The 72,089-nt window shown below is 40.0% G+C and overlaps 2 protein-coding genes across 3 annotated transcripts in view; both read right to left on the bottom strand.

Moving 5' to 3' along the window:
* The window catches only part of slc6a3 (solute carrier family 6 member 3), a 22,525-nt gene extending 21,963 nt beyond the window's left edge, over positions 1 to 562 (bottom strand). For both annotated transcript variants that reach the window (XM_072678864.1, XM_072678863.1), the window contains exon 1: positions 363 to 562. The gene's annotated coding sequence lies outside the window, so the exon portion shown is untranslated. The remainder of the gene's footprint in view (positions 1 to 362) is intronic.
* A 17,010-nt stretch (positions 563 to 17,572) lies between these two features.
* Positions 17,573 to 49,984, bottom strand: LOC140556219 (lysophosphatidylcholine acyltransferase 1). Its single transcript, XM_072679876.1, has 14 exons — positions 49,719 to 49,984; positions 41,116 to 41,255; positions 39,981 to 40,195; positions 33,357 to 33,469; positions 32,500 to 32,560; positions 32,188 to 32,246; positions 31,058 to 31,092; positions 30,183 to 30,237; positions 29,650 to 29,732; positions 28,505 to 28,630; positions 27,203 to 27,356; positions 26,566 to 26,664; positions 24,035 to 24,176; positions 17,573 to 22,874 (listed from the first exon to the last, which is right to left on the bottom strand). The coding sequence occupies exons 1-14, from the start codon at positions 49,830 to 49,832 to the stop codon at positions 22,699 to 22,701; spliced, it is 1,572 nt and encodes a 523-aa protein (XP_072535977.1). The 5' UTR covers positions 49,833 to 49,984; the 3' UTR covers positions 17,573 to 22,698.
* Positions 49,985 to 72,089: the final 22,105 nt, after the last annotated feature.

Below are 72,089 nucleotides of genomic sequence, written 5' to 3' on the forward strand. Positions count from 1 at the left end.
TATATACAGTAAAAAAATAAAAAATAAAAAAATAAAAATAAAATATATATATATATATATATATATATATATATATATATATATATATATATATATATATGATAGCTTTACCACTTATTTTAACACTATCTATACATTTTGCTCCAAAAGCTGCATTATGATGCAAAGATGCATTAAATAGATATAGTTTAAAAATAAAACTGCCTGTTTTGTTAAAGCACAGATTTGAAAACTCCCTCACTTATTTTAACACTATCTATAAAGTTGTCTACAAAATGAGAGCATTGCAGAAACAAACACCTGTTGATTCTTCAAAGATGTAAAGACAACCAATCTAACAAAAGATGTATATACCACCTTACCTTCAGTAGAAATACAAACTAAATCTCTCCTGATGTGTAAGAAATTCAATAAAATTAATTCTCCATGTATGCGTGCTGCTTGTTGATCTGGAAAGTAACATTAGCCATTTCCAGAAACCTATGAAGCACTGCACACAGAGCGCTGCTGAAGAGTAGGTGCGTAGCAGAGAAGCTGAGATGGAGATGTTTGGTTAGTCCACTGTCCACAAAACAGAGTGGTCCAGGGCAGTGAGTGTGGGGCTACTAGAAATATAAGAGGCAAGTGCCTTCCCATATCTCCTCCCCTCTCTGTGTCCCAGTCCCCCTCCTCCCTCCTGCACTCTCTGTCTCTTCTTTATTTCCCTCCCTTGTTTCATGATTTGAGGCTGATTAGAGTATATCCAGTCTGGAGAACAAAGATATCGGACAGATTTGAACAGACAAGCAGAGAAAGCCCATAGTATGTAAGATCATAATGAAGGAATATTACAATATAGTATGACTTCAATAAAATAAAGAACATGATATATTGTCGAAACATTTTGGTTTGTAGCAAATCTACTTTTTTTCTTTTTTTTTTTGAGAATGTGCAAAAATTTATTTGTGGTTCCTTTGGGATGGACAGTGTACAGGACAGAGTATAGCGGCCTTGTCTAAAACAAAATTGGCTTTATCCAAATGTAGCCTCTGGGAGCAATAATTGCAAATTGCACATGGATAAAATACATACTATAAAAACTGTATACAGCTTTTCAAAATATGCCGAGATAATGAACAATTCTTGAGCAAAATGTCTTTTTTCCAGACATGGCTGCTTGAAAAGACAATTAAACAAACTCTGAGAGGTGAAAACAACAGCAAGGCAATGGCTGCAGAGCAGATCTGGACATTAGGAGCGTGAGTAAGGACTCCCCACTGCCAGAGCGCACTGGCGACTGCCCGCAGCACACACACATCGCAAGAGAAAGTGTGGGGACATCCAGCTGGTAAAATCTAGCAAATGTGCAAGGCACAGCTCAAGTGACAGCTGCACAGAAATCTTCAGCAGGAGATCCCTGAAAGAGTGTCTGGGAGGTCCCCAAACCCCTGGGTAAGTGGGTGACCATCTAAGACTGGGCTGATTTGAAATGGTTCAAAGAAACCATGTCTGGAGATACCACAGGCACAGTCTGTGGACCCCCACAGAGCTAATGGGGATCCAAATGAACCAATACCCACATAAGAAAAGGAATCAACACACAGAGTAGCTGCCAACAAATGTGAACCCAGCAACACCAGCATGTTAGAAAATAAAGAAGTTATATAAAGTAGGGCTGGGCAAAATAAATATTGGCAGCCAAACATGTCCATGCCATAACAGGACCTCCACCATGTTTGACAGGTGATGGGAAATGCAACATCAATGGCAGAAAGTGTTTGATTTTGACTGATTTGACTGACCTTCCAAGCAATATTTGATGGTGTATTTATTGAACACCGGGTGAGCAAGAAGTTTAGATGATTCTGAGTTACCAGAATTTACATGAGGGTGCATTCTCCAAAACACATTTATTAAAAGAATCCACCATGTCTGGATAAGTTCTATGAGGGAAGGATGGTGACACAGGAACGACATAAATCCACAGTGTCTGCTTCTTATGTAGACCAGAGATCTGTTGTGAGTGGTGCCGCGGCACGTGGAGAGTAAAAATCACAGCAAGGTTGAGCAATTCTGGCAAGAGCCTCTCTTACCTTGATGAAAGAGCCAACAGCTCCAAATGTCCACTCTCTGGGGTGGAAGCTGAGCCCTGACTGCTAGATGGTAGATGCCAAGAAGTAAAGACTACGGCTGAATCCACAAAGTGCTTACAAGCGCACATCTGGGAACAGCTCGGGCAGAGTATCTATGCCCAATGAGGACATAAGTTTGAGTGGACACTTTATACAAACAAGGGAAGAAGCTAAGATGAGGGGGGGACTCTCTGAGGGGCAAGTAGTGACACACTTCTAACACCAGAGGGAGTCCCACATCCCCAGCATTTAATGGTTAACATAGCCTAATTTCCTGAAAGATCAGTCCATGAACTATTGTTCATTGGTTGTTGATCATAGTTTCAGGGTTTTTGATTTTTCAACAGAGCACAGAGAGCACTAACCAGGCATAAAGAGACCAGTGTCCTTTGTACGAGTAGCTCAGGGTTTTGAACAGAAAATATGAACATTAGTGCTTGTTAGCACTTTCTTCTTTGCAATAAACTAGCCAACAGGGTCTTTTCAAAGTGAGGCACCTCCCAGACAAATGTGAGGGCCAAAGACAGAGGAGAAAGGCATGAATACACAAGTATTTGGGATGTAGGGATGTAAGGTCTATAGCAGCGGCTCCCAATCCTGATCTTGGAATGCTGGTTCCTGTGCATTTACACATCCACCTGAGGAGTAAACTTGAGTGCAAAATGTGTCCCTTGCTGGTAATACACAGATACATTGACATACACTAGATTTATACATATATACAATACATACATAGAACTGCATATTAGTGTAAACTTCTATTATTGATCTTACACATCAGTCAATATGCTTCTTTCACTTCAGATCTCTGTATCTCTGCCATATGCCATAAGAGGGAGGGAGCTCAAAGTGCATTTTTTCTCCATTGCAGTGAATTACACCCTTCACCTACAGGGGGAACCCATGGGCAGAAATGTGTGCTAGGAGCAAGGAAAAAAAAAATTACTGCATTACTCTGTGATGTATCCTTCTCAGCCCTCAGTTACCCACAGTTTTCTGCTCACATACAACATAAGGTAATAAATAAACATTTTTCAAAAGCACCACAAAAATGGCTAAAAAAAAGTGCCCAGAGCAGAGTCTGTTTTAGAGTTATATTTCTGTTAAGAATTAGAAGAGAGAATTAGAAAAGAGATGAAAAAGCAAGAGGCACAATGCAAAAAGCCCCACGTTTCAAGACGCAACTGTAAGAGACGGACCCTTTAGGGTGACTTCACCACGCAACCTGGTTAGCCTGTTCCATTTGTGTGACCAATAGGCTACTAAGAAGAAGTCTTTATAGGACAGTTCTACCGGAGACCCGCCCTACCTCGGCTGCAAAGGCTTTAGAACACAGCTCTGTAGGACCCCACAGTTCTAAGTATAGACAGTAAAGACACATATAGACACAAATGCAGTGACAATGATTTGGCCAGGGAAACTTCCAAATCTTAATTTTATTGAACACTACAATATATTTATACTTTTTAAATTAATTAATGCAATGTGTTTTTATCCAAACAAAACTCTTCTCCTATATAAATAAAAAGAAACAAAAGTGGTACTGAGATTCAAATGTCAGTATTAAACCTTTGATACTCTCATATACAATGCAAACAGATGGTTTCAGAATTTGCAACTAATATTACAATATTGCAATTTGCTGAATGCTCAAAAGGGAAGGCCTGATTGAAATACTACTACTACTACTAATACTAAAATATTTTGTTGTCGTCATCATCAACATCATCACAGTAGTGCTGAGTGAGTGACCAAAAAAAGAAGCTTACAATGATGCATATTCCACTTATCACACATAGCTGTAATTCCCTGAAAAAACATAATTTGGTATTTCGTAGCTCCGCAGTGAATCTGCATTAAGCTTTGCCTGAGGCTAGGAATTAATCATTTGAGGCAGACATCTGTTGGGCTGAGACAACAGTCTGGATCGAGCTCACTGAATCTGAGATCAAAAGGCAGGTTATCAGCATACCCTTTAGAGGATATCACAAACCCACACAGACTCACGCTGCACTCACAACGACGTAATTCAAGTAAAGGGTAAGAACTTGACGGGTGATTATGATAAGCCTGCAAAAGATAAGGCCATTACTTCCTTTATATTATGCCAACAAATATCAACAAGAGAGCAGAAAATGAAATGGCTAGCAAACCACATTACAGATTTGAAAGACTGGACAGCACTCATTCTGCAGTCATGTTGTGTATTTGAAGATCTCCCAGTGAGGAACTAAATGCCGGTGTTCAAACCACACACCCCCACACAAATACCAGCATCCACATTAAACTAAAGAGCTTTACAGTGTATTGATTGTGTTTTAAAATGTGTGAGATAATCTGGCTGGGTTCACATTATCTGTTTTTTATCTTTATTGTCTTTTTAGGACAGTTTACTATGATGACAGATGCATGCCACTGTCAAATGCAAATGTGAACCATCCTTTATAGCCACCGAACAGCAAGACACCAGAATTTAGCCCATGCATTTAACCCATCCGTGGCAGTAAACACACACACTCAGAGCAGTAGGCAGCCTGGGAGCAATCAGGGGTTAAGTGCCTTGCTCAGCTGTCAATGCTGAGGGAGGAGAAGACGCTGTTCCTTCACTCCCCCGGCCACTCTTCCTGCCAGCCTAGGGGATTAAACAAGCAACCTTCTACTTCCAAGCCTGCTTCTCTGACCTTATGGCCACGGCTGCCCACTTTCCTTTTCTAAGATCAGATCTGAGGTCAGCTCTGAACTAAAAAAAAATCAATCAAAAATGTGACCACAGACTCAGACACAGACTGTCTATTCTTCTTGACTGATCAGTCATGATTTGCTAGTTGTCATGTTAGAAAGAGCATGGATTGGCTTAGGTCTTAACTATTTCAGTGGAATATCAATATTAAGATGACACTGCCTTTATAAAAAAGGGAGGTTTGTATGGAATGTATAAAACCAACAAAATAATAATCTCCAACAAAACCTATTGAATGTCATTTCTGAAGCAAAAAGACCCCAGTAGGAATATGGATTATATATAAATAGGAATATTTCAAAAGAAATATTCAAAAGAAGAAAAAATCTGAACCTAATACTACAGATGATCATTTTTATACACCTTTATAAATAAATGCATACACATTTATTACATTTTCTGTGTCTTGATGAACAGTTTACAACAGATTGAATTTGGTTTTATGCTCAGGTATACTTCACATCAACTGATCTCACCTGGGTTTCTGTCTAAAAATGCATTTTTTTGCTATTACATAAACACACACATACCACAGGTGGGCTAGTTAAAATATATATATATATATATATATATATATATATATATATATATATATATAGCTAAAAAAATGGGGGAGGGACTACACCTTGAGATGGAACAGGAGGGTGGACTCACGTTGGTGTGGTGAGTGATAGAAGAAAGGGAGGAGAGGGGGTAGAGGTGGGTGCGGCATTTCTTTGACACTGTGTTAAACTGAGAAGCAGGGGTATCTAAGGAGCTTAAAGAGTTTTTATTTATCACCATTTTGATTAAATATTGTCATGTTGCCCATCCCTAACACACACACACACACACACACACACACATGCCAAAATGTATAGCATATTTATTTTGAATACAGTCCCAGCATGCTGACCCTGTAGAAATGTACCCTGTAGAAAAAACCTCATTAGTTTTAATGGCCCGCTGGTCAAACTCAATCAGTGATATTGTTCTGGTGTTCCACTACAACATACACCAGCCACTAATGAGATTAAGCTGACCATAGAAATATGAACTGATGTGATACACCCCACCCCACCCCACCCCACCTCTCTCTCTATTATACATACTTATAACTTTTCTTTTAAATAAACAATTAAATTCTTGGATCCCTGTATTAATTAAGGCTAACAGGTCTAGTGTAATTAGAGTAATTAGTGTTACTAACAATACAGAATTGAAAACATATATTTTCTCCTAAAAATAAAAAAGAATATAGGGCCGTCAAGTCAAAGAACGGCCTTTAATGGAAGCCCCGGAGGCTTCGGCCCAAAACGTTGCTTTTGGTAGGCTCTCATGCAATTCTGGAGAAACACAAAGACCAAATTCCTCACAAATTCAGTCACTGCAAGATCCACTGCTCTCAGACAATCCACTGTCGCACTCTGTCCTCTTCTATACACCTTGTTGGCTTCACACCCCAATCAACATCAAGTTCATGCTAAGATGAAGCCAGTTTGCAAGGCAGCTTTTTGAATGATATCTTGTACAATATGTAATGACTGGTGTCTATTTCACCTTATAATGCCCTCTACCTCTCCTCCATTATATGTTTTTAAAGAACAGGCCAAAAGTATTTTTAATTTAGTATAAAACAATGTCTCACACATTGGAAAACACATTCACAGCCACTTTTAGAGTCATTATGTTCCCTCACCATCTCTGTAGGCAAGTCTGACTATTTAGGATTCTCTAGAATGGAGAATTTTACATGAATCTTTACAGTAATCCTTTGTTTACATTTTAACTGGTTGTGTCAATCTAATCTAAGTTTAATTGAGTTAATCACAACAATATTCAGAGAGAGAGCGAGAGCGAGAGAGAGAGGGGCGAGAAATTTGTAAGAGTTAGTTATGAGATTGAATCCATATTTTACCATAAATTAATTGTCTACTCCTCTGAGCACAACAGTAGCGATGCTGTGTTTACATTGCTAATAAACCCACTACTATTACACTATAATCACTATAATCACTGTCAACAACCAACTGACCTTCCTCTGTAAATCTCAAATCAAAAACAGGGGGAAAGAGGTCACAATCTAATCTGTTCCAGAACTCTTTGTTTTACACTTTTTAAACAAATACAATAACTTGATACTCTCCTTTTCTTAGGCCTACCAGTGAGTTAAAATTAGCATTAGCATGTTTGTGCTAAATTTTCTTGTATTTTCATTTGTAGACTTTTTTAAGAATTAAATTGTTTTAAAGATTAAAGTTTTTTTTTTCTTATTTTGGAGGGTTTGTTCAACCAGGACCTGAACCATAATATCTTAAAGCAAACCATCCGGCACACCATCCAGCACATTCCAAGGCAGCCAGCACATCATCTGAAATATCCTATAGCATCTGGCACACCATCTGGCACAACTTTAAGATGCCGGCACACCATTTGGAATATCCTAAAGCATCCGGCACATCATCCGATACACCCTAAAGAGGGCAGCACATCCTAAACTTGACGGCACATTGTAAAGCTGCTGGCACTCCAATTGACAAATTTTACAGCAACTGGCACACCAACAGTCACATCTTAAAGCTGCTGGCACACTATTTGGTATATCCTAAAGCAGCCGGCACACCAACTAGCACCTCCAAAAGCTGCAGGCACACCAACTGGCACTACAACCGGCACATTCTGAAGCAGCTGGCACACTATGCAGCACAGGCTAAAGCAACCAGAACATCATCTGGCACATCTTACAGTTGCCTACACACCATCTAACACATACTAAAGCAGCTGTTACACCATCTGGCACATCCTACAGCAGCCAACATGGCAAACAACAAATCTTACCACAGCCAGCAGACCAACCAGCACATCTTTCAGCAGCTGGTAGACCATTCAACAAATCCTAAACCTGCCAGCAGACCATCCGGTGCATCTGAAAGCAGCCGGCACAGCAACTGGCACATCTCAAAGCAGCAGACACACCAAACGGCACATACTAAAGTTGCCGGTACATCATCCCAAACATCCGAAAGCAGCTGGTAAACCATCCGTATCCATATATTAAAACTGTCAAAACATCATCCGGCATATTCTAAACCAGCCAGCAGACCATCAGCAGACCAATAAAATCATATATATATATATATATATATATATAAAGGATAACTGATGTATATGTCTCAATCAGGTAGAGAAGCTTGTGTGATTTCTGATTTAGGACACGGCAACGTTATGAGTGCAGTTTAAAACCTAGTTTGAAAATTAAGATCAAAACAGCAGTGCTAATGGACTGTTCTCAGTTACTACATTACTGTCCAGGGAGACAGGGTCCAGATCCATTCATCAAACGAAAATATTGTAATCGATCTACAGTCACATGTTTATTTTTCTCTACATCTCACATTCCTTCCATTTCTTAATGTTGGATTTAACTGAACCAATGACGTTCAGAGATTTGTTTGTATCTACCGCCTGACTTACACTCTTCAATAAGTCTTCTCAGAGTTGCATGGAGTATTCTTTTGTGTTAATACCATTCCAGCATCATCAGCACATATATATATATATATATATATATATATATATATATATATATATATATATATATATATATATATATATATATACATACATACATATATACACACCGACATGACATATGCATCTATGCACTTTATAAAACACTACAACACTATAGAAACTAGCACTAACACAAATTACTACAGTAATATAAATTAAATACTTATATTTATATACATTTGCATTTGGTCATGTCATGTTAATTTGTACCCATCCAATCCAGTACAAATCCCATGAGCAATCTAAAGTAAAAGGATCAGACTATGAAATCCAAAGTGGCATGAAATTGTGTTTTAAAAATAAATTTCTAGAAAGATTATATATAATTTCATGCCAATAACTATCCTCTCCTCTAGAGGGAGACAAACACCTCTGTAGAAATTGGCCAACTGAGGTTTGCTCTACATTCAGCAAAATCCTATTCTAAAGTGGCATGCAAAAGTTCTCAAATTTTTGACCTTTATGTGATTTGAAAGTTTCAGAGATAAAAACCCAACATAGAGTTTTTAGGTGGACATGGCTTAGAGGTCTACCAGTACTTGTTTGGTTTGGGGGGGGGTGTTGTTTATTCTTCCTCGTCAAATGTCCAGTCACCACTCCACTGTTTGTCCAGTTGGTAGGTACTGACCACTGCATACCAGAAAACCCTCAGAAGACATGCTTGATGTTGTCTAGACATCACAGTTTGGTTCTCGTCAAAGTGGCTCAGATTCTTAGGCTTGTCCATTTGTCCTGCTTTTAACAGATCATCTACAAGAACTGACGGTTCACTTGCTGCCATCCCATGAGAGGTGCCACTGTAGAGGACACTCTTAATGTGTGTTATGGCTAATTCATGTAAATTTATGTCCCCATTTTTTCTGTAAACTCAAGTGCACATGGTTTGTACAATTGAGTTAGAAAATAAGTTAGAAATGTATCTTCTAAACATTTTAAGGCCACTTGGGTTAGATTTCATAGTCTGATGCTTCTACATTATATTGCTCACTGGATTGAATGGGAACAAATTTACATGGCCTGTAACAAATGAGACTCACCACTCAAAAAGCCACATACATTTTTTTCAAACACCCAAATGTGTTGATGGAAAGAAAACCAAGAAAACCAAGCTTCCTAGTTGTGTCCCTTTTTTATTCAAGAGTCAGAATGACGAGTCATTTCATAGCAGTCAAAACAGACAGGTCAAAATATCTTGTAAAAATGACTCTGTACATTACAAAATAAAATCCTGGTCAAAAAAAAACAAAAACAAAAAGACAAAAGAACAAAAAAAAAAAAAGAATGTCTATCCGTGGACAGGGGTGAGCCATCAGAGAGAGCAAGTCTCTCGTCTTAAGCTCAGGCTAATGGATGTATGCCTCTCATAGAGGCAGGATGCAGAGGAGCAGATGTGACTAGGCGGTTTAGTGACCACCATACAGAGCCACAAGCTTCTTTAGGTGAGGTATTTAAAAGTAAGCTATGGGTTTAAATAAAGAAGACGACGACTGTGTCCCTCCATCAACATGAAATGTAACAAAAACGGTGTGGAGTTTGATTTCTGTTGTACTCTTGATCCCTTGACAAAACACCAAAGCCAAACTAGTAAACATCCTCGCTGAGCACAACCTCTACACTACCACAGTGGACCCCTAAGGGAAGACAGGATTCCCTTTCCAAAAAGAGCTTTTTTTTTGGTCTGTTTGGTTCACACGGCCACCATCAGGTGGTGCTAGACAGCCTTTTGAAAGCTTGAGTGTAAGGGAGGCAGTGAAGTTTCCAAGGCTGAGTTCAGGCCGTAAAAAAATCAAACCGCATTACCTGGCCATGATGGAAATTCAGGTGTCTGATCAGCTTGATACAAAAGCTGTTGGTTTAAAAGAAAGCTGAAGATAGCAGCTACAAGAAAATACATACCACGGCAAACCTGTAGCCATTCATGCTGCTTTTTGGCTTTGTAAGGCATGAACGGCCTATATTCAAAGACCTGTTGGAGCTAAACAATTTGGACCGCGTTACTGAAATAGTAGATAGTAGTAACTGAAACAGGCCTGATTGCAGCACCTGTCTTTTAAAAATAAAGGCCCTTCAAATGGTTTGAAATTTGAGTGATGGCTTAGAAGAAGCACTTTTAAAGAACCATGGTTGTAACAGATACGACAGTGAAGAACCATTCAATTGGGAAAGAACCTTTACGTCAAGGGAAAACCTTGAGGTGAAGTTTCCACACACTCTCACCTCCATTACCATCATGCTTCTTCTAGGCCATCGTTCAAAGAACGAACCATCTGAAGCACCTGGATTTTGAAGAGTGTGTTCTGAGTGAGTGAAAAAGCACTGAGTCCCTTAATCAATACAATGCCGAAAAGATCAAGCCTACAGCCACAGTCCCTTTCACTGGAGCTCCGTTACTGCAGTCTGGAAGCATAACCAGAGAAACAGAAACGCCTGTAACGACACCAGAAGCACGGTCACATTCTGCCAGGGGAATGAAAGAGACGATCAAAAAGCTAGAAGAAAAGTCTAAAGTGCCAGCACAAAGAAACTCTTCCGGACTTCTACGACAGGGTGGTGATAAATGTGTTTCGCAGGCCCACAATGAGCGTGGCAGTCATCCGCCCCGTCATATGTACAGTGGCTGCACATCGAGGACAGACTCACTGGGAATTGTTCAGTTTGCGACAGATTGTCTATACATTCACTTTTCATCATAGAAATTACACTGAAATTCAAGGCCAGCGATAATCTGTAGTAGGAAACTGGGGTTCTCAGCTTCAAATAAGTCAACAGAAATAATAACTGCAATAATATACCTCATCGTTTGCCATTATTTAGGAATACAACACACATACAACATACAAAGACGGGTGAGCTACTTTTCTATCAATTCAGCCAGTGGTACAATCTGAAAGCAACACATCAGATCACAGATCTTCATGGCAGTGAAAAAGAAGAACCAAAAAACAAACAAACAAACAAAAAATCTCTTATGTACATCAAAAATTCACAAAATGCCCTGCATCAAGGAATATTCAAAATACATGTAAGAAAAATCCGGTTAACAAGAGTGGGCTGATTCTGTTTGTGTGAGATATTGCTTCATTATCAGACATGGTCCAAGTGTGGTTGTGTTCTACAGGAGAAAAATTAAGCATTCAGCATTTCATTTCAGGGGAAACAGGGCTTAAAGTATACAATAACAATTTATCATATGTAGTAGTAGTAGTAGTAGTAGTAGTAATAATAATAATAATAATAATAATAATTTGTCAAACAGCTGAAGAAAAAGCAGTAAATGGTAAGGCATTAAAGGAACTCATCCTTGCATGCCTGAGATTGACTGAGAATCCTGGTTCTCTCATGTTAAAATGATAGTCAAAAATATATCTTAAAAACCAAGTCTATCTATCACTTTCACATAAACAAGTTGACCATAAAAACAGATCATATAAAACTGGACGCTCCAAGGTCATTTTTATAGGAATTGCGCTTTTAACTGTTTCAGTATCAAAATAAATTTTGAGAGACGTTCCTAAATCACTAATGGAGAATAAAAAATTGAAGCAAAATGAAAACCGAAGAGAACTTCAGCTCATTTGCATTACATGGTTGAAAGGATCATGATTGTACACAATGTGTAAAGTAGTAAAAATGTCTTGTTCCGTGTACCAGTGCAATTCCCTTTAGCCTCCGCCTGGAAGTCGTTAAAGTAACTGCTCAGAGATTGTTAGCCACATTAAAGACCAAGTTAAGTTTCCATAACGTTCCTCTTGCAACAAATGCAGTTGATCGGCCAAAACCTTGAATTTGGCTTCCATTAAACTAAAGGAGCTAACAGGTAATGGAAAAAGATGCCGATTAGCATCATACAAACTGCATGGTCAAATAATCACACACTAGTCCCAAACTAATCTCTCAAATAGACTAGGCCATGACATTTCTGACCCTACATGACCATTGGTCTTAAAGTAGGTGCAGGGAGCCCCAGGGGGTCCACAATTATATTGGAATTGACTTCAGTCTAAAGAAACATACAATATTTGCTACAGCTTTACCACAAATGTCACCAAACATGAGGCCTACATGATGGAGCACAATTCCGGACCATGTTAGCAGCTCAGCAGAGTGATAAAAGCCAAATTGTTTCCATCAAATAAAGATGAGGATATATATCCACCTAAAATTTAACAAGTGCAAACTAGAGTTAGATGTTATAGATGTTGTTTCACAATTACAAATAAAATGATAAAAAATCCATACATCAGGCTTTTTTTGTGATGTAACTTTGCCAAAGTAGTAAACGTTCAACACCAAACATGTCTTGGCTGATCAACTACATGAGCGTTAGTGTACATGTCAATTTTCATCCAACTACTCCCTTAAATTTGACCCGGACACCCCCCCCGCCCCCCATGTCAAAAACATGACTGACTGGTTTAGCACCAGTATCGATTCAGTCATGACCAATTCTGCAACAGAAAACAAAGTTGGCCATGTCCAGAAAAAAATGGGTAATGAAAAATGGAAAAGCTCAAGCAGAAATTGATTCAAAGAGATAGAACGAGGTCAATGTTCATATCTATATGATAGCGGGGGCTGCTCCAGGTTAAGAGGAAAGCTGTTTGCCAAGTTTTAAAGCCTACAGAAGCTGTAAGTAGCATTTCCAATCAAATTTTAATGAAGAAATCTTTAAATAATAATCATGCCACTTAGCAGCAGCGGGCAGAGACTGTCATAAAACATGGCAAAGCCGGTATTCTCTGGTATATGTTGAGCTTCTGTTTTTTTGAACAGCTGTTTGATCAGAATCAAAACACACAAACACAAACATTCTGGCAGTGTAGAATAAACACGGTTTGCGGTTCAATTAAAAACAAAAACACAAAAATAATTGTTTATCCCAAATGTAGCAACAATGATTTTGTCTCAAATCAGCTTTACTACAGTACAGTAATGTAAACTGCATAACAGCAGCCTCCCTGAAGCCTGAATTTTGTTCATACTTTTGTCCAAACATCTTGGCTGACTGACTACATTTGGGGTGAGTGAGAATAAGGGAAAACTGAATAGATTTGATCCAAGCTTTTTAGGAGCGATGCATCAGGCCCGCTGAGCTTCGCTCAGTTTTCTTTAAAGGGGCACAGTCAAGCAATGCTGTGTGTCAGTAGGGATGGCAAAGCCAAGTCTTAAAACAATAGACACAGAGGAATGCTAACATGATGCAATATAGATATATAGATCTGTCGGCTAAGAACCACTCTATTCAACCCTGCCACTCTTCGGAATCTTGGTGGATGCTAGAGAACTACCACAGAGTACATGCAAGTAGAAGACTTTTGGTCCTTGTTGATCTTCGATTTTGTTGGGGAGTATTTAAAATAAACAAACAAAAACCTATAAATTCTTAAATTCCCAAAATAGTGCTGAGACTGTACTAGTCATGGGGGAGCTGACCTGGCCAAAAGAAGGATCTGCATTTCTCAAAGTAGTGGTAAACTCTCATGCACTCACCATTATCTTTACACATGGTGCTCAGCAAGACACAAGCTTCAGTCTTCTAATCAAACCCCCTGAGCTTTCAAAAAACCCCAAATAATAATAATAATATTAATTATAAAAAAAACAAAACAAAAACAAAAAAAGACTGGCTCAGTTAAATTCAGACCAGCATATTGATTTGGGCCAAAATGCACCTCAAATCTGATCCTCCTTTCTTAAATGTATGGAAGCCAGATATTTGTCACCAGCGCTTTGTGACCCTTTAGTCAAATACTGGGATAATACTGTTAACAAGCATCAAGCCCATGCAACGCTTACTAATGGAGATTAAGAAAGGCATCTACAGTCCCCAAAAATAAAACAAACAAAAGAAAAACTAAATCAGGGTTGGGGGGTGGGGATTATTCCCTTCACCTCTGAAACTTACCCCCCCCTTAACAAACAAAAACAAAATAAGTGCTTGGCCTTCAAGTAATCAACCCCAGCATATTTTGGCTCTCAGAAATGTCCCTTTTTCAAAAAAGCTAAAAAACAAAAACAAAACAGGAGAGAGGAGAGAGCGGGGCAGAGTGAGAGAGAGTGAGAGGAGAAGATTACCAAAGAACCACACAAATGTCCTTGGTAGACAGGCGTAAACTTTGCATTTTCTAGAACACTGGCAGTCCAATGACCTCCATGCTCCCTCTTCCTTTCTCTCCATCCCTTCTCTGGGGTCGGACAGCAAGCGATCAGAGGCCCGGGGGAAGGGATGCTCAGTTGTGCTTCTTCTGAGCAGCGTGGTGCTCACTGGGGGTGAAATCAGCACAGAAGCCATTCGAGACGGGGGTGGAGCTACTGGAGGTCGGTGTGCCCCAGAAGCCAGCGTTATCTGCATACAGAAACTCCTCAGCAAAGTCCGGCTGCTGCTCCGCAAAGCTCCGGAACATCTCTGCCACAAGGAGGCGCAAAAGAATAAGGGAAATCAGAGCATTATAACGGCGAAGAACAATAGTAAACGGCCATGGTCTACAGTTCTACAGGTAAATGTACTCTACAGGTAATAGTCCTCCTGGCTGTTATTACCTGCCTAAAAACACATTTTGTGGATCAAAAGCACCACTGGGAGAAGAAAAAAAAAATATAATAAAATAAATTAAAAATAATAAAAACACCACTCATGTTTGTTCCACCTACTGTCACGCAGTCAAAACTGCCTACAAAACTAAAATGCATGACTTTTGTCATAAAAGTAGAAGTCCATGAAAGCCCAACCTTCACAAAGAAAAGGGAGAGAAAAACTTTGTTCAATTGTACTCCCCATAGTCAGACTCCCATCTGCCTGAGCTAAGCTTAGCATGACATGCCATTAATGGCTTACAGCTTAGGGTGTCCGGGAGAAAGTCGCACTCATGACATTTGATTCTACATTGCATTTATCAGTTTTTGTGTACCATTTGTACGATTGCATGCACCAAACCGTGTCCTTACTGTAGGACACATAGGGTGTAGTAACAGTGTAACGGTACATCTATGTGTGATTCTGTGTCAAGGCATGTGGTGAAACGCGCTGCCCCGGAAACTGCACTACATTTTATGACAGCCAGGTCTACCCTCCCGTAGTCTGCAGTCGGCATTAGTCGAGGTAGAATTTACAATCTGACTGGCTGAGGCCTGTTCAAAGCTGCTTTATAAAAAACACGCAATTGGAGATGAACTTCATGTTTATGCTGGCGGCCACATACTGAAATGTGTCATTTTATATTTATGTTTTCATTTGCTCCATAAGAGGCTTGTGTTTTTGATTTCCGCCGCTGATATAATGCACATTTACAGTCTGCGCACATTAGTGTTTGTGTTGTAGCTCTACATGGACTTCTTTAGTAAAAATCTGAAGGTACGCTGACCCTACATTCATGTGTAGCTTTCCCAGAACAAAAAGCAGTGCTCTTCTATGGAGATTACACAAGCAAACACATTTGAACATCTCTGCATTCTAAGGAATATACAATGTATAATGTGTACAGTATGTTATTTGATAAGTTACAGGAAATAAAGAGAAATTAGATTGCAATGAGAAATGATCAATTGAGTGAGGAAAAAAACAAACAAACAAAAACACCTCACCAAATGTAAGTTTCCCACTGTCCTCCACATCTATGGCACTGAAGAGGCGGGACACTCTAAGCTCCGCCACCCCAAGAGCAGTCCGCAGGATACAGGCCAGTTCTTCCTCCGTAATCGCCCCATCCTCCTCAGCCTCGAACATCTGACCAGAAAACAAACCGAAACAGCACAGTAAGTCCCCCACTAGGTTTAAAATGTCAACCTTTTGGCATGCAGACATAGAAGCAGTGTCAAAATTAGTGTATGACTGCTGGTTGTCTAAACACAAACAGAGCAGTCATTTATAAATAAGGCTTTAATGAATATACTATTTGAAATCATCAATTGATTAGTGGAATTATGAAACGCTCAATTACCAAATAACTTGTATGTGGCTGCTTTATGGTTGTTTTATGCATTTGCTAAATAAAGACAAAGAAACACCTTCCTCAAAAATTGTATTACATCCAAGTATGTGCAAAGGATCAGCAATAAAATAAAACTAAATAATTTAGAAAAAAGAGAAACAAAAAGTGAGTAATTTTAACTGCTTCGAAACATATTTAGGTTTACTGCTATGTTTATTTCAGTGACTTTTACGTTGACATGGCTGGGGCCACAAGATCATGAACTTGCCTCCACTTGCAGCGTAACCAGCATGACTGACTCTGTTGAAGGGCAGGAATTTATCCATAAACAGACGCCATTATGGTGATGAGAACTCAACCAGTATTTTAACCAGTGACCTGTCTCCTCATTTATAACGTCTCTGGGTTGACTTACTTGTCCATTTGAGACGTCCTTGCTTAAACAGATCTAACTCTACTCTAGAATGATGTTGTTACAGGTATGTTGCAGTGTTGCCTTTTGACTCTAATGGTTTTAGCCACGCACTCCGATCACGTGACAGACAGCTGCTCAGCCTGTATAAAGGTAAAGGATAAAGGATAAAGGTGCACGTATTCGTCACTGTACAGTGTGGACTGTACAGCGAAATGTGTCCTCCGCATTTAACCCATCTGGTAGTGAACACACACTCACACACACACACACACGTGTTAGGGGCAGTGAGTACACACACACACACCCAGAGCGGTGGGCAGCCAACTCCAGCGCCCGGGGAGCAGAGAGGGTAAAGGGCCTTGCTCAAGGGCCCAACAGTGGCAGCTTGCCGAGCCCGGGAATCGAACCCACAACCCTGTTATCGATATCCCGGCGCTCTAACCGCTGAGCCACCACTGCCCCTGTATGTTGCCACCACAGCCCTGCGTCCAGACTAAGGGAACAGTAAACGTTAACAGCGGCCTTTCATGGTTATGATTAACTTTGCAGATTAAATCGTGGTTTGCGATCACCCCGAACCGAATCCAGTTAGCATAAAAATCACGTATGTCACCAACTAATCGAGTATTAAATTATTTGTAAACTGTTTTAAGGCCACTTGGGTTAGATTTCATAGTCTGATGCTTCTACATTATATTGCTCACTGGATTGAATGGGAACAAATTTACATGGCCTGTAACAAATGAGACTCACCACTCAAAAAGCCACATACATTTTTTTCAAACACCCAAATGTGTTGATGGAAAGAAAACCAAGAAAACCAAGCTTCCTAGTTGTGTCCCTTTTTTATTCAAGAGTCAGAATGACGAGTCATTTCATAGCAGTCAAAACAGACAGGTCAAAATATCTTGTAAAAATGACTCTGTACATTACAAAATAAAATCCTGGTCAAAAAAAAACAAAAACAAAAAGACAAAAGAACAAAAAAAAAAAAAGAATGTCTATCCGTGGACAGGGGTGAGCCATCAGAGAGAGCAAGTCTCTCGTCTTAAGCTCAGGCTAATGGATGTATGCCTCTCATAGAGGCAGGATGCAGAGGAGCAGATGTGACTAGGCGGTTTAGTGACCACCATACAGAGCCACAAGCTTCTTTAGGTGAGGTATTTAAAAGTAAGCTATGGGTTTAAATAAAGAAGACGACGACTGTGTCCCTCCATCAGTCCAAACATGAAATGTAACAAAAACGGTGTGGAGTTTGATCTCTGTTGTACTCTTGATCCCTTGACAAAACACCAAAGCCAAACTAGTAAACATCCTCGCTGAGCACAACCTCTACACTACCACAGTGGACCCCTAAGGGAAGACAGGATTCCCTTTCCAAAAAGAGCTTTTTTTTTGGTCTGTTTGGTTCACACGGCCACCATCAGGTGGTGCTAGACAGCCTTTTGAAAGCTTGAGTGTAAGGGAGGCAGTGAAGTTTCCAAGGCTGAGTTCAGGCCGTAAAAAAATCAAACCGCATTACCTGGCCATGATGGAAATTCAGGTGTCTGATCAGCTTGATACAAAAGCTGTTGGTTTAAAAGAAAGCTGAAGATAGCAGCTACAAGAAAATACATACCACGGCAAACCTGTAGCCATTCATGCTGCTTTTTGGCTTTGTAAGGCATGAACGGCCTATATTCAAAGACCTGTTGGAGCTAAACAATTTGGACCGCGTTACTGAAATAGTAGATAGTAGTAACTAAAACAGGCCTGATTGCAGCACCTGTCTTTTAAAAATAAAGGCCCTTCAAATGGTTTGAAATTTGAGTGATGGCTTAGAAGAAGCACTTTTAAAGAACCATGGTTGTAACAGATACGACAGTGAAGAACCATTCAATTGGGAAAGAACCTTTACGTCAAGGGAAAACCTTGAGGTGAAGTTTCCACACACTCTCACCTCCATTACCATCATGCTTCTTCTAGGCCATCGTTCAAAGAACGAACCATCTGAAGCACCTGGATTTTGAAGAGTGTGTTCTGAGTGAGTGAAAAAGCACTGAGTCCCTTAATCAATACAATGCCGAAAAGATCAAGCCTACAGCCACAGTCCCTTTCACTGGAGCTCCGTTACTGCAGTCTGGAAGCATAACCAGAGAAACAGAAACGCCTGTAACGACACCAGAAGCACGGTCACATTCTGCCAGGGGAATGAAAGAGACGATCAAAAAGCTAGAAGAAAAGTCTAAAGTGCCAGCACAAAGAAACTCTTCCGGACTTCTACGACAGGGTGGTGATAAATGTGTTTCGCAGGCCCACAATGAGCGTGGCAGTCATCCGCCCCGTCATATGTACAGTGGCTGCACATCGAGGACAGACTCACTGGGAATTGTTCAGTTTGCGACAGATTGTCTATACATTCACTTTTCATCATAGAAATTACACTGAAATTCAAGGCCAGCGATAATCTGTAGTAGGAAACTGGGGTTCTCAGCTTCAAATAAGTCAACAGAAATAATAACTGCAATAATATACCTCATCGTTTGCCATTATTTAGGAATACAACACACATACAACATACAAAGACGGGTGAGCTACTTTTCTATCAATTCAGCCAGCGGTACAATCTGAAAGCAACACATCAGATCACAGATCTTCATGGCAGTGAAAAAGAAGAACCAAAAAACAAACAAACAAACAAAAAATCTCTTATGTACATCAAAAATTCACAAAATGCCCTGCATCAAGGAATATTCAAAATACATGTAAGAAAAATCCGGTTAACAAGAGTGGGCTGATTCTGTTTGTGTGAGATATTGCTTCATTATCAGACATGGTCCAAGTGTGGTTGTGTTCTACAGGAGAAAAATTAAGCATTCAGCATTTCATTTCAGGGGAAACAGGGCTTAAAGTATACAATAACAATTTATCATATGTAGTAGTAGTAGTAGTAGTAATAATAATAATAATAATAATAATAATTTGTCAAACAGCTGAAGAAAAAGCAGTAAATGGTAAGGCATTAAAGGAACTCATCCTTGCATGCCTGAGATTGACTGAGAATCCTGGTTCTCTCATGTTAAAATGATAGTCAAAAATATATCTTAAAAACCAAGTCTATCTATCACTTTCACATAAACAAGTTGACCATAAAAACAGATCATATAAAACTGGACGCTCCAAGGTCATTTTTATAGGAATTGCGCTTTTAACTGTTTCAGTATCAAAATAAATTTTGAGAGACGTTCCTAAATCACTAATGGAGAATAAAAAATTGAAGCAAAATGAAAACCGAAGAGAACTTCAGCTCATTTGCATTACATGGTTGAAAGGATCATGATTGTACACAATGTGTAAAGTAGTAAAAATGTCTTGTTCCGTGTACCAGTGCAATTCCCTTTAGCCTCCGCCTGGAAGTCGTTAAAGTAACTGCTCAGAGATTGTTAGCCACATTAAAGACCAAGTTAAGTTTCCATAACGTTCCTCTTGCAACAAATGCAGTTGATCGGCCAAAACCTTGAATTTGGCTTCCATTAAACTAAAGGAGCTAACAGGTAATGGAAAAAGATGCCGATTAGCATCATACAAACTGCATGGTCAAATAATCACACACTAGTCCCAAACTAATCTCTCAAATAGACTAGGCCATGACATTTCTGACCCTACATGACCATTGGTCTTAAAGTAGGTGCAGGGAGCCCCAGGGGGTCCACAATTATATTGGAATTGACTTCAGTCTAAAGAAACATACAATATTTGCTACAGCTTTACCACAAATGTCACCAAACATGAGGCCTACATGATGGAGCACAATTCCGGACCATGTTAGCAGCTCAGCAGAGTGATAAAAGCCAAATTGTTTCCATCAAATAAAGATGAGGATATATATCCACCTAAAATTTAACAAGTGCAAACTAGAGTTAGATGTTATAGATGTTGTTTCACAATTACAAATAAAATGATAAAAAATCCATACAAACATCAGGCTTTTTTTGTGATGTAACTTTGCCAAAGTAGTAAACGTTCAACACCAAACATGTCTTGGCTGATCAACTACATGAGCGTTAGTGTACATGTCAATTTTCATCCAACTACTCCCTTAAATTGGACCCGGACACCCCCCCCGCCCCCCATGTCAAAAACATGACTGACTGGTTTAGCACCAGTATCGATTCAGTCATGACCAATTCTGCAACAGAAAACAAAGTTGGCCATGTCCAGAAAAAAAATGGGTAATGAAAAATGGAAAAGCTCAAGCAGAAATTGATTCAAAGAGATAGAACGAGGTCAATGTTCATATCTATATGATAGCGGGGGCTGCTCCAGGTTAAGAGGAAAGCTGTTTGCCAAGTTTTAAAGCCTACAGAAGCTGTAAGTAGCATTTCCAATAAAATTTTAATGAAGAAATCTTTAAATAATAATCATGCCACTTAGCAGCAGCGGGCAGAGACTGTCATAAAACATGGCAAAGCCGGTATTCTCTGGTATATGTTGAGCTTCTGTTTTTTTGAACAGCTGTTTGATCAGAATCAAAACACACAAACACAAACATTCTGGCAGTGTAGAATAAACACGGTTTGCGGTTCAATTAAAAACAAAAACACAAAAATAATTGTTTATCCCAAATGTAGCAACAATGATTTTGTCTCAAATCAGCTTTACTACAGTACAGTAATGTAAACTGCATAACAGCAGCCTCCCTGAAGCCTGAATTTTGTTCATACTTTTGTCCAAACATCTTGGCTGACTGACTACATTTGGGGTGAGGGAGAATAAGGGAAAACTGAATAGATTTGATCCAAGCTTTTTAGGAGCGATGCATCAGGCCCGCTGAGCTTCGCTCAGTTTTCTTTAAAGGGGCACAGTCAAGCAATGCTGTGTGTCAGTAGGGATGGCAAAGCCAAGTCTTAAAACAATAGACACAGAGGAATGCTAACATGATGCAATATAGATATATAGATCTGTCGGCTAAGAACCACTCTATTCAACCCTGCCACTCTTCGGAATCTTGGTGGATGCTAGAGAACTACCACAGAGTACATGCAAGTAGAAGACTTTTGGTCCTTGTTGATCTTCGATTTTGTTGGGGAGTATTTAAAATAAACAAACAAAAACCTATAAATTCTTAAATTCCCAAAATAGTGCTGAGACTGTACTAGTCATGGGGGAGCTGACCTGGCCAAAAGAAGGATCTGCATTTCTCAAAGTAGTGGTAAACTCTCATGCACTCACCATTATCTTTACACATGGTGCTCAGCAAGACACAAGCTTCAGTCTTCTAATCAAACCCCCTGAGCTTTCAAAAAACCCCAAATAATAATAATAATATTAATTATAAAAAAAAAAAAAACAAAAACAAAAAAAGACTGGCTCAGTTAAATTCAGACCAGCATATTGATTTGGGCCAAAATGCACCTCAAATCTGATCCTCCTTTCTTAAATGTATGGAAGCCAGATATTTGTCACCAGCGCTTTGTGACCCTTTAGTCAAATACTGGGATAATACTGTTAACAAGCATCAAGCCCATGCAACGCTTACTAATGGAGATTAAGAAAGGCATCTACAGTCCCCAAAAATAAAACAAACAAAAGAAAAACTAAATCAGGGTTGGGGGGTGGGGATTATTCCCTTCACCTCTGAAACTTACCCCCCCCTTAACAAACAAAAACAAAATAAGTGCTTGGCCTTCAAGTAATCAACCCCAGCATATTTTGGCTCTCAGAAATGTCCCTTTTTCAAAAAAGCTAAAAAACAAAAACAAAACAGGAGAGAGGAGAGAGCGGGGCAGAGTGAGAGAGAGTGAGAGGAGAAGATTACCAAAGAACCACACAAATGTCCTTGGTAGACAGGCGTAAACTTTGCATTTTCTAGAACACTGGCAGTCCAATGACCTCCATGCTCCCTCTTCCTTTCTCTCCATCCCTTCTCTGGGGTCGGACAGCAAGCGATCAGAGGCCCGGGGGAAGGGATGCTCAGTTGTGCTTCTTCTGAGCAGCGTGGTGCTCACTGGGGGTGAAATCAGCACAGAAGCCATTCGAGACGGGGGTGGAGCTACTGGAGGTCGGTGTGCCCCAGAAGCCAGCGTTATCTGCATACAGAAACTCCTCAGCAAAGTCCGGCTGCTGCTCCGCAAAGCTCCGGAACATCTCTGCCACAAGGAGGCGCAAAAGAATAAGGGAAATCAGAGCATTATAACGGCGAAGAACAATAGTAAACGGCCATGGTCTACAGTTCTACAGGTAAATGTACTCTACAGGTAATAGTCCTCCTGGCTGTTATTACCTGCCTAAAAACACATTTTGTGGATCAAAAGCACCACTGGGAGAAGAAAAAAAAAATAATAATAAAAACACCACTCATGTTTGTTCCACCTACTGTCACGCAGTCAAAACTGCCTACAAAACTAAAATGCATGACTTTTGTCATAAAAGTAGAAGTCCATGAAAGCCCAACCTTCACAAAGAAAAGGGAGAGAAAAACTTCTGTGTTCAATTGTACTCCCCATAGTCAGACTCCCATCTGCCTGAGCTAAGCTTAGCATGACATGCCATTAATGGCTTACAGCTTAGGGTGTCCGGGAGAAAGTCGCACTCATGACATTTGATTCTACATTGCATTTATCAGTTTTTGTGTACCATTTGTACGATTGCATGCACCAAACCGTGTCCTTACTGTAGGACACATAGGGTGTAGTAACAGTGTAACGGTACATCTATGTGTGATTCTGTGTCAAGGCATGTGGTGAAACGCGCTGCCCCGGAAACTGCACTACATTTTATGACAGCCAGGTCTACCCTCCTGTAGTCTGCAGTCGGCATTAGTCGAGGTAGAATTTACAATCTGACTGGCTGAGGCCTGTTCAAAGCTGCTTTATAAAAAACACGCAATTGGAGATGAACTTCATGTTTATGCTGGCGGCCACATACTGAAATGTGTCATTTTATATTTATGTTTTCATTTGCTCCATAAGAGGCTTGTGTTTTTGATTTCCGCCGCTGATATAATGCACATTTACAGTCTGCGCACATTAGTGTTTGTGTTGTAGCTCTACATGGACTTCTTTAGTAAAAATCTGAAGGTACGCTGACCCTACATTCATGTGTAGCTTTCCCAGAACAAAAAGCAGTGCTCTTCTATGGAGATTACACAAGCAAACACATTTGAACATCTCTGCATTCTAAGGAATATACAATGTATAATGTGTACAGTATGTTATTTGATAAGTTACAGGAAATAAAGAGAAATTAGATTGCAATGAGAAATGATCAATTGAGTGAGGAAAAAAACAAACAAACAAAAACACCTCACCAAATGTAAGTTTCCCACTGTCCTCCACATCTATGGCACTGAAGAGGCGGGACACTCTAAGCTCCGCCACCCCAAGAGCAGTCCGCAGGATACAGGCCAGTTCTTCCTCCGTAATCGCCCCATCCTCCTCAGCCTCGAACATCTGACCAGAAAACAAACCGAAACAGCACAGTAAGTCCCCCACTAGGTTTAAAATGTCAACCTTTTGGCATGCAGACATAGAAGCAGTGTCAAAATTAGTGTATGACTGCTGGTTGTCTAAACACAAACAGAGCAGTCATTTATAAATAAGGCTTTAATGAATATACTATTTGAAATCATCAATTGATTAGTGGAATTATGAAACGCTCAATTACCAAATAACTTGTATGTGGCTGCTTTATGGTTGTTTTATGCATTTGCTAAATAAAGAAAGAAACACCTTCCTCAAAAATTGTATTACATCCAAGTATGTGCAAAGGATCAGCAATAAAATAAAACTAAATAATTTAGAAAAAAGAGAAACAAAAAGTGAGTAATTTTAACTGCTTCGAAACATATTTAGGTTTACTGCTATGTTTATTTCAGTGACTTTTACGTTGACATGGCTGGGGCCACAAGATCATGAACTTGCCTCCACTTGCAGCGTAACCAGCATGACTGACTCTGTTGAAGGGCAGGAATTTATCCATAAACAGACGCCATTATGGTGATGAGAACTCAACCAGTATTTTAACCAGTGACCTGTCTCCTCATTTATAACGTCTCTGGGTTGACTTACTTGTCCATTTGAGACGTCCTTGCTTAAACAGATCTAACTCTACTCTAGAATGATGTTGTTACAGGTATGTTGCAGTGTTGCCTTTTGACTCTAATGGTTTTAGCCACGCACTCCGATCACGTGACAGACAGCTGCTCAGCCTGTATAAAGGTAAAGGATAAAGGATAAAGGTGCACGTATTCGTCACTGTACAGTGTGGACTGTACAGCGAAATGTGTCCTCCGCATTTAACCCATCTGGTAGTGAACACACACTCACACACACACACACACACACGTGTTAGGGGCAGTGAGTACACACACACACCCAGAGCGGTGGGCAGCCAACTCCAGCGCCCGGGGAGCAGAGAGGGTAAAGGGCCTTGCTCAAGGGCCCAACAGTGGCAGCTTGCCGAGCCCGGGAATCGAACCCACAACCCTGTTATCGATATCCCGGCGCTCTAACCGCTGAGCCACCACTGCCCCTGTATGTTGCCACCACAGCCCTGCGTCCAGACTAAGGGAACAGTAAACGTTAACAGCGGCCTTTCATGGTTATGATTAACTTTGCAGATTAAATCGTGGTTTGCGATCACCCCGAACCGAATCCAGTTAGCATAAAAATCACGTATGTCACCAACTAATCGAGTATTAAATTATTTGTAAACTGTTTCGGTCGCTGATTTTAGTTGGACCAAGACAATTACTTGTTGCACCCCTAATTTGATCAGTATATTTGAGAACGATAAAGCTATCCGAGTAGTCAATACTCTTATGGAATTCATGCTTTCAGAGCAAAGTACAGTTGTTAATAGTCATTTGTTTGGCATTACTTGAGCTATAGAAGGTCCGTCTTCACCTCAGCACCTTTTAACAATCGTCTGCTCATACACAGCAGTTCTTGACTACATTGTTGCCAGAGAACCAAATTTGTATTGTAGTTCAGAGACAAGACTTACAAGGCTCAGGTCCTAACTAGCAGTTTTGAACTCCAACATGATGTGACCTAATCAGTCTTAGTTTAATCTAAGTCCAAATACGGTTTCTGCTTCTTTAGACTGCTAGCATGCTCCCGGTGGCATATTTATTTCTGAGATAAAATAAGCGCTTGCTGGGGAGTTCAAAAACCTCAAATTACATAGATCACCTACTGACAAGAGCTGACTAAACTTAAGATGTTTCCCAAAATAAACTTTTTTTTTGCTACATGTGATAAATAATTCATGTTCATGATTTCATTCCAAAGGACCGACCCATTCACAGATTCCCGCACCGGCGGTATTCTAGGCTTTATAACTCAGGATCAGAGTTACCTACAGACATGATTGCACAGATCATAGCAAAAATGAAGACTTGCCCTATCTAACCAGCACTCACGACCAGTCATCAACTATAAGCGAGTAATCCAACTGTGAAAACCAGCTAAAATCCACACGCACCGCCTTCAGTAGCCTGCTCTGTTTACTCGTGATCAGAGCAGGGAGGAGGGGCTAGCAAGTCACTGCGACTGCTGGTCTATCATATAAGGAGAACCGAGAAGGAATGATCTGCTAGCTCTTTTTCAGGCTCACAGACTTTGAATTTCAGATACCTTAAGTATCTTCCACATGGTGAAGTATATGGTTTATTCAACAATGGGATCAGATCGGTATCGGCCGATATTGGATGGGAAAAAGTTGGATCGGTGCATCTCTATAAAGAAGCCTAGGTGTAGCCTAAATTTCGACAGGCATGGTGTGTGTGTTTGTCAGGAAAACATAGTCGGTAAGAACCTTCATGAACACAGCACGTACCGTAAAGGCCAACTTGATAGTTTCCAGTGTTTTGGCAGGTCTGCACACTACGGAGAACGCAATCACAAACTCCCGAATGTCCATCGTACCATCTTCATGCTGCGGAGCCAAAACACAGATCTCTATTCAGTCCAATTCTGAGAAACTGCTTACATAAAAAACAGTGCATTAACCCTTTCACATCAACATTGAAGCACTTCCACTTTTGCTTTACAAGCTTTGTGTGTCATGCCACCATCTAAACATTTACTCAAAAATTCAGGACAGGACATAAATGCATTTAATCTACCAGAGCCATTAGAAGCAAAAAATTGGATGAAACCTGACCGAACCTGCAAAACTATACAGGCTGCAAACCATTTTTCTATATAAAACAGATACACAGTTACTAGGGGACAAACAAGGGTTTGCCAGTTCTTTCTGCGATTAAGATTTCTGACATAGCAACACCGAAAATGAAGCCTGGTCCCCAACGCTGGACTAAAAGGTTTAAAGTTATATGGGTGAAAAAACAAACAAACTAATATATATATATATATATATATATATATATATATATATATATATATATATATATATATATATATATATATATATATATATAAAAAGGGCCGATTGCGGCAGCTGAATGCCGTACCTCATCGAATAGGGCGAACATGTCTCTGAGCACATCGGACATTGGCATGTCCAGAAATTGAGCAAAGTCCTCCAAGCACTGCTTCTGACCCTGTAGCTTACGTGCCCTTTTACCATACTCTTTCAGGAGCTTATCAGAGCTCTCCCGCTTTAGCCTGAAAAGCATACACACACAAAGATTTATCACTGTGTGGCAGTGTCACACTAATTGATTTAGGTGATAAGTAAACTATTAATTAGAAAAAAGGGGTTTATATAAAAAAACAAACAAACAAACAAAAAACACTACAGTCATGCAAAAAAATCTACGCTCTGGCATTTTTCTCATTTTGACATAACGAATCTGGCAGTTGTTCTTTACACTGTGTCTCACTACAGAGGCGTGGGCCAATAGAAATGCTCTGAAATGACTTCAAAGTGAAGGTTAAGAAAGTTTCTTCCTTCTCCTGTAAAATTGCCATTTTGGAGATGGTTATACAAGTTTTTGTATTACAGGAACTATATGCATTTCCCAACAAGTACATAATAGCTTACAGTGTGCCCAAGTCTGTTTGATAGTCTTAATTTATATTTTTGGTGCCATAAAAAAACAAAAAACAAAAAAAAAAACAAATTCCAGGTAACAGTATCATGAATGGACATATTTTAAGGCCACAAGCCACAATTTTTTGTTGGTTTTGGTTGGAAAAGGTTTTATAAAGGTCACCACAGAACAAACGTTAACCAGGTTACTGCAGTATGGAACTGAATAACAGTAGCAAGACATTTACAGCATGACAACCCTGAGAATCAGGTCACAGGAGGTCAGAGTATTCACAAGTAATCAACTGTGACAAGAAGTGTGATGAGAATCATTGTGCATTTTTTGCCTAACAGGGACATCTTCATAACAGAGCAATTAATAGGAAATGCAATGTGTGTTCTGCATATAAATGTCTGTGTTTGAGAGTACAAGTGTAAATTCATGTGCTTTAGGTAAAAAAACAAAAGCGTAGTGGAAGTGTGCAAAAGAACGTGACAAGTTTCAGAGCTAGGGTGTGTGTTTTCGTGCTCGTGTGATGCCAATGTTTTTACACCAACAGAACTCACATGAACCTTCTGACAAGCTTACTTTTTGTCATGCCTTGTTGTGACTTATTACGTGACGCATCATAAAGTACTCCTTTAGGAATACCTGAACAAATTCCTGACCTCTTATGGATTTTATTGATAAAACCGTAATATATAAGCAATTCAAATGCAGTTCAGTCACCAGGTTCAGATGCACTGCTGCATTTATACCCCAATAGTGATTAAGACTCACCCCAGTCTCCGGACAAGTTTGGCAAACTCCAGCAGACATGTATCCACAGGCAGCCTGAGCTGGCCTTCTGCCATGGCCAACTGACAGTCCTCAAAGGAGTAATCAGTCACTGGGACTTCTAGGGCCCTGAGTGGACACACACACGAAACATGAGCTACGTGTACTTCAGTGTTTTGTGCCCTGACTTGTAAACAGCCTCACAGAGGGGTCAGTTTAAAGCATTCATCTCATTTACAGCCTCCATTCTCACACACTCACACACTCACACACAGTAGAAAGTCTGTGATTTGGCAATGCAATTTAAAAAGGTATCATAATTACAGAGTTACCTAAAAAAAAAAAAGGGAAGGGGACTAGTTACAAAATGCTAAGTGTTATGTAACGGTCTTGACTGGTTACATTTTTGGCCCTCGTCCTAAAATTTACCCACACCCAGCAAACTAGCAAAAGCCTTTTAAAACCCTAAAGCTGTGAGGAGGTCAAACAAGCTCACTTAAGCACACACTCTCAAAAACATACATGACTACCTCTGCGGACTATCAAACTGGAGCTAAACACACCGAAGATAAAGTGAGTTCTTTTTTTTTGTTCCTGTTGTCAGGGTTTAACATTTTACCATAGTTTCGATTAATAAACAATAAAGCTGCTGGAGTTGCTCCATTTGTGCAGGCGTTTGCTTTCCCCTCCATGTTGCTTAAATGTCACAGACTGGAGAGAGCAAATATTGTAAGGGGACAGTACATACACAACCATTGTGGAAAGCACGGACAGAATAATAAAAAAAAATCAATCAGAAATTCTAATTAATTTACATTGAATTGCCCAGCACATCATTTTCTCCAACAAGTCCTTCATAAAAGCAAAAGTGTGTTTTATTCTGTGGGAAAATAACAGGGTTGTAAATAAGTCCACATCTGAAATATGTTCTCCTGAACCACACACACTTATTATTTAATTAAGTCAAATCAAAAGAGCAAAGTTAAACCACTCAATAAATGCATTCAGTGACACCTTTAAATGAAAGCCTTGTACATTATTCGAGAAGGAAGCAAAAGCTTAAATAGAGGAAAGTGTGTGTGTGTGCACGTGTGTGCGCGCGTGTGTTTGCGTGTGCGCACAGCAAAAGTAGGCTCTGGCGGTCTTACTTGGCCATGAGGCGGCGCACGTTGTGAGCAAAGAGAGGTGGGTTCCTCTTCTCCTCTTCACTGGGGGTATAGATGGGGAGGAACTGAAAGCAAAACAACATAACTACTCTTACACAAACATCTCCTTTGACACAGAGGGCAGCCAACACACCACAGAGCTGCTCTCTTTTGCTTGATCATTTTCTAATACATGACAAACAGTCAGTCGGGTGGTATCAATTTCATGTTCTGAAGAAGCAATTTCAATTACTGCTCATGTGACACAGGGGAATGAACATATTAGAAGAGTGACTGTATTTGTGTTTCAACTGCTGTTCCAACTCACAAATGGACAGGATTGATGCTTAATATTGAGGCAAGATGTGCAATCAAATATCAGAGAAGGAATAATGCATGTGACCAAGTATCACAAAGGGTCATGGATGCTGACAAGACAGACTTATTGAAATGTTATTGAAATTTGTAATGTAATGATGAACTCATGTTCTAAACCCCATCACAGTCAGATCCTGTCTAGGAGTACTAACACTCACCTCAATTTCAAACTCATTGTGAAGCTGGCACAGAGTAAGCCACAGTATCTTAAACCTGGAAAACATGACAACCACAGTAAAATGGAAGGGCATCTTTTAAAAGACACACACTGTATTCATGACGGTAGATTATTCTTCCTCTCAATAGACCATAACTAGCAGAACTAAATGCTGCCTTCAAGTTCCTACTTATGACTATGGAGCTTACAATTATTACGTGACGTGTGCTTAAGTTGTTCTGGATGGAAACATGAAGCCCTTTGTTTACTTCTGTTTTTCTGTGGCCAATTACAGAGCTCTACCAAATCAAAGAGCATAGTAAGAGAGCAAGGTGAGCAGTGTTTTAACCAGTAAGATCTGGTGCATGTACTTATCTGTTGTTCAGCATAACTTCACAGTGAAGGGGCCCATGCACTTAAGATTAATATTTCACAGCTGGTCGCACTTTCCAGCTGTAAACATTAGTAGATGTCTAATAATGAGTGTATCCTTTACAGCATTGTATGTAGAGGAAGAAACAGAGAAATAGAGCCCACCCACACAACTTAGTCTTACCAGCAGTTAAAGATGTGCTATGCCGTTTAGACCTCATCTTGGCAATCGTTAGAGGTATAAATATGCATTGATGTACTGATCTGAACATCAAACTAGAATAGAGTAATTATCTATAGGCATGTACTCATTCAGCACACATATAACCAAGGTTACTCCCAAATGGAACTGTAGTGAGATTTTATGATGCACCAAACAGAAATTCCTGGTAGCAATAAATGTTTCTTTCAATGGTTTGAGCTGTGCCATATGAATTCAGTAATTAAACCTCTGAGCAGACAATTTCTAAATGTCAAAGGCTGCATTTAGCAGTTAGTACTCACGCTCCAGGGCCTTGCCAAGTCCAGGTGATTGTGTCCTAGGGAGACAGAGACCACAAATTACGCACAGGCTTCTCCATGCATTCATTCAGGTCCTACTATTATTACTACACATTTTAAAGATACAAGCTTCCTGCTTAACCTTGGACCAAACACAATTAGCTGACAATTTGCAACTTGTAAGACTTCTTTATTGTGGAAATGCTAACTGTTGCACACAGCTTCTCCAGTTCCCATTTCTAAAATCAATTTGTTCTCTCTTACAACACAATTTACATTTTGATGGGTTTCAGGGGGCTGATATGTCTTTCCGTGTCTTGCTCAACAGGTAATGTTACACTGTTACAGCAGCAGTGCGGTTACTGATTCAGGAATTTTTAAAAACAACACTATGTAGCTTTCTGACCCTAAAATAACCTCTTCAAAAACATGTTGATGCTCCACTGAATTCTAACAGGGAGAATAGCATACTCATGGTTGCTATTCCAGGCTCGGCACGCTGCTAACTTAATCCAGAAGTGTGTAAATGTATATGTGAGAGAGATTTAACTGGAATTTGTTAGTGAATCAAAGGTGGAAGTAAATTAATGAGTCATTGTTTTCTGAACGTTCTGAAATGCCACTGTAGTTCCAAACATGCTGTCCCAAATAGCTTTGTATTCTGTGATCACAAATGATTATGTAAAAGATCATGCAAAGTTGCCGTCCGTCAGCAACGACATTATGCAAAAAGGGAGTGCGTGCAGTAAATGGGGCGGGGTCACCGATTTTGATTGTGCCTGATGTAAAGGAGATTAACAACAGATTCTTTTTCAGTTAATAAGGTTTAAAATCACAACTTTTCCCAGGGCCAACGGGTTGGCACATGCATGACTGGTGTCTTGTGACAGACGTGTAAACCAGCACCTCTATCTCTAAAGAGGGGGAAGAAAGGAAAGAAAAAAAAAAAAAAAAAAAAAAAAAAAAAAGGCTTGGCCAGGTAAAATAAGCCAAATGTGAGGATAGTCCAATGGGAGGAGATTTAAGCAACATTCTTGCTGAATAGGCTAAATCTAAAATGTTGGCTCACATTATCCTATTAACTGCAAACAACAGCTTTCCTTAGTAGCCCCCAGATGTTCATGAATGCTTACCAGTCTATTAGGGTAGCGGATAACAACAGGCTGTATGGGCACCGCAGGAATGAATGCACCTGCATGAAGAAGTGGGAAAAACAAACAAACAAATAAACAAACAAACAAACAAACAAACAAAAAAAAAAAAACACACACACAAGAGAGAAAACATTATTCTTCAGACAGAGTATTAACACAGTCTGGCTGCATGAAAAGAACGAAGCAGTGCGCTTGTGGTCGAGTGGCATCAAAAGCAAAGCAGAATTTTAAAGGAAGGAAGTGCTGTGTATGTCTGACTTGTTCAAATGCAAGCGCACATTACACACAGACCTGGCTTGAACGTGATCAGACAGGACCTGTTTGTACATGTTCCTTCTGGAAAGATCATTATCTGCAGAGGATAAAAAGGAAATAAAACTAAATGAGACAATTACACTTGATCATTCACATTTAAATTGTATTGTGTGATATGCAGGACAAATAATACATCTTCCATAGTTTCAAAATAAAACAGGAAAACAGCCTGAAGCACCAGTTTGGGTCAGCACTTAACAAGTAATCTAGACATTCTTTTTGGGTGCCCCCCTCCAAAAATCACTCCCATAAAGGGAATGATCAAATGTGATACCAAATAGCAAAGCTGCTCCTCAATTCCAGGCACATTACACACTGATAAATGTAAATAAAATAAAGAAATAAAGAAATACACACACAGAACACATTTTAAAATGTAGCAGGGTGCAATCACACACTCCCCTCTGACCAATAACAAAAGGGAACAGATGAAGATCCTGCAGTGATGTGGCACACGACCTACACTCACCACGGCACAGAAACACCAGTGGAAAGCTCTAACAGTGTGCAAAATAAAGCGTCAGGAAAATGATAGTTACTTACAGGTCTAAGCCTGTAAAGATGTTAGTAGTGTGAGATCTGTGACATTAATATGGTTAACACTGTACAATATCTCATTTTCAAAACAGTCTCATCTAAACACAAATGTTAAAAAAAAAGGAAAAAAGGTCATGTCTCAATTTCAAAATCTGAACTGTCTAGGACTTTTGCTGTTCCTAAACCAAACAGGTGGCAACATTCAGAACAAGTGTTTGTACGCACAAATGAATACACATCTAGTGTTGTATGCAAATTTGTTATTCCCGCAAAATAAGCATTATTTTGAGCATTACCTGAGGCCACTCCCCTCCTGACTGAGCCCTCCGTTTGATCTCCTCCACAGTCTTCCTCCTGGAGTCCTGGTCTGACCGAGACACAAATACGGGCCGGATGTATTTAATCAAGGCTGTAGGAGACAGAAATTGGGACAGTTAGGAAGCGTCAGCATTTGATAAGAAGGATGTGAACACTTATGTGCTTGATGGGTTTTATTGACAAAAAGCTTAAAATGGCTAATCTGAATATGACCAGTTACGTTTAAGCCAGCATTATAGAAGACACCAATTAGCCAAGTTAACACAGCTTCAGTCTTCTGTATTCAAATGCAGTGGTAAATACAGTGTGGTGAGAAGGGATATTTGATATACTAAATTTCTCTCCATTTTCTTTTCATCCTTTTACACATGGACAAATGAACAGACAGCTTCCTTATTGCCTTCCTACAACCACCACAATCTTTAATTACTGTTAGCACAATGTTAACTTTTAGCCACTGTAGCATTTAGCTGGCATGGCAGATCTAGCTAAATATAAAGAGAAACCAGAAAACATGCTGTACATAAGACAAAGAGAGTGCTCTGTATTACTGCTGCTGCAGTTGAGTATGCAGAGCCATTCTACACAGACTCCTCAGTTTTTAACTGTTTCAATCAGTGCTTTGTGCTTGACTACAGTGTTTTAACTGCTACAGTAACATGAGGGCACATGCAGAGTTTGTCCAGAAGGACCATGCATTTGCTTCTGTCGAGCAGAGCTAGGCAATATGACAATATTGTACTATATTGTGATAAATTTTGCTTTTCTTATATTCTCCAATTCTCATATTTTCTAAGCAAATCAAGGATACTGTTCGTGCTCAATAGACTCTGATCATCTGCAGGTTTCATTACTAACAGTGTAACTGGACTGGTTTAATTAGATGAAGTGCAGCAGATGTTGCATAAAAATTACTCCTCAGTACGGGAGAGTATGTGAATAGCGGTTTATAAGGATCTGTCGCTATGTTTTTAGTCTGTGATATACATGTACTGTGATAAATATTGTGTATCCCAAATTTAACAGATTTAAAAAAAAAAAAAAAAAAACAAACAAAACAAAATCTAATAAATGCAAGACATCCTTGGTATGCACATACTTCACTAGTGCACCATATTAAGACAACTTTCCCTACAGAAGGCACGGAAAATGGACTGAAATGCCCCTTATAATTTGTCACCATTGTCTTTGAGAACATAGAAATGAGCTACATAAGTCTGTATATGTTGTTTAGTGAAGCCATACGTTGCTTTGACTTTAAGTCAACGCAGAGAAGAAATAACTGGCCTCTGAAAACAAAGAATTCCTCTTCAGTGTTTCCCATTCCTGGTCATGCAGGTTCCCTCCCTACACTGAACATCAGAGCATTTCTACCTCTGTTGTAATCTGACCTTAGTCAGTTTAAAATGAGTGTTTAAGAACAAAAAACACAAAACAGTGCAGTTCCACTAATAATCAGAGATGTTGAACACAGCAAATATACAGTTTAAATACATACAAGTGTGTGTGTCCTGATACACAGAGCATAAATTATGCTTCCTGTTTCACTTCCCTGTGGGGCCTACCAAGGCATATTACCGGCATAACCCATCAATCAAACGCTCCCTCAGCCTCTAAAAGGAATAGTTCATCTAAAAATCAGTTACAATTTTCTTTAATGCAAATGCAGCTAATTTATACACCACTGTATCGTAAATGCAGAAATGCACTGGCGCTACAAGGCTAATAAGCTGCAAAACTATACATAAACAGATACAATATTCACACCCCTTTAAAGAATTCAATCAGCTACTTTTAAGTTGCACCCATTGCTGACTAAATATGCGCAAATGCACACACATGACTTGTTTAGCTCCTGTAAAATAGTGCTGGCAATATAATAGGGTGGGCTGGAAAGGTCTAAAGCCAGATTGAGAAAGTAGGTTGTTCTCAGATCAGGCCAGGTCAAGATTTGTGTTAAATGTCAATTGCCTTGGCAATGGCGTTCTAAAAGGACCATTGTTATGCTGTCAAGTTCAAATTTAAACAATCTTTCTCCAGAAGAAAGTAAATAATGCTCATCTCCTGTTCTCTCAGTAGATGTGGGGAGAGTTATCGACCACTTATGGTTTGTTCTCTGGAAACTCAGATCATCCTTTATCATATAGTATCTGCTGCTATTTGCAGCACTTCTAGTACAAGGCTAATTACAAACAAAGCCATACATATATATAAGAAACATTAACAAAGCAGTTGTTTTCTTCACCTTTTATGAACTTAAATAACACACTTTCCTAAAATTATATTAAATCAAAGCAAAATCCAACCAAGCTCATTAGGATTCTGGTAGTGCCGGACTACCTTATAAGACATGTGCATATATGCCAAAAAACTAAAAACAGTAGCAGCATCCATGTTATAGAATTAATTTTAGAGATGTGAGGGACGGATCAATCGGCTATGTATTGGTATCAGCCTATTTGCGATCAGTCAATAATGGAGCTGATCCTGAGAGCCAGTCAGATCATATGATCCATGTTGGTAGGATGTGTAAAACCAACATGTGTTGTGAGGGAAGCAGAGTAAAGACATTTTACACCACTTACCGGATACACACAGCAGTGTATGTGGTTAGTGTGGCATGTGGTGCAATGGTTGAGACCACTACCTGCCAGTGAGCTACCACAGCATGTGGAAGACTGGGGTTTGATTCCTGGTCTGGGTGACTATGTTGATCTACACCAATAAGAGTCCTTGAGCAAGACACCGAACACTGCATTGGCCCACCTCCATAATAGGTTAATAAGTTAATAATAAGTTGCTCGTAAGTCGTTCTGCATAAGAGTCAGCTAAATGCCATAAATGTGCACGTAAATGTACAGTAGTTACATTACTCAACCCATTATAGTGAATATTAACCAATATGAGTTAGCAAAGGCAACCAACACTGAGCTCCACAGTGCAGTTCTGAATTCACAGACATCGCAGGAACATTACAAAAGCCCTGAATGATGCTTCATTACAAAGTTCGCACGGAAAGGTTAACATCCAGCCTCGCTCTTGATCGGGATCAGTGATTAGTGTATTTAAAAAAAATAAATAAATAACACTGACCGGTGGTCCAGCTCAAATTTAGCACAGTTTTTATAGATAACAGTTAGCCAGTGTTGAATGAATGATCAAATGTGGTTTAACAACTAAAGGGACGTTGGTAATACAGTAGTTTCAGCATCGTAGGGCGTACAAGATCTGGTGCAACGTCAAATAATATCATATGTCATGGTACTATTTTTTTGGCTGCTTATACAAAACGAAAGTCCACACTGTTCTCATTTGCCATGACAACTACCAGAGGGAACTTTCCTGTTAAATATCATTTATTTTACTCCAAGCTTGGATACATGGAGCGCATTATTGATAATGACATGCTAGATTATTGATTACAGGTGAAAAAAAAAAAAAAAATCTTTATCATAGAAAATAAATAAATATGTTACAATGTCATTCCCCACCTCCCCACCCCCATATTGTGCAGCCCTATCATACAGTTAGCACATAGCTAAACGGTGGGGTATAATAAGCATCCACTGCTGGTAAGCTACAGCTCTGTACAGTCAGTGTAAAACTAAAGTAGTAAACCTCAGGCATCAAAACAATGCTTAATTGAATCAATTTAAGGAAAAAACTGTCTGCTTCTTTAACTGTGTACATCAAATTACATATTTTTGCTAAACTACTGCTTTAAATACAACAAAACGAGGAGCAGTTATCATCATTGTCCTCGTCATCTTTTCTCTATCTATATCGGATGAGCAGGAGGTCCACGGCCCATCCCACTGAGGCTTGGATGAGTTCACCATCTCATCCATCAACCTCCTCCACCCCTTGAACTGCTGGAAAGGGTCTGGGCGGTGGGCTGCTGATTGAGATGCAGAGTGACGGAAGGGGTGTAGATCACAAGTGCAGGATGGAGTGTGGGAGGGAGGGGCAGAGAAAGAAGAAAGAGGGAAGAAGAGGGAGGAGGAGGGGCAGGCGAGGCTCTCTGTCTGCAGGGATTAGACTGTAGTGAGAGGCTCAGAGCTGTCCAGGATCGTCAGAGGACTTAGAGCCTTCTCTGGAAAACCTAGGGGAGTTTAAAATAACCGCACATGCGCCACTCTCTACGCCACACGCTGCTTAACACTGCTTAGCATGTTCTCGGCCTGCTCACGAGCTGTGGCACTTTGAGAGGGTGTGAAGAGATCCATTTCCCTTGTAAAACGTCCATCACCCTCCTTGGATTCATGAGATCAGTCAAGATGTACATTATGTATATTTTCATTATTGTTGGATAAAGGCTTATTAGAGATTAATTAAGATCTCGATTAAGCATCGTTACTTTCAGATCCTGTGTTTAACAGAAACGAAATGCTTTACAAAAACGACTATTGAGGTTACAAATTTCAGTTTTGGGATTCTTTGAGGTTGGTCTTAAAAAGGTATTCACATACCACACTGGATCTGAAAATGGGAAATAAGCAAAGTGGTTCAGACTGAACACCACTACTCGTCTAGGGTGTTTGTGCACAGGGCGGATGTGAAGGGACGCATCTCAACAAGAGGTGATCGAGCCAAAGAGCAGAAGATCTAAATAAAGACTGAGAAAGAAGTTCTACATCAGACAAGGAAAAAGAGCTCTGTTCATGTCTTTTGCCTTGGCAGTGTATAGCCATGAATTTGTGGAGGGAGGAGCTTCTGAAGGCACACTGAAGGGAGGGGTGTATTTGTTCTGCTGTTAAGTTCAAATATGAACAAGCTTTCTCCAGAAGAAAGCAAACAATTATCATCTGCTGTTCTCTCGCTAGACAAGGGGAAGGTTTTGACCACTCAGAGTTGGACTACTGAATTTCTATAGAACCTAGAGTGGGTTCTATGGAAATTCAACCTCACTCTATAGAGTTATTTGCAGACAACGCTCTTGCTTTCACTGATAACGAAGACACTTCAGTTTCTACTGCTCAGTCCTGAATTTCTTCTTTTGGTCAACACTCAGGTTATAAGGTTAATTGGCACAAAATTGTTTTAATGCCCCCCAGGTTAATACATCTTCAAATCTATTTCTAAAAATAGGTTTGTAACAGCTTAATAGGTTGTTCCCGAAACTGAAACATTAATTTCTCCTAAATGCTTACAATTAAGGACGATCTTAAGAGATGGTCAGCCCGATATTTATCGCTACAATGCAGAGTTTCTCTTGCAACTCTTAGTAAGACTATTTTTCCTACAAGCCTGCCTGCACGACCTATTGATTTTTAAGAAAGTCTGCTTTATAAGGTTGAAAAACATATACGATGGAGAGACAAGGAGCTGGGCAGCCTGGCATTTACAAACTTTGGGTTAAATTTGGCTCTCAGAGAATTCTCAGGTACCTAGGAGCAATACTGACGCTTCCATAGTTAAACCACATTGTCTCCAGGATATACTTTTCTCAGCCAAGAAATACAAAACACTTTTCATAAAATGTGACCTGAATAATGGATACATGGAGCGCATTATTGATAATGACATGCTGGATTATTGATTATTGGTGAAAGAAATTAAATCTTTTTTATCATACAAAATAAAGGAGCTGCTGCAGAACATTACTTCTGATTGAACACTTTCTTCTCGTTAGAAAACCTCACTCAACAATCGGATCATTCTAAAGGTAATTCGCAGTTTATACTACTCCTTTAAAATGCTATGAAACAAACATTAACACATTACACAGTCCTTTAAGGAGTGTTACAGCAGGTGGCATAGTAGCATATTTTGGGACTGCTATCTCAAAGCTCTGGGCTAACGTGGCCACAGTCATGTCTGATTCATTGGGTGTTGATACAATGACTACATCTCAATCTTTTTTTTTAAATTATTATAGTTACACATTCTCTTCTACACATTTTTTCTTGCTACTCTCACAGCTGCAAATGATCTTACAGGGAACGATGACAGTGTTATCTATCTAAAATCACAGCATATTTAACAGGGGACCTCTCACCTGCTGGTTAAACCCACAATGTTCTATAAAACTGTTTACTGGCAACATTAGCCTCGTAGTTCCAGTACAGTGCAAACTTCAGACAACCAGTCAATGTCTTGCCTGCTTTGCTATGTTTAAGCAAGGAGGACATTTGCATTGCATTAATTTAAAAACGAGAAACATAAAATAGCCCTGGACAAGCCAAGAGTGTTAATGTACTAATCAACCAGAGCGCTTCTGGAAAACAGGATGCTACAATGATAGTGACTATGATGATTGTGTGCTGCATTAGCAACAAAACCAATTGGTGTGAATGCCCAAAAGGTCCTTCTGTAAGGGCCTTCCACATAGCCGTTTGCTTCCTTAACTAGCAAATGATTGACCAGAGTCATGGTTCAGAAGCTTACATGGTTGAACAGTAAAGATAAACTGTTTGGCGTATAACTGACAGAAGACTAGGGATCTTTTTTCCCCCAATATGTATGGATACAGATGTAATGTGTCAGTTGCCAGTGTTAATTTAATGTGCATCTGCAGCATCTAATCTTGCACTGCAGAACTGTTTTGCATACAATGTTGTTGTTTACATATTTAAACCTTCTGATGGTAAACGCCTACTTACTTCCCCACAGCGGGATGTCCTTGCTCTCAGCCTTCATAACGATGGTGGCCATGGTCATGGTGACAGGCATGGCGTCAAAGTAGGACGAGTGGGGGGCGAGGGTGAGGATGGGCGCCTCAGTGGGCAGAGCCTGCCTGCCTTTCACACTGATCCAGTGGAAGCCGCCTGCAAACCACATGACCCGCATGATGGTTCGCAGAATAATGTCCACCAACCTACGGAAACAGAGACAAAATGTTGTCAAACAGGGGCTACTGCAAAACCCAGAACTGTGGACAGGAGAACCCAGCACACACAACAATGCATTTTAATATATATTGTAGAAATACCACCTCCCGCCCCCCCAACACACACACAAACGAATGTGCGCGCATTTGCACATGCAAAGGAGTATCCACAAACATTAGAACACAAAGTGATTTTACTGTAGCGTGCTGATCAGAATGCAACTTCCTTTATAGCCACATTTAGGAACTCATTACAAAACACGTCACCCCTATAATTTGATTATATGTATTAAGGAGTCACATGTCTTAAGTACAGGCATTTCTACAGATATTATTTTGGACAAAAGAGGCATTTGACAGGGATTCTGATAATGATATTGGAAACAGTGAAGTGTCTGTGTGCAGCATCATGAGTTAGGCAAGGACTGAAGGAGATCACACAGTGTGTCTTCAGAGAATCAGGAAGCTCATCTGTCCTTAGAAAGACTCGTGACTCAGTCATGGCACACTGGGATCAGTGGCAGTCAGGTGAGTCACGAGGCAGTTGGACATGACCTTCCAGACTGTAGGATTCATTCATATCAGTGGTTACAGGGGGGGGGGGGGAAGAGTCAAAAGTCAGAGTCAATTAATATGATGACTCTGCTAGTTTCCTTTAATAATGATAAAAAAGAACTATAGAGACAAGCAAGCGTTGTTCTACATGATCATGTTCGTTACAGTTTTGCCCTAAATCATAGTCAAGTTCACGGTGTGTGCATGGCTGTCGATTATCGGTTTTGCTTTTTTGGCTACTTTGTGCCACATTTTACCTGGGTTTCCATTCTTTTTCTCTCATACAGAATTCATTGTAAATTTCTGACCATCATTTCTCAATTTATCTTGTCATTGGTGAGTGTGCTTCCTACCTTCTCCACAAGCACTGTGGCTCCACAGCTGCTTCGGAACGGCCCATGGTGGCAATGAAGGCAAAGGGCCACGCAAGCAGCATCATGAATGCAGCGACGAAGAGCCGAATGGGGAAGATGGTCAGCGTCATCACCCCGATCTGCAAAGAGACAAGATCTAACATAAACAGATGGACCTAGGTCCTACCATTTTGCAACAAAAAAAAAAAAATAATAAAATAAAAAACAAATCCACACAATCGAGCCGTGATTCATATGGAATCTGTGTGAAAGCAGCGATAATTAGCCCCCATCACAAACAAGTCCAGAATCGTTCCTGGGTGCAGACTTGTGTGTTCAGGTGTGCCAATAGTACTTGCCCCAACCACTAAATATGTTGTAAAAGGGAAAAGAATAACCACATTATGAAAAATAAATGCACCCTATTAGTTTTGTATGGGATATGTTCAGCACTAAACTGAGATCCATGACGTCAGCTACAGCTGTATCTTCCTTGAATCTTCTAAGCACAAACTGAAGGCCAAGGTTATCAAATAAAAATAAATAAATAACCTCACCCATGGTGCGACCTGCAGTTTGTAAACCACTGACCTAGGGTACTTGCTGGGAGAATTAGAAAACACTGAACGAGAGCAATGTAATTCTTCAGCTGAATCTTTCGGAAACTTTAACTCACTGGACCTGACAAATAATCAGAACAGCAGCATTGAGAGATCAGGTTATTAATGGAAAACAATTTTTACATCAGGTCCATTGGGCTAACCTAACCCTACACAGAACGAAGAACTTGAACGCTTATGTAACACAGAAGCGACTTCCAGTGACCTTCCCAAGAGAGGTTATCTTGGGTAAATGGAGATGGACAGACGATCCTTCTGTGCAGTCTACATGTGCCTACCCAAAACATATCCAGAGTAGAGATACTGCTCAAAACTGACAACGGACTTTGCATATATCTAGAACAAGATTTCTTATGAAGATCCAAATAATCTAATGGCCCACAAAGCCTGCTGAATCGTGCCATTTTACAACAGAGCCTTATCTAAGGTGCTTATCTACCAACAACTGTTACGAGCATGCCAGCTATCTTGGGTCAATATTTACCTTAATGCTATCACCGCTTGGCCACATTCACGCATTGATAGCTTTCAGAGTGGCCAATTAGGAGCGGCAATGCAGAGCTAGCAAGTGCCTCGGTTTGCTTTAAAGGTCTCCACTGAGCTGATTTATTTGAGTTTATCACAGACCAGCGGGCTGCCAAATCCCATATCAGTGCACAGAGATGGGAGATAACGCACTAAAACTAGCTCCCTCTTACTACCCTAACCCAGGCACTGAGGAGCAGGGGGAGACTAAGCTGTTAGCACAGTGGGAGATCTTTAGTGCAAGGTGTTTGCCAATGGACTTCTCTACGCTCTGACTTCTGCTGTTGGAATAGCAGTCTTTAAGCTTGCTCAAGATGCAAAGATAGACACGAAGGAAAGTCAAACAGGCCTGCAATTCCAAATGAATGCCGTTTGCATGCGAGTTAGGCAGGAAAACGTGCTCCAGCTTGGACAAGATCTTGCCTTGTGTTAAACTACGCTAACTAGTAAATGGAAAGTCAGTGACAGCAGAGCAACAAAAACCGAGCACAGCCTGCACAACTTCCAGAACAGTACTGTATAATTTGTTGTATAATTAAGGGTGTAAAGAGTTTACTATCTACACCAACATCCGCCACCATCAGCCGTACCCTAAGCTGAACCATATTACGCTAAAGCCATTCTTTATTGTCAACTGCTTAATTAAAGGTTATTTTCATATGCCTTGGCCAGAACGCCACCATCTCGAACCAAAGTACTGTAGCTTTCAAGTGCATTTCAATCATCTGCTTGTTTGTTCCCTAATAGAGAGCAACAGAGTGTGTGAACAATGGCCTGTGACACGACTGGGTGTCTGTAGTATCACTTCTCCAGGTCAGCGCCAAAGAAACACAACACGATGAGCAATGAGCTCACCAATACGGATTGTATGTCACTCCATACCCCCCCCCATCCCTGTCCACACCTCCACCTGTGGCAATTTTGGTGATTTAAACCAACCTGGCTTTTTATGGTTTGTGGTTCAAGAACGGACAGTCATCACACAACTTCTTTTACATCTATTATTACCACCTACACACATTTAACTGCAAGTTCCTGCAGTGCCATTTCACCCAGTGGAACTATGACCCCATCCCCTCCTGACTTATTTAGAAACACACTACATTAGCCTCATTCACATTTCCCTGTGTTGACTTCATCGCGCTCACACAGATGCACGCACACACCAGGCTATCTAACCTGCTTGGTAAAACACACCCATGCAGTGTCTGTGTCTTTAATTTAAGTGATCTGATCTGGGTCATCTTTCTTAGTGTACTGTAGCGAATGACCATGTAATGCACCAACATATGCAACACAGTTAGAAATCTACTGACACCTTTACAGTGGTGCTGAGGTCAACCAGGGGTCGCAGTGTCGACAACTGAAATAGCTTTTTGGAGTTTTAGATGCGTTGCTAGCGTAAAGTAGTAATTTGCCCAGTATCTTCACCATGAATGGATTTAAAAAAAAACAAAAAAACATGTTTTAAGCCAAAACATTTTGTACCAAGATGTTGCAGGCCAAAAACAAATTTGGCTACAGAGATTTCACCAAAAAGCTATCTGAAAATCAAACAACCCTGAGAGCCCAGCTCATCACATCATGAGAGCAGAGCTATTCATATCAGCTCATATTTGTGAGTTAAGGATTACAGCAGCTCTGTGCGAGGCTCCTTGGTCACAGGACACTGCGGCTCCTTGTTCAACTGCTAGGAGCTAGAAATTACAGAGCTCAAATACATCTGCAGAAGCCCATTACAGCCAGTGCAGTACTCCGCTCCATGTGCTGTATTCGTCAGTTTGTACCCGTATCTGACTCAAATGCAAATATCTGCAGAATGTGTAAAACTAACATGTCTTGTGGGGGAAGCAGAGTAAAGACTTTTGACACCACTAACCGGATACACACAGAGTAAATCCCTCAACCCAGTATAGTCAGTATTAGAACACATCAGAGCTAACAAACATCGCTAACCACACAAAACAGCAAACAGTGCAGACCACATTTAACCACAATGGAAAGTTCAGCAGCAACTAGGGCTGCAATGTTTTCTTAGTAAACAGTATTTCATATCTTCTAAGTAGTACTATTGAGATAGAATGATCCCCAGAGGAATGAAAACAGAAGATTGTGACTTAAACGCCTTACTATAGATAAAACCTCTTATCTATACATATATGATAAGTCTCCCTTCTGATAATACAATAAATAAACAAACCACACATGAGCCAGAGCTTTTATAAAATAATTTGTATCTGCTTATTATGTTCGCCATTAATCGGTTGACAGGTTTACAAAACTAAGAAATGTGGAGTTATCTCTGATAGGTAGCATTTTTTGTATGTACACTGTGAAAATTTAATACCATGGTACTCTTACAACCGGCACACCTCTGCAACTCTTGCAGAAACAGTCGGAAAGCTAAAGGAATCACGTTCAAAGACAGGGCGTAGCAGCCCTTATCACTTGCGTTCCACTCTGAGCTTTACACAGCAGTTCTGCACAAGATATTGCAAAAACGTAATGTGGCTGATACCAAAAAGTAAAGAAGGTTTCAGTTTAAAAGACAATTTACAGAATTTACAGGAGCCTTGCACAATGATGCATTTCCAAGTTTACCTGGAAAGGTTAATGTGGCATCCAGCTCTGCACTAGATTGGTTTTCGGCAATTACCTGATTAAGCTGAAAGACGATCGGCTATCTCTACACAGCCTGTTATATCTGTGCATTTTAAGACCACCAACAAAAAAAAAAGACCCCCTTATAGACCCTCCCCCAAACCACAAATAAATAAGAGTGTAAAAAAGGCCTATCGTTCAAGGATGACTTCAAAAAAGTCCAATAACACTACCAGTGGCATCTGTTTACATTGTGGGCGTGATGCTCATACTTCACAATATCCCCACTTGTTTATAATTATTTGCCCACTATAGTGAAGCTGTTAAATCATGATACTTAAACTTTTTCCCCTTTTATTCTTTGTGACAGTGTGAACCTATAACACCGTAAAATCAACGTGACTGGATGGGGTAAGTTTTTTTTTTTTTTTTAATTTCTAACAAGTACTGCCATTTCTATTCTTATTTCAGTCAGTGAGAACTGAAAGTTATCTGCGGCACAGTGCAACAGCTCTAACGGCCGAAACTCCCAACTCAGACTACGTGTGATAACATACAGCTATCCAACACATGATCAACATTTCAAAATGATCCAATTACAGTTTCAAAAGGCATTAGTGTGCTATTAAACAAAGGGAAGTCGTTCCGTAGTGCAATGATGAATTAATGATTTCACAGGGACCTATTTTAACAATTCATTAAGACCTTTTCAATAGTTAATATCTGGAGATTTTTAAAAGAGACCCCCCCCCCTCCCACTTTAGATCACATGTTTAGAAAAGTGCCGGCCAATGCTTAGTGTAACAAGTGGAGCGCTAGCTGCTGTGTGTGGGAGTAAGTGAATGTCCTTTTCCTGTCCGTCCTCTTCCTAATTGGGTACCATACAGGATCCTGAACCCTTTAGAAACAGAAGAGAATCAAGAGAAATCAATAATGGTGGAGCCACTCACTCCAAACTGGAGCTTAAACTGATCTCTGGAGACTGCGAACATGAAAGGAAGTTCGAAACGCAAACCCCACTCGAACAAGCTGACGTTTCCAACCAGTTTCACACAGATAAACAGAACCCTGTGATGACGGCCTATTCAAAATGTACTGACTCTAAAATGCCTTAAAGAAGGAACCAAAGAGTATGAGGTGTAGTTTGCTGCTGAGGCAGAAATGTTCCACTATAAAGCTGGACTATAAAACAGTAATTAATGTTTTCTTTAGGGCTGCACAACATATCGATTCAGCACAGTCATCACAATGTGCACATGCGCAAAAGTCACATCGCAGGACAGGATCGCAATGTCACAAATGGTAAAATTAAATAAGACAGGTCATGCTTTTTGCACAGTTCTCATTTTCCAGGACAGATCGGGTAAAGCAGATATACATATTTGCTGAATATCATTTATTTTATTCAATTTTCAAAAAACAGAGTGCATAATTAATATCATGACGTTTACTTTTTGTATGCTACACCATGGTCCAGGAGGAATGTGATCTCGCTACATTGTGTGCTTACATACAGCTGAAATAAGGGCTGATGATCTGACTGCACTTAATCGCTCTCATTTTATGGAGTGATCCGATTTGTTTCTCATTTTTAGTGTCGCATAGCCAATGATCAGGTAATGCTCTAACATCTGCAACACAGTTAGAAACTTACTGACTCATACGGCTTTACAGTGGTGGCGTAGCATCATGACATGTTGGATTACTGACTTCAAGAGAAACGTGATATAAATTCCTGTATTTTCTTTTCATATCACAGAACATTTTTTTTCTCGAAATGTCAGTTTTTATTCCCCTTAATATTGTGTATATATTATTTATTTATTCAACATTAATTTAACATTATTTATTTAGAGAATGTGTTAAGTCTTGTTCGCAATCCCAGGCATCAGGCAAACTTTAAAAATCCCCGCTTTTGACAAATATCCATCAGCTGGCTTTAAAACACTCCGTTTTAAATGTTTCAAAGCAGGCAGGCAAATGAACGAAAGGCATGAAGCAATTATTGTGCTCCTTTTTGGTCTGTTTTATATCGGATTAATGTGGAAAATGTGTGGTAGTTTTCCAAATCCGACCATAACATCTTTTGTACAAGGAAGTTTATTTCCTGGCTGAGTGATCAAGTGCGTTACACACGTTTACAGTCTGATTTCAGTGTTTATACAGGTTGAAAACAGAGAGCTTCAGCATTCTCAGGCAGTCTGAAACAGAAAAATGCTGTGAAAATATGCACAATTTGTTCATAAGACAGAAAGGCCTAATTTATTCCATAGTTATAGACTAAATAAATCATAGCTACTACCCAAATACATCCTGCCAACATCTTAACTGCTGTCCATGCCTCCCAGCCAAAGCAATAAAGGAGGAGGGAAGCACAGAACGCGAGAGGCAACAATTCCTGGAAAGACGAGACCATCCTTTGTGTCTGCCCTCAATCACGCAGCAGTGTTTCCGGCGACGTGGCAAAGACAGAATGAAAATCAAAGTTGTGAACTTGTAGGTCTAAAGCGCAGCCCACGCCACTGACCGTCATCAGCAACTAATCGCTAGAGGCCTTGAATTGTGTTGCCTTAATTAGCAGTAGTGAGGCTTAGGGGATTTCGAAGGCATTGAGGCAGTCAACCTGAGAGCCCATCCATGAGACACTGTCATGCAAAAAAGTGGTCTCTGGACGTCAGTTCAGGCCATGTTAATTACTTCTCTGCAGCTGAAAAGGACGCATCTAAAGCCTTTGCACGTGTTGATGAAGTGCAATTCTGCAAAGGTCTAAATGGTACTCTTCCAACTGTAGTCTGCCTCAGCCTCAGTTCGAAGTGCCCCCATGAGGTCTCTAATGTGGGCATATCGGCTCACTGTTTGTCCATTAAATACGGTGTGTTGGGAAAACACCTTCATTTATCGTCGAAGACATCACCGCGAAAGTCTGTTCCGCCTCGACTGAACTGTGAACAGCCCTCAGTGAGCCATTATCACATTCATCATCACAAAAAAGGGTAAAAGTGTTACTACACGTTGATACTGTCTGGCAAAACACAACATAATGAGAACAGAGCCAAGATTAGTACTTTAAAGCCCTCTCGTCAGAGGACATGTGTCTAGTCAGCTAAATAGCGTTAGTGACATTTTAATCTGGGTAATCAGAACCAAAGAGGGATTAAACTGTTGCTGCCCAAGACCAATGTTCTTCTCCCCCTAAAAACAGATAACTTCCCCAAAGACCTTTTCACTCATTTAATGACTTAATAAGACCTGGCCTGTTGAGTATCTGCCAAAGATCTGCCCTTCTCTTGCCTGTTTCATTCAGAAATGGCCCTCTCTCTTCACATAACCTCATCAGCTGACGAAAAGCCAACAAGATACGCCTGTCAAACTCTGTCGTAGCACTAGCTAGTATCTTAGCCACATTTGATTAAACCACCCTTCATTTCGCTTCTACATCTTCTCATCGACTCATTACAAACCTGTCGTTTCACCAAGATCTGTCGTGCTGTCTGTCTTTGTGCTGATGAAAACGAGCTACTTCTACATCAAGACTCGGTCCTTTTATCCTCAGCAAAACTGCTCACTCCCATTCCTGCTTGCTAACCGGCTACCAGGCTGCTCCCCGCCTTCTCAACCTCACTACACTGGAAACCGGTCCGACCTGGCCAACTAGCCAGAGATGTAAAAACCGCTAGCTATCCAAATAATTCACCAGACCCAGGTTTCCACTACTCATTTTTGTCCAGAACTGAAAGTTCGTGGACAACGAACCGTTACAGAGCCTTCACAGAGTTTCCCCAAGGGTCAGCAAAGTAAGGCTTGCTAGAAAGCTAGCTATGCTAGCTAGCTAAAGGCCGACATGTAAACGAAGCTAGGTTCGGAAATGTGCAAATAAACGAAATTGTACTCATTTTCGATATGAATAAAATGCTAATTACAATACTACAGTCTAAATCAGACGTTAGAGCAATATTCGACAGCGGTTTTTGATGTTAAAACGGAAGAAAAGAGTGTTAGTGCTAGCTAGCAGGGTTGGCTAACTGTTAGCTAGCCATCCAGGGCTTTAGTCGGCTAACTGATGGATGCTGCTGTTGAAGAGATGGAAGAGGAATAACGGTGTGACATTAAGGAGATGAAATAAAACAAAAAAAAGGCAACGTCGATATGCATTTCAGATCTATAATATAGTGAAATACCCAACACCTTGCTGGGCTGAGCTGATTACAACTGCCTTCATTCAACAGTTTATTGTCCAAAACTGCATCTAAAGAGCATCAAGGCAGGAGTGAAGGAGACGAGTGGGAGCTCTATGGATTGAAATACGGCCATGTGCAGAACAACTGCGCAAACTGTTTGATACAAATAGTTCATTATCATTAAATAACAATATTTTGGAAACGAAAAAAGGTCATAAAATAAAACAAAGCCGTTCTTTATGTCCCATTAAACGTTTCGTAATGAGAAAAGCAATAACTAGCCAAGGTATCCAAGCAAACAGTTGTGCATACCCTTTAGAGCTGGGCTGCTTGCTATGAGCTCTTTGTAAACACTTTTCCAATGAAAAAAGAGCATAAATACGGCCGTGCATTGCACTGAACAGCTGACCTGCCGTCTGTGGCCTCTTTAGGTCGCATGTAACTTCAGGTAGCTATAGCTAATAAAAATGCAACAGCCATGTGTATTGAAAAGCTGAGCGGTTTCAAACGACCTCTTAATGTCTCCTGAAATAACTTGGTGCGAGTAGTTAGACAGCCAGCTAACGTTGTGGTGAACAGACTCACCACATAGCTGGTGGCTAAACGCCGTGAGGCCGAGCTGCTGCAGTAGCAGCACATGTGCATGGAGCCATGGTTGCAGAAATGCATGGCTTTTTACCTGGAGCTTTTGCCACGGGGTGAACCTCAGGTCGTGTACGAAAGGGTTGGTGAAGGGGAGAGCCAGCTCCTTCCTCCCGTCCGCCGAGCTCCGTCTGCTGCCGGCCACTCTCATTGTGTCCACGGGGCTCTGCGGGTTTATCTGGCGCTGTGCTCCGCGACCGAGCGGATCATGTGGTGGAAGGGGGGCAATAGAGTCCCGACGGGCCAAGAGAAAAAGACAGAGGCACGACACCCAAAAAGACTAGCTTTCAGGAACGGCACCTAGTGATGGGGAGTTCGATTCAGCTCACTGAACCGATTCTTTCGAACAGTCCACCTTAAAGAATCGAACTGCCGATTCAACCGATTCACTGAGTCGACCGTGCTGTAGTCTCCTCAACAGTTATTACAATACTTGGTCAAGGGAAATCAATTTGTTTCTCATCTCCTGACCTTTAATTCATGCTTCAGGCAAATCGGACATAGAATAAATAAGCAATACAGTTGTGATAGATCGGGGTAAAGCAATTGCTACAAATTACTTCTGGCCCTTCTTGTGCATGAACTGCAATATTGACAATATGAAGGGTTATTCGAGTTTCAGAACAGTCATTCTCAATCAGTACATCGTAGATGCTTCCAAAAAGTTAGATTTGTGGCTTTTGAATCGGTCTGACCAATTCATTGAAAAGAATCGATTCAAATAAACCGAAGCGTTCACGAGTCGGACCTAGCAAACGTAACCACGCCTGCGCCGCTATGACTGGCTGAAGAGCGCATGCGTACTGATTTCGCAAAGCGCATGCGCCGACCATGTGAGGGAAGCTTGTGTGTGTTTTGGTTTATGTACATTAAAATATCTCTAAAATTGAACGAATAATAATCAATTAATACACACGTTCTACCCCGCAAACATAGGCACAATAAAAAAAATCAACAAATAATAATAATAACAATAATAATAACACGCATTATTATTATTATCATTATCATAAGTCGTAGTATAAGTAGTGCAAATGTATAATTGAAATTTACAATTCAATTTATTTGAGTGTAAAAAGTATTGTATGTACTGTGCACTAAGTAATATCCATATGATTCAAAACAATACTGTATACACTTGGACTGTACTGGACTTCTTTGAGGAGATTATCTATAAAATGTAAAGGCAAACATCAAATTACAGTGTATACTTTTTCTAATGATAGTGTTTTTAAACAAACATTTTTTAATGCACAGTAAAATGTATCTAAAAACTCTGCTCACTTTTTAAATCTTTTTCCTTGCTTTCCATGCTTAGGTATTTCAAGCCAGTAGATTTAATGCAGACTCTTCCAATCCTACAGAAGTGTACTTAGCTAAATCTGTTAAAGTTACAGGCTTTCCCAAAAGCCATTCTGCATGTATCTAATGATGTTCAGTAATCAAAGCAACCGGCCTTCTCTCTTGGCCCTGAAACTTCAGCTCATCTGAAGCAGTGGGCGAAGGACTATTTCTGTCTCCGGTACTGATCTCCTTTATTGTGTTGGTGGGAGCTGAGCGTGTTCTGCATGTTATTTTTGGATGGGTAAGGAGACGTATAGAGCTGCATAGGTTAGGTGTCTTGTCTGTAGGTGTGCATATTACTTAAACTCTGAAGCCTGCATGCTAATCTGAAGAGTGTAGTAGCTGTATAATGTCTAGCTCTGCATCTAGACATCTGGGCTTGCAAAGTACTGTGCAAATATGCACGGTTTAAAAAATAGCCCTAACCTGTAGTTCCACCTTGCTGGTGTGCATTTAGAGACGGGTGGCGCACAATTTATGTTAATCATCTTTAATCCATGGTCAGTTTCTGGCTGGGTATGTTTGGGTGGTTTATCCAATTTCAACTTAGTAGTGATGCTGACGTGTCTGAAATCTCTAGAAACACCACAGTGCCTGATATTTAGAGAAACAGGTTTGGTTCCTGACATGACTGCAGTGCTGATCTATGAGACCTTCATAGAAGTTTATAAAAGTAGGAGTTTCCAATAGAATGGTCAGAAAAGTAGAGGCTTTAGCATTCTGTCTAATAGAGAAAAAGGTCCATCTGAGTCACTGAATGAAGACTCACTGAACACTAAACGCAGACGCTGCAGACACACCGGTGCATGAGGTGTTATGGCCATCTTGCGGTTGTTAAAGGTGGACGTTAAAGGAAACTGTACTCTGATGCTGCCATCTAGTGGCGAGTAGATGAACTGGCAACTGTTCATTTTCTGTGGAGAATCTCCTCAGCGCTGAGCTGAGCTGTGGGTGGAGCGCCAACTAGTGGTAGACCTATCAACTGAATGTAGATGCAGTGTTGATTTTCTACATATAAAGAGATCACTTATTTGTTTTTGGCTTATTTTTCTTAAATTTGCATCTTTACGTGTATGGAAACGAATTTATTCCAGGCATTTCATCAAACAATGCAGAGTTTACCGGAATTTGCAGACTATGATTGGCATAAAGTCAACCAACAGCAATGTGAAAGACTAATTGAGAGCCGGCCAGGACATGAGAGCTGTGATTGGCAGTCAAGGTCATTTCATCGTAGGGATTTTTGCATGCTCTCAAAGCTTAAATACTAGTTCTGTGATTAAATTTGAACAATAACCTCTTTGAATTATAATTATTATTATAATCATTTCTTTGCCTTATTTGAGCTGCTTTTAGCAGTTGTCATTTCTGCAAATAAATGCAATATTTTGATTTGGTATTTAGGGGAAACGTTGTCCATGGTTTATGACATACAACACAAATATTAATTTTCCTAAACACATTGCTTATAAATAGTAAAACCAGAGAAACTGATAATGTAGGTGGTCTCTTAATTTTGTTTCTGTATTTTGGTAATGCATTAAAAAGAATAAGAAAATAATGATATTACTATAATTCTTTTTGGCATATGTGCCTGGAGACAAATAGATTTTAAGCCGTAGTGGTTTACCACCGTGGTCACCACCAACAGTAATCAATGTATGAGCCTTGTTATTGAATAATAGGCTTTATTGTGTGTTTTTATATACGATATCAGGTTACCTGTGACAGTACAGAAAAGGTTAAAGCAAACAAGGCTGAAAAAGGTTATTACTAAGCTGTTTTGAAAGAGTTACCACCGTTACTTTCTCTATGACTGGTCGTTCAACAAAAACCTCTCCAAGGGCACAGTGAATAATATTACGGAATGTCTTAAAGAACCCCACGGTGATGTCTAAGGATCGATAGACCTCTTGTGCTCTGAGTACTGAGTACTTTCAAAGTTTACGTCATAGCATGAAAACAAGGTTCCACCTTATAATGGTGCCGCACTTACATTCTGGTGCCTACAGAGAAATGGTTAAAAGAGGAGCAATTCAACATTTGGGAATGGCCAAGTCCAATCCATGCTCACATTTATACCCCATAGAAATACTGTGGAAGGACCTAAAGACAGGAAGGAAGCCCACCAACATTGTGTCACTTGTTGGGTTCTAGGATTTGTGATGAAGATCTAATCACGTTTCAGATGTATGCAGAAATGCAGAAAACTGGTCACCTTGTCCAGGCACCAAACATCCACTAAAGGAGTATAAGGCCTTCCAGCATTGGGCCGTGGAGCAATGGAGCTGTGTTTTCTGGAGTGATGAAGCTTCTCCCAGGACCTCTGTGATAAGTGATGGAGTTACCAGAGCTAATCATCTAACATCAGATCGCCTAGACCTGTTGATCTATTTTTCACAAGTTAATTTTGTACATGTGATTGGCTTGAGAATGATGGATTTTGAGGAATTATGGGTAAGAGGACAGTTCTGAGTACTGATCAATGTAGTGCACCACGAAGGCTGCAGCAAACACGCAGGACTTGCAAGAGCACCATTTGGGACAGGGCTATACCATTTGGCTCAGATCAACAGCAGCACTTATCATTCTTATGGCTTGAACAAGAGCCAGGTTAGGGGGATTCTACACTTTTATCCCATTACATAGGAAACATTAGTGCAAACATTAATGCACGAGTACTCACTTAATGGGAATGAAAGGAGCTAAACGAATAAAAAAGTAGTCCATATAGGATTTTTATTAATATTATTTCATTATTATCATCTCTTATTCTTATTTAACTTTGCAAAAGCAGAGGGATGGATAACAAAATAAATGGGAACCTACTAATGTATTTTCATTTCTCTACAGGACATATTTTGTCCAGGAAGGGACAGTTGCTACTGAGTAATTGGTTGCAGAGCAATAAAGTCACTGATGTAAAGTAAGTAACATGACTGACTTAAAAGTTTAGGTTATCTGAACAATAGATAGTACATTTGCATTACAGAATAGAAGACACATACACTATATGGACAGAAGTATTGGGACACCTGCTCGTTCATTGTTTCTGAGTGTCACTGTGTCTCACTGACATCTCATCTTGGACGGCAGCACATCATCTAAAACTTAACCCAAGCAAGGCCAAGCTGCTGTACATTCCTGGAACTACTGGATTTCACCATGATCTTGCCATCTCCTTCAAGAACTCACTGGTCACTCCATCTGCAGAAACACAAAGCCTTGGTGTAGTCGTGGATGACCAGTTATTGTTCTCGACTCATGTTGCAAACCTGACATGCAGATTTCACCTTTTTACAACATCCAGAGGATTCTGTCTTTCCTCTCTATACAGGTCTATACAGGGGCTCATCCAGTCTCTCGTCATTTCAAGATTTCACTACTGCTCCCTTCTGGCTGGTCTTTCTTTGCGCACCACCAGGCCCTTGCAACTGATCCAGAATGTGGTGGCTCAGGTTGTCTTCAACGTTTCTAAGTTCAGCTACGTAACTCCTTAGCTGCGTTCTCTACCCTGGCTTCCTGTAGCTGTCCACATCAGATTCAATACCCTGACACTGGCCTAACAAAGCCAAGAGTCGACCAGCCCCTCCGTTCTTGATGGCAATAGTCCAACCCAATCTTTACCAAGAGCCCTTTGAGCTTCAAGTACGGCTCGGCTTGACCCACCATCCATTAAGATGCACGGAAGACAAGCATCCAGACTTTTTTCTGTTCTGGCACTTAAGTGGTGGAATGTACTTCCCCTGGGTGTCTGAGTGGCAGAGTCATTTGCTGTTTCCAATCGCAGATTGTAGACCTATCTATTCCAAGAGTACTTAAATCAGCATTTTCTTTCACTTATTAAGGCTTTGCATTATAATCGTCTTATTTAATTTGTTTGACATTCAGGCAAAGTGTAGTGTGTATCTGTGTATCTGTACTGACTTTTGGATTTGGCAGCAACTAGCTTGAGGTATCTTTTGGATTCTAGCCTATACAAAAGAGTTGATCCTGCTTTGTTGGAGTAGCTGTCTCTACAGAGCACAGCTGTGAGCATTTGATTTCATTCAGTGACAGTGAGTGTTGTGAGGTCAGAATGTTGGATCATCAGCACCCTACCTTGTCCTAAACTCCACAACTCATCCCAAAAGTATTATACGGTGCACCATCATTCCAGAGAACACAGTTCCACTGCTCCGCGGCTCAGTGCTGGGGGGCTTCATACCCCTCTAGCCAACACCTGGCATTAGGCATGGTTCCAATGGGTTCATGTTAATCTGCTCCAGAGAGTCCTATTATATTGCCAGTAATTCTCTACAGAGAGTAGACAAGCAGTGTGTCAGTAATGGGTGCATCTCAAAGTAGCTAAATGCATTCAGTAGAGGCGGTGTTCACAAACATTTGGACATATGGACAACAGTTCAGACATTTTTATACCTTCTGTGTTCCAAAGTTGTGCTGTAGTTTAAGCATCTGCTTCACAAAGAGGTTGAGTCCCAGTAAAGCAGACCAGTATTTTGTGCAGTGATTCTGCGAGACTCATGGCATACATTTGGTTACAGTGTATTATTTTTTTTTAACATAATAAAGTGTAATTTCATAAGCCCTACATTTGTTGGGTCTAATCAGTACTGAACATATAGGGGAGTATATAATGTCCTTAGTGGAAATTCCCTGGACTGACCTGGCCATAGACAGGATGGAGCAATGTTCAAAAAGGCCAGTACAAAAAACAGATGTTCATCATTTTCTTCAGAAGGAATTCCAGACTGGACAAGTGAGATGGTTTTACTTACCTTTATGAAGGACACACAAAATATCTCAGAGCTATGTCAGATTCCTGAGCCTCTTTGTGAAAAAATGTAGGGAAGGTTATGGAAGACGGCTATTGCAGTGACTTGCAGTGACTTGTCATGGTTTTGTTGTGACTGGTCAGAAGTACGATTGTAAAATATATATTTTTCCATTCTGTTTCCAGATTAATTTAATCACTTTAGCCATGCAGACATTCAACATGAGGAAAACAAGTGAACAGCGCTCTCTTTACTCTTTCCAGAAACGTGAACCAGGCTGGGCCGGCCTTGCTAAACCTGTGTCCTCGCCTACTGGAGTGGAAAACACAACGGTGTATTGAGTTATAATATCATACATCCTCTCCTACAACAAACCAGAGCGGCCCACTAACCCTCCTCATTTTCACAGTCCTCTGCGTCCGCATTATAGGAGCCTGTGTTTCGTAATTGCAAAGTGTCAAAAGCAAGTCACCTTCCGCCGAGTGTCCCTCAGCTTCGCCCTGAGTTTTACGTGGAGACAGTGCTGTCAAAGCTAGCCTCGGGCTGCTCAGATCGGGTCGTGACATTTGCATACGGTGAGCATCGCTGAGGCTGGATTAATGGCAAGGGAAAAGGGGGAAAGCTGGCGGAAGAGAAAAAAAAATAGGCCTCCCTTTCCCCGCTCGCCAGCGCTGAAATTAAAACGGAAGAAATGCAATTTAAAGACATGAAGTAAACAATCACCTAACACTTGTTTCTGCCGCGGACACAATTTCCTGGGCCTTGTCCAATTCCGTCATAGCCCAGGGGCCAGCGCATTTTAACATGTGGTTCTACACCACTGATTAGAATTGTAATTCAGGTGTAAAATCAATCCATATGACATTTCGGAGAATGAAACATCAGGGGTTTTATACACCACCAGTGAGCCACCCGTTTCCCTACAGAGGAAAAAGTCAGAAAATGACAAGCTATTTTCTGCAAGTACGCAGACAAGCGAATTGTCTCCCAACAACTTACAGGACTAGTCTTAGTTGTAAAGCAGTAGATAACAGATATGATCTGAGTAATGCAATGTTTATCTGTGGTAGCTGGCCTCTTTACCACTGTACATTTCACATCACTGCACATTAGAATCTCCCATGAATTAGAAGTAAATAGACACAAGCCTGGATGTTCTACATGACAGATTGAATTGTCAAACATGTGTATGGAACGCAAACATTTCTAAAGCATTTTAGACCATGATTTCATGATAGGATATATTTATAAAAGAAGAATACCATGTTTGGTAATTTGTGCACTGCCAAGAAGAATTGCTGGTAAAGGGTGGTGTGCAAAGGGCGATGCACTTCACCTTTAAGCTCCAACAGCAATAGGATATTTGAAAGTAATACTGGACCTCTGGTAAGTTTGCTGAGACTGCGGGGTCCACGCTTTCTGCCACATTACGCTTCCCCCCTGGGGGCAAGAACGAATGGCCAGCGACAGACTGGCTGTTGTTTCAAAGAATATTGTGTTTTACCAGCGCAGCTGGCTGTCAATCAAATGCAGCCCTGCTCCAAACATAGTCGACAACAAACACGAACATGCGAACATGCATTAGCTGTAGGAAACGCAGTCTCTAGGCTGCACTCAATACATCTGTTTTTACACTTTCAAACTTCTAGTTTTGTACTGTTAGATGATTAGCCATTATACTTAAATTATCATAGGAAAACCTTGACAAAAAATCCTTAAATGTTGGTGGCCACCAAAGAAATGTGGTCTGAAGTTTGGTTCTACAATTTGGGCCTAGATATACATTTACATTTATGGCATTTAGCTGACACTCTTATCCAGAGCGACTTACAAGGTTACTCGTATTACAGAGGTGGGCCAATGTAGTGTTAGGAGTCTTGCCCATGGACTCTTATTGGTGTAGCGCAGCACAGTCACCCAGACTAGGAATCGAACCCTCCATCTCCCACATCTCCTCACTGGCAGATAGTGGTGTTATCTGTTGCACCACACCAACCATAGATGCGTGACTAATGTACTAGCAAGTAAGCAGTTATGTAGTTAAGACAAGCAATAACAATAATGATAATATTGTATGTAGCTAGCTGGAAAGTAAGCGATTAGCCACCAATTAGAAATGATTCAATATTCAATATGACTCGCTATGAATCTTAGTCTAAATGTTGCTGAATTTGCTAATTATTATTTATTTTTTTTGTAAGATATTTAGACCTAAGTACTTCTCCTCAGTTTATTCACTTTTTTGCACGATGGTTCGATAAAGAACCATTTTTGTAGCAGATCTTTAAATTGATAAAGAAGCTCTGCATTAAAAAAAGTTTTAAAGGTTCTTCACTCTCACACACCTATATGACAAACATGATTCTTTATGGAACCAAAAGTGGTTATTCTGTGGTTTGTAGCATCTTTACTTTTAAAGAATGTAGTTCTGTACCTTTCTGTTCTTTCTAGGACCCAGGTATATAGAAATCACAATATAGGGCATTTTTACAGTAGATACAGGAGAATGGTCCTGTGTTCCAGACTAATTTAACATGAAGCAATGACAGAGATGACATTTGTTCATAGCTGTAGTAATTATCTGGGCAACATACCAAGTTAAACTGCACCTGAACAGCCGAATAGCTTGCTTGGTTCGAATCAAGGTCGGCTCACATTCTCACCACAAACAAACTGCTCATGAGTTTATATGGGACCGAACCGAGACCACCATCTCTCAAGGCTCTCTGTGTGGTTGTTTTGGTCTGCATCCAAGTGCGATTACTGTTTCATACCTGCCCAAACAAACCACACCAAGGATGAAAACAAGACCTGAGTCCGATTCAACCAGTTCAACCACTAAGTGCAGATGTGAAAACGGCCTTAGTTTTGCAGCTCTGTAGAGTGGTGAAACTGTCTAAATGCCTGCCTACTTGTTAAGAAACAGGAGATCATAATTTCAAGTACCAGCAACACAGTATTTCTCCATGGCTAAGAGTTTGACAAGTACCCTTCTCATAGAATAGGATAGTGGGATCTCTAACGTATAGATGGGAATCAGCACTGAACAAATTGAAGGGGGGTATTAATACTATTATCATTTAGCTTAACTGAAACTGTATGTTTGACCTAACTGAGAGCTGGAACTAAAGAATGTGAACTTTTTATGAAACACAATTGAATTAAATCTAAAAAAAAAAACTAAAAAAAACCTGTGTAATAAGGTACTGAGCTGACTTTCTTTTTTTGTAGTGGTGTAGTAAAATCTGCATGGTTAATCTTCAATAAACTGGTTTCTGTGCTTTCTGACACTATATGGCTAAAATATGTCATGTTATGACTCAAATTGATCTGTTCTTTCTTTCTTTCTTTCTTTCTAAAACTGTTAAACTATTCCTATAATTTTAAATATAACTCAAATGTTTCCATGTATGAATTTTTCCAAACTTACATTTCAATAGCCCATAAAAAATCCTCTCATTACCGATTAGCTTTTACACAAAAGTCATCTGAAGGGCAAAGATTGCGACTAGCCCTTTTCATGTGCTTTGGGATTCAGTGAACGCTCTGGCTCGATGAATGTTCTCATGAGATGAGACCGTTTCACATTTATCTGCACAGGTTTTTGAAGCCAGCTCTTGCTGGCAGCAAAGCCAAGCGCTCTGTATGTCAGTGACAGGTGCGGCGTACAGCAGACAGGACCCACACAAAAAAAAGGAAAAAGGAAAAAGCGCACGTCCTGCTCTTTGAAACTCAGTCGATCCTTTGGAAGAGCACCTTCGACGTCCTCAAAGAGAGATGAGAGCGATAGAGGGTAACCCAAACCGCGGCGCGCGCCGGCCAGGCTGTTGTTAGACAAGAGGGATCTTTGTGGTGAACACAAGTGCTTGGCTGTCCTCTAACATGCCTGTCTGTCAAGGCCGGCCTCCCCGAAAAACACCTGTACGCTGTAATTTTAAACGGACCAGAAATGGATAACCGCTTCGTCGGATTACACAGTGCCATGGGTTGCTCTTTTTGCTCTCTGCAGGTGTCACAGAAAAGCGGCTCAGACAGAGAAGGCCCAGCTTGGGGTCAGGGCGGACGTTTCCGCACCCATAAAGAGGCCTCATGTCAACCACGGATGTGCTTGCATACTTTTTGATGTAGCTGTCTGTGGGGGTTCATTGGCCTTGGCAAAGCCTGCTTAGAAATTGGAGAATGTATTCAGATACATTTGATGAGAAAGAAGTGTGAAACTTCAGAGCGTTGTGGTTTGCTCTTCCTAGGCTTTCCCAAAAGGCAGAGACTGTCATAGAGTAAGTGAGTCATCTGTCACAGTAGAAATAAAGCATTTAAATGAATTATCATTATGAATATGAATAATAGCGTGATCATGGTGTGTAATTATTAGAAATAATGTGTACAGTAGAAAAAGTGTCCAAATTGTGTGTAATTATTAGTAATGATATGAAAATAGTGTGACTTAATAACAAATTAATTCCAATTGAGAATTAGTTGGAACCTGAATGCAAGAACATGTGATGTGATGTCAAGGGCTGTGTATTGAAAATGCTTTAAGTACAGAGGCAAATAATAATAATAAAAAAACCTTACTGCTCTACAATTAGAGGCTGTAGCCCATTTGTTGATGGACAGCTTGTGCTAGTCATCCTCTGGTGGGTCTGGTGGGTCACTCTTAACCCTAGCAGTGACACTGTGCCTGATACACTTGTGCCACTACCTTGTTGTTAGTGTTACTGCATTATGAGAATGGCCTACCACTCGAATAATATCTGGTCAACTGCGATTCTGAGTGGGACAACAAATGGGCTACAGTCCCAAACCACACATACATCTCTTTTACAAAATAGTTCATTTTGGAACCAAAAACAGTTCTTCTATGGCATGGCTCATATTTTAAGTGCATATGGGGGCTAATGTGGAGGTAAGTGTGTGTTTGTCCACCAAATCATCTGATTCAAAGTCTTCTGGATTGAAAGGCTGTGTTTATAATGTTAATAAATATATTGTGTACTTAATATATGTCCAAATATTTGTGGACACCACTTCTAATGAATGCATTCAGCTAATTTAAGTTGCACCAATTGCTGACACTGATGTGCAAATGCACCCCCACTCAAACACAGATTGTATAGTGTAGCATTGTATAGTAGCATTGGCAATAGAATATGACTCTCTGGAGCAGATAAACATAAATCTGTTGGCACCATGCATAATGCCAGGCATAGGCTAGAGGCAAAAAAGCTCCCCAGAATTGAGCTGTACAGCAGTGGAACATGCTCCATTCAGTACTTTTGGAATGAGTTGTGAAGTTGGGGATGAGGTGGGGTGGTGATCATCCAACATCCTGACCACACTAACACTCTTGTTGCTGAATACAATCAAATTCTCACACAAATGGTAAATCTGGTAGAAAGCCTTGCCTGACAGTAGAGACAATGACTCTGAAAAAGTCAGATAAACCCTTTTTTAATACCCTTGATTTCAGAAGAAACAATGAATGAGCAGATGTCCCTATACTTTTGTCCATATAGTGTATGTCCAGTTACAATATTGAAACAACTGTATTTATGTTAGTTGCCTCCACATAAAGAATGAAACATTCCTTTAGACTCCTTTCTATGACATTCCTGTCCTCTCACCCTTCCCAACCGGACATTGTTCCCAAAAGCAGCACAGTGCACACATTATTGCTTTCTTCAGTCTACTGGCTCATAAGTTGAGAATGCAAGTGGAAGTGAAGCAGGAGGGAAAGTGAGCGCTGGGTATCGACAGAGCTGAGTGTTAGCTGAGTGCGCCCTGAGCTCCACTTGCGTTTAAAGCGAGATAAGAGCTGAGACTATTGACCCTGCCATCATTTGTTATTTTAAGGTTATCCAGACTCACAGGCCTCAAGTGAACACCAGAGCACAGCCTCTCCATCTTCCTTCACCTCCGATTCAGCCATGCTTGTGTGTGGGTGTGTGTGTTTGAATTGTTTTCCTATGAGTAAGAAATAAGTTCTTATGGCGGCTAAGTGGCCCCTGTGGCGTTCAGTTCCTAAAGATGAGAGTAGTTCGGAAACAAAGAATTGGAAATCAAACCTTTATCACTAAAGAGCTGTTATTGCCTTTAAGTCTTTAGCTAATGCGTTCTGTTACTCTGCTCTGGTTGGAGTGACCTTGTGGTCACCAGCCGATTTGTAAGACAAGCATTGCAGATCAAATCCACCATAGGCCTTCATCTATGGGTGCAATTAACAGGGGCACTGAGAACATGGCCAGTCAGTCAATCGGGGCAGTTTCCTCCGCAATTAAAAGGCCAAATTAAAGGGTCGGCCCAGCGTTTGTCAGCGGACAGCCCAATGTCAAACACGGCTGAAGAAAGAGGGTGCGAGCGCAGACGCTTGCTCGACAAGGCGGATCAAAAAACCCTGAGGCCAAAAACAAAACGGTCAGCTTTGATAGTACTCAGGGTTCGGCCTGGTCTGCCCCAGCCTCCCTCAGAAACGCAGGGAGGTGCCCTTCATCGTCTCCTCGTCTGTCAACGTTGCAACAAATGGGACCCTTTTGGTGTATAGACGATGCCGCAGAGAAGCAGGAGCGTTTCGGTCTAATGCAGCGAGCATCTGTGGTGATGACGGCGATATCAAAGTGCAGAAATTCCTCTCACATTTCCTGCAGGAGGTGTCGAGCACGGTGGACAAAAGGCCCCTGTTATGCGGCACTGCAGGGCCACTGACTCCTACCTTCTCTCTGCTGCTCCAACAAATGTATTTTGGTAGAGCTCGGTGACATGGGAGCACTGTGAAATGTCAGTTGAGCCCAGAACTATTGCGGAACGATGTTAAACAAGCATGGTTTCAACAAGGCACGAAAATGCTCATATATTCAGCACCAGCTGCTTGGAGCTTTATTGGAGTTGTTCAGTTGCTGTGGGTTTTTGGGTGTTGAGTGAGCCTGTTAGACGGATTAAAACAATGTTCAAAGCTGGTGTGCTGTCTGTTAACACGGGCATGTTTTGTCTTGATGTAGAAAAGTTTAGTCTAATATGAGAATTTGAGGAATTTATAGACCGTTGTGCTTTTTCAAGGAATTTGAAGTGAAACTAAATTAATGAATACATTAAATTAATCAATAAATCATTATTTTATTTAATAAAACCACAACTACCATAATTGGTTGAATACATTTCTGTCAAAAACATGAAATTAATTGTTATTTTATTAATTTTTAAATGTAATAAATTTTATTATTTTTTTATTTTGTATTTTTTCACAATAGGTTCTTAAACAAGAGGTTTAATACTGACTGCAACCAGCTGGAGGAGCTCTAGTGATGTTTTTGCATTTGGGGCAGAGAGCAAGCGAGAGAGAGTGAGAGGGGGGTTGGGGGAGAGAGAGTGTTTGTGGGTGACAGTAACTAACCAAGCTCAGGCCCAGATCAACCACGTTACTCCTCTGTGCTGTAGAAAGAGCCACATGGTTGGAAAAGTGGGAATGTAACACACAATTCTTGATAACTGTAGCAGTCGCCTCCTTTTCCTCTGAACCCCGGAGCATGTGCTGGTGTAAGCCTCTGTGTGCCTGTATGTCAGGGTAAGGGGACAATAATGATGGTTTTTACAATTACACATTGATTTCATTGTTACATGGGTGGGCATGACAAAAGTTCCTGACTAAACTTTGCGTTGATGCTGGATGATCATGCCTGTGATTCTTCTAAAAAGGGACTGCAGTATTGTATAACAGATGATATGGTTTCACTGTTTATATGAAACAATCAAATGTCAGCTTTCTTCTTTTGTGTTAGAATTCATTACTATTGTGACAAATATCAAAAAAAGTATTCCTTGTATATCCACTCAAATGTAAGTGCCACAGTTAAGATATCTACACATCTGCTCTCATGCACAATTTTACCCCCTGGTTGTTGACCAGATACAAGTGCATCTCCAAAAACTAGAATATCATGTAACAGTTCATTTATGTTGATACTTTAATTTAAAAAAATGTACTGTCATATTTTGTATTCTTTACAAATGTTTACTTTTGAAATCATTAAAAAGTGCAATATGTCACGTCTATGTGTAATGGATATACACTATGACAATCTACCATTTTTAATTAAATTATGAACAAAAATCAACTTTATCACGAGATTGTAATTTTTGGAGATGCATTAGTATTTCTCTACATGGTGAACATTCTCAGCACAGCAATACCTCTGACATGACATGTTCATAATAATGTGTGTGGTGCTGGTATGAGTATAACAGGCTTAGCAGTGGTATTTGGGTTTTTACACATCAGTATCACTTCTAGGTAGGCTGCCATAAAAATACCCAGCCAAGAGGAGCTGCGAGGTCAGAAATGACAACTGAAGACGGAACTGACTCCACCACCTATAACTGCACACACACACACACACACACACACACACACACACACCAGCCTACTGATTCTCTGACTCCATCTCTTGTAACTACACCCTACAAATAACCATAACACTACACATCACAGAAATTTTCAAACACAGTATTTTAATGACATAGAAGGTGTTTATGCAGTAATGTAAGTATGTAGAAATATTAATGATGTGGCTTTGGTTGGGGTGAAAACTGCCCAGTCACAGTTTTACACAACTATTAGAACCCTGATATTTTGCAGCAAAGGGAAAAACACAGAACTCTAAGCTTTGCTGTTAATGGCTGGTTTACGTCAACAAGCTATGCACTGCATAGCATAGCATATCTTTGTTTTTACACTGTAACAAGAACACTGTAATTATATTTTGTAATTATTTTGGTGTCTAACTGGACAGTGTTGCTGTCCTCTCAATGTCCTCTCAGCATTGTGAGCAGTTCACTAGCTGTAGAGGCCATAGGCTGTCAGCTAGCTTTTGCTTGTAGCCTAGCACAGATACACATTTGCCACCCTGAGGTTATCTAGACTGAGGGAGTCCAGTTTGTTTTCTGTAGGAATTGGCATTGGAGTGAAGAGATGGTAAGAGCCAGTCAGACAGGGTTAGTTATTAGCCCAGCATGGTACCCTCTCACTTTCCTGACTCTAGCTTCCTCTCCTCTCCGAGTTTGAATTACCATTCTGAGAACACAGAATGGCACTGTGGCACAGGATAAGCCGCACCATGCCTGCTTCACATGGCAAACTGTTTCCCTTTGAGTAGTCAGGTGACGATGCGCTGCTTGTCTCAGAAGACTGACTAAAGGTATCAGATTCATATTTTCCTGAAGGGGCTAATGCATTTTACTGCATCTCCAGCATTGATCGGAAATAATTGGACTTTCGCTAGACTTTTGGGAGTGTGTTAGTCATGTACTGATTCAAAACTATTATGAAACTATGTTTTAGAGTTTTGGAAATAAGATGTTTTACGGATCTGTTTTAGGTTATGCCTAATATTAATAATATTTCTATTTTGGACACCTTGTGAAAAAAGTATGTTAATGTAAATAGTTATTATTAATTTGCAGTAATTGCTGCAGTGGGCTACATGGTAGACAGATTACACCAAATCATGTGGTTATACTTACAGGTAATTACATAAATAAAGAAAATATTACATAAAGGGCCATCTATTGTTTGGGGAATGCATGTATGTGTGTTGGACCTGTTTCATTTCCATAATGATTTCCTGGCCTTCCATTATTCAGTCACTTAATAGTAACTCTTCAGAACCGAGAAACACTCTTCTGCCAAATACTTTTCCCATTATTCAACTAGAAAATGTCCACTAAATGTCCTCAATGTTTATGTTTAGTTCAATCTGAACAAACACTTCATTTTACTGATTTTATTAACGTAAAATAAATACTTTATTAATCAAAGCAAAGCAATATGATCTCACCTCACCTCTCCTATGATTTATAGCCTCCTCTATTGCATTCACGTTCATTATGAATAGATCAGTCATGCAGAATTACTTGAAATGGAATATAGTCACATGTACTTCTTTCTCCTGTAAAGTTACCAGTTTGGAAATATAAGGTTTTATTATAACAACAATGGTGTATGTCCATCCACTCAACAAGGGTATACAGCCAACAGGGAACAGGCTTATGGTTGAAGCAAACAGACCGAGCTGCTGTGAATGTGGGCCTTTTTAAACAGTCCTCTAATAGGAGTAACAACCTAAAGGCAGAGATAACAGTAAAATCTCCTCTCTCTTTATTCCTCTCTCTCACTCACACTGTCTTTCCCCGTGTCATGCTGGCTTGTATCTGACTCACTCAAAGGCTGTGACATGGGGGATTTGGCCGTGTCCACTTCTTACAGATTACACAGGCCACAAGACAAAAGGGTACAAGGCTGCTCTGTGTATTTGTTAGTCAGAAAAGAGGGAGTGATTGTGCTTCTGTTAGACTCTCTCACTTTGTCTCTGTCTCTCTCTCTGATTATCTCCAGTAGCCACACTGTTCGCTTTCCCACAGTCGCAAATGCTAATCATCAAGAGTCTGTTTTAAAAAGCTGATAGCTCCTTTAGTTCTTTTTAACCTCTTATCAGCGAATAAATATGTTAGTGCTTTATTCAGGTCTTGGTTCCTCATCGGGATTAGGATTGGTTTACTAGAATATGCACATGGACAGACAAGAAACCAGAATGCAATGTACTTACAATGTACTTGTAATTACTAGTCTTTTAAAAAGCCATATATTCAAATAAAGACAAAGGAAATATATATATAATATATATAATATATGAATTCACATTAAACAGTCATGTGTCTACACCAAAATCCAATCAATCTTATATCCACATTAAACAACACCTAGATTATGTTTGGTCAAAATCTTATCTTCAAATGGATGCTTTACAGAAAAAAAAAAAAAAATCTTGATTTTCGATAGTAATAAAATAAAATTACAAATTAAATAAATATTTTATTTCAAGTAATTTTGGATGATTTATATTGGTATTTTTTATCATGAAATATTTGTACATCCAGCTGAAAGAAAATTTGCGTAAAGTTGGTCTAAATTGGTTTATGCTGATCTAGTGCTGGTTTGCTGGTGTATGCTGTTCTTTTCAAGCAGGGAGGCTGGAATTTTTGGAAATGTAAAAATGATATTCAGTTATTGTGATAAATAGTACTATTAGTTAAAACACACACACACATGCATATATATATATATATATATATATATATATATATAATGCTTATTACCCAACCCCGCTTACCACTATTATAGTTAATCAGCCAAGTCCTTAGTTTGAAATGGAGCTACAAGTTTAATGTTGCCAACAAACATTAGAAGTAAATAGTCGTCCAAATCTTTTCTGTAAATACATGCTCACACTTCTCTCTACTCACTAAGACCTCTTCTAGTTGCCTTCACTAAGGTCACACAAACTTGTTGATGTGGTTTAGGCCACAGTCTGACTAACTTCAGCTACAATGTGAATTTTTTAAATCTTTATTGTTCTACAGTAAGTTAATCCACACATCTTTGCAGCTTTAATAAATACCTGGTTGTGGTTTGAGTGGATAAAGAGAAGTATGTATTTCTAAGCATGTATTTATAAAAAGGGTTTGGGTAACTATTGACGTTTGGTGTTTGTTAGCAACAAACCTGCATCCTTGCAGCTCCAGCGCAAAAAATTATGTAAATTAGATTTTTGCAATACCTTCCCAAGCTAAACTGATATGCAAAGAGACGCCATTTGTGTGGTGGACCATTGTCAACACGGTAGTGACGGGGACTGTATTGTAAATGTGTTTGTTTCAGTAATTAAAAGTGCTAACACTGTCTATAGATCAAGGCGTTGGAACATCAGGTATTGTCTGGGCTGGTTGATGACTGGACACGACTACCTATATCACATTTAATCTGAATGGACTCCACAGATGTCCGGGCCTTTTGATGTACCATAATGTGGAGCATTATGAGGAACGCACATACAGCTTCAGGCTGCAGAAGTGGGATCAGGTTTCTCTTCCTCTCCCTAGCAGATTCTGCTGTGAGGGAAAACAGAAGACCATTCTTAGAGCAGCAGCCGCCTGCAATTCAGCTCCACTTCCACCCTATCTCTCACCTGGACCTTATAAATCAAGCTGACGAGTCTATTAGAACAGTGTATTTGTATTGTTTTATGATTGCAGATAGGATTATGAGCCACATATGTTATTGTGGCAAGGCCCGGAATAATAAAGACATGCACAAGACAAAGAAAAGGCGTATATCAAAGCAATCCCATATATTTCCCAATTGGTGGACATCAGACTTATTTCTTACATATCTATCTGTCATTGGCCTTACCAAAACAGTTTTACTGTTAACTAACATTAACTGATAGCTTATAGTTTACAGTACTCTCCAAAAGTCCTAGATAGTCCTAGACCTGGCATGAATCTTTATTGATTATGAGTTTGATCTTTTAAATTGATTTAAAATCTGCAAAAAGTAATTAAAAGAAGCTTTATTTAAAGTTAAATAAATCATTTTAAACACAAAAATGACTTTTCTCAAATGTATCACATTTTCTAGGCACCTCAAGAAATGAGTGAATCTATTTAGCGAAGCACATTCCTAGTCAATTTTATATTATGAAGTTCATCTTAGCAATGACAAATACTTAAATGGTTAACCATGACTTCCTGTTTCACTGTAATGACATAAATGTCAGGTGACATTTCCTTTAGTCATTCATCACTATCATTAGAGCCAGATGATGTGTGACAAAAGGTTGATGAGCTCCTCAGGAACTGGCTGCAAGAACATAGCTAGCATAGATGAAAAAGCTTGTTTCCTTTCTCTGTGCAATAATTAAAAAACCTAGTGATATTAAGAATTTGTCTGACATCTACATGTCTATATTAACCCCACACACATTGAGGAGGATGGGGAGGACTGAGTGATCAAGGATCACAGCTGGGAATTAGCATTAATTAGGACTTGTCTCCCAAAACTATAACTGAATGCCAGGTGCATAACCCACATACACTGAATAAGATGCTTGAGGAACTTTTGGAAGTTCTTCAGTTTGAAACTGAAGAACCTTCAAGGTTCTTCAAGGATCTTATACTTTTAACAGTATAACCAAACCAGTTGTTTTGCCAGAAGAATGTCTCTGCTGTCAGGAACCAACAAAGTAAAGCACCTATAGTTTGCCCGGCATTACTGGAGCTATCAGTGGGACAAGACAACCATGAGACCATATTCACCATTTGTGTTGGACACAGATGGAATTTGGCCTGCGCCTTTAACCCATTTGTTCAGTGAATACACACATACACACTAGTGAGCAAGCACACACAGTGACAGTGAGCACACATGCCAGAAGCCATTGGCAGCTATCGCTGCAGTGCCCAAATAGAAGTGATTAGCCAAAACTTGCTGGATTTCCATACTTTGTGTTTTTGTTTGTTTTGGAGCTAGAAGGCTAATGTAGCTAACAAGATTAACGTTCACTTGCTAGTAATGTTTGGCAACAAATGCTATGTATCTAATAACCTAGTTAGCTAAGTTTATAGTTAATCATGTCTTCTGCTTATGTTCATAACAATGACACATAAGTTACGTAAATAGATGTACAGCAAAGCAAAGTCTTCACATTTACATTTACAACATTTAGCAGACACTCTTATCCAGAGCGACTTACAAATGTGCTTCGCTGTTTACTCAGAAACTATACTTAGCTAGTTTGTATAGACTAGGATTCAAAATACACCTGAGATAGCTTAGAGTATCTGTGGATCTTAAAGGATGGTGGGTCAAGCCGAGCAGTAGTTAAAGCTTGAAGGTCTCCTGGTACAGATTGACTTTTGACCATTGCCATTAAGAACGGAGGGGCTGATCTACTCTTGGCTTTGTAGGCCACTGTCAGGGTTTTGAATCTGATGTAAGCAGCTACAGGAAGCCAGTGAAGAGAACGCAGCAGAGGAGTTACATGGCTGAACTTGGAAACATTAAAGCCAATAAGTCCAACACATTCCACTTGTGGACAACATGGTTGGCAAAAGAGTAGCATTTAACAATGGCATGGTATGTTTGTATGTTCATTGTCCACTTTATTATAACCCTCTTCTTTAAAACTTCACCATGCTGGTGTACAGTTAGAAACTGTAGCCCGTCTGTTGATTAAAAAAAAAAAATGTTAGCCAGGGTTTCAGTTCAGGGTTTAAACATTGATTGTTTTTGTACTGTAGTTTTGTGACTTGTTTCTGTATATTGTCAGATGTGAGTGAACTGCTCTGTCCAGATGGCCATGCTCCAGGCTGCCACTGTTTTAGTTTAGATTACACATGACAGCCAACATCTACCAAATAATGACCAGTGGCAATTCAGGCAGTTTGTAAGGAAGTGCAGTTTGAAAACATATAGTTTTATTAACACAGCATTGACTGTTTTTTCTGTTGTTAAGCTTGCCTTAGGAGAACAAATGTCTAAATGTTGTGGATGTTAATATGTCTCGATGGATTGTAATACATCAGTCTGAAGTCTTTCTGTTCTCCAGACCTGGAATATCTTATCATCTTGTGCAGGCCAGTGTGGCTACTGATACTGAGATATTCCAGGGGTCGTTGTTGCTGCTGTGAACATACCCCTGCAGCCTGACATGGACCTGACACTCAGGAAACTGCACATCTGGAGGTAACCTTTGTTGTTGTCAGAGATTCTAACAAAGCAAATCTGAGGAAATTTTTTCCCAAGTACTTTGAGTACATCACATGCAGCATGTGGCAAACACACACTCTGAACCACTGCATACAAAGCCCTTTCCTGAACTACATTTGGCAAATCGGACCACTCCTTTATTCTGCTCCTGCCCACCTATAGACAGAAGCTGAAACGGGAGCTACCGACCATCAGGTTCATCGCTGGTCAGACCAATCAGACTCTAGGCTCCACTGTTTTTATGATGTGGACTGGAGATGTTCTTTAAGGAGAACACTCGCTCTGCAGTTAACACCAGTGCTCTTCTTTCAGACAAGCTAAATGTTTTTTACATTTGTTTTGAGGCAAATCACACTACGCCCTTGGAGAGAGCCCCTGCCATTGCTGAGTCAACCCCACCTGTAGCTGATGTACGCAGACCATTTAAGTACGTTAAGTACACCCTGACAGCATCCCTGGACAAGTGCTATCAGCTTGCGGACATTAGCTAGCAGGAGTGTTTACAGACATCTCCAACCCCTCTTTCTCTACATGCAACAGTTCTCTACGCAGATGTACCCCAACCTTCCTGACGGGCCGAAGGACACAGCTTCAGATACAGCTCCAGTGTCACCAGACAGGCTATATCACCACCTGGAACTGCACTGCTCTCAAGTGGAAAGATATGCAGGGAGGTGAGCACAGCCCAGAAAACATTGACAGGGTTTAACTTTTTTTACACCAGCTGCTGTCTGAGGAAGACCAGGACTCCACCCATCCAAGTCACCACCTCTCACCTCAATCAGCACTGTGAAACTCTATGGACAAACCACACCACAGCTTCACCCACAAAACACACTCTGTATCATGCACTTTACCACGTAGATACAGCCCAGTCACTCTGCACACCACCAAAGACTCTTTCACCTCACACACATATATATATATATATATATATATATGAATGTGTAAATAGCAATATGTGACATCTGCAAATTCCCTAACGTCTATTAATTATTGAATATTTGAAAATCATGCACTTAAGCTTTTCCCCACTTATGATAATATGATGCCTGGCTGTGTTTCCTCATAAAATGATGAATCGTTAACTGAATATAAACTATATTATAAAAATAAAACTCACTTATTCATCTTATAGATTAAAAATCTGTTTATTAAATAATTATGAAATTTATAAAATGTATTACATTTATTTTAAAAATGCAAAGTTTTATGTATTTAGATGGACACAACATAGATTTGTATTGAATTGATTCAGTAACTAAGTTATTACAATTAACCATGTCTGTGGCATAAGTAGTAGTGTTTGCACACATTGCACTTACTGTTAAATTGTTCATCAATGATTGAATAAAATAAAACAAAAAATAAATTAAATTAAAATTTAATAAAATGTTTTCATGTGTATTGGAAATGTAAGAAGATACTTGTATTTTAAATGTTAATTTCATAATTTCTTAAGCAGAAACTTGGAAGTGTTAATATATGATTTAAAAAAAAAATATTTGTAATTGTAGTACTTGAATTTAACTGGATCTTGGTGAAATTTGAGAATTTATGACATGTTGCATTGTTTCCTAAAGAATCAGAATTCAAATAAATTGTTGTGAGGTCAGAGATTTACATCTCTCTGTCAGATGCCAAATCCCGCAGAGTAAACGCAGAAGGTGAGCACACAGGGGGTTATTTCTGT

The sequence above is a fragment of the Salminus brasiliensis genome, chromosome 5 (assembly GCF_030463535.1).
Source record: "Salminus brasiliensis chromosome 5, fSalBra1.hap2, whole genome shotgun sequence".
Taxonomy (NCBI): Eukaryota; Metazoa; Chordata; class Actinopteri; order Characiformes; family Bryconidae; genus Salminus; species Salminus brasiliensis.

What these genes read in the sequence shown, in the direction of transcription:
- LOC140556219 (XM_072679876.1), bottom strand. Translation starts at nt 49,832, where the DNA reads ATGAGAGTGGCCGGCAGCAGACGGAGCTCGGCGGACGGGAGGAAGGAG. An exon ending in CAGGAGGGGAGTGGCCTCAG is followed by an intron (nt 32,561 to 33,356) that starts GTAATGCTCAAA and finishes TATCCTCTGCAG; the next exon opens with ATAATGATCTTTCCAGAAGG. An exon ending in GTGCGCCGCCTCATGGCCAA is followed by an intron (nt 28,631 to 29,649) that starts GTAAGACCGCCA and finishes GTGTCCACTCAG; the next exon opens with GGCCCTAGAAGTCCCAGTGA.